The sequence below is a fragment of the Amphibalanus amphitrite genome, unplaced genomic scaffold (assembly GCF_019059575.1).
Source record: "Amphibalanus amphitrite isolate SeventyFive unplaced genomic scaffold, NRLGWU_Aamphi_draft 000470F_arrow, whole genome shotgun sequence".
NCBI classification, from domain to species: Eukaryota; Metazoa; Arthropoda; class Thecostraca; order Balanomorpha; family Balanidae; genus Amphibalanus; species Amphibalanus amphitrite.
Window position 1 is genome coordinate 465,701 of NW_024881964.1, and position 51,554 is coordinate 517,254.

At 48.3% G+C, this 51,554-nt stretch overlaps 2 protein-coding genes across 2 annotated transcripts; one reads left to right on the top strand and one right to left on the bottom strand.

Moving 5' to 3' along the window:
• Window positions 1–664: 664 nt before the first annotated feature.
• LOC122392132 (tubulin alpha-1 chain-like) lies at window positions 665–4,410 on the top strand. The gene is made up of 2 exons (XM_043386701.1): window positions 665–1,026; window positions 2,972–4,410. The coding sequence occupies exons 1-2, from the start codon at window positions 1,024–1,026 to the stop codon at window positions 4,316–4,318; spliced, it is 1,350 nt and encodes a 449-aa protein (XP_043242636.1). The 5' UTR covers window positions 665–1,023; the 3' UTR covers window positions 4,319–4,410.
• Window positions 4,411–7,159: 2,749 nt separating this feature from the next.
• Window positions 7,160–44,451, bottom strand: LOC122392134. The gene is made up of 22 exons (XM_043386702.1): window positions 44,256–44,451; window positions 34,376–34,487; window positions 33,035–33,201; window positions 19,774–19,819; window positions 18,803–18,859; window positions 17,720–17,770; window positions 16,588–16,719; window positions 15,808–15,889; window positions 14,122–14,237; window positions 13,243–13,373; window positions 12,782–12,970; window positions 12,283–12,460; window positions 11,886–12,007; window positions 10,897–11,102; window positions 10,342–10,497; window positions 9,869–10,084; window positions 9,367–9,513; window positions 8,799–9,100; window positions 8,465–8,582; window positions 8,050–8,325; window positions 7,783–7,839; window positions 7,160–7,591 (listed from the first exon to the last, which is right to left on the bottom strand). Exons 1-22 carry the CDS (start codon window positions 44,419–44,421, stop codon window positions 7,160–7,162), a joined length of 3,459 nt encoding a protein of 1,152 aa, XP_043242637.1. The 5' UTR covers window positions 44,422–44,451.
• Window positions 44,452–51,554: the final 7,103 nt, after the last annotated feature.

Consider the following 51,554-nt stretch of genomic DNA (forward strand, 5'->3'; position numbering starts at 1 on the left):
GAGACTACCCACTTGTCAGTACTTGTCTAGAGATTAAACCGGTAAACACCGTTTTCCTCAGGACATACCCATCTGAGAAAAGAGCTTTGAAAGGGCCATCAGTGTGTTTTTTTTTGCACGTCGCTGTAGCTAAATTTATTTATTCTTGCGTTATGCGCCGGTTTGTCAAAAAGTCTTTCGATGACCTTTGGTTCCGGGCGCCCAAAACCCCCAATTCATCATCATGACCTTTGGCTACCTAACCTTCGAACTGATCCAGACATAAACCCGATAACGTTCTTATGACTTTGGACACTTTCGAATGCCCTTTTACCGCGTGTTGCCACGTGGCCCAGGATCCGAGTTAGACGGGGTGGGGACTGGGGATGCGGAGCTCGAACATGCCCCCTCCCATCCCGATCCGGCTTAGCTCTCAACCGAACTAATATTTGTAAGTTTAGATTTGGACCACTGATGCCGACTTATTCTTTCCGCTCAATGACAGTGACGTGGTAAGTGAAAACATGCAGACAATAAAAGCCAACTAACAATAAGGTTCTTTCGCGAATTGAGATACAGATGAATGATGATAACCCTTCGCGCGTTAGCCGTTCTGTCATAGAGAAGGGGTCGCGGGTCTCCCAAGGACTGCGTCTGACGATGTCGATCGACGCTGACTCAGACAGTATAGCGCAGTGTGAGTCACTTCCCTGACCGGGGCGCGGTCACCGTGAGTCGTCGGCGCCGACGACGGTCGATGGTTCGATTTGTCTGTGACCCGCCGGCCGACGCCCTGCCGCGGCCCGCCGCGCGGCGCCCCGCGCCGCACTGCCCCTCCGTCCCGCCGCGCGCGCCGGCACTCAGCCAATCAGCGGCGAGCGCGCCGGACGCGGCGGGCGCCCCGGGCTCGGAGGTTATAAAGCAGCCGGCATCTGGGCGCACGCGAGAGAAGGGTTTCCGTTCGCCTAGCGCCGTAGCACCGCCTGGCCAGGGAAGCGTCTCTTTGTTCTGCTCCTTCACCCCACAGCACACCAAATCAGCAACATGGTGAGTTTTGGTATAGTTCGCGTAAGTTTTCATAAAAAAGTATGTAAACGTCTTACTTTTGGTGGTTTAGCTCTCATTTGAAATCATGCATCAGCATTGGTTCGTTTTTCAGATGATGTGACTTGGACTGGGTTGCATTGTCATTGTCATTGTATGCTAGAGCGCCGTCTAGAATCCTTCGACTCCCTCATCCGCATTAACGTTTTTTATATTTGTAGTATGAACTCGTGTTCTATTTTAGCAACGGGCACGACAGGTCGAAATAATCTGCACCGTGCTTTTCTAAACCACTTGATCAAACAACACATGAGATTCAGGGGTCGTCTTGTAAGGATGCTCGACGCTTAGTCAGTTATGCATGGTTTGCTTCGAATAGTTTCCTGCTCAGTATTTCATAGAGATCTATCATTTATTAGTTTTAGAATAGGCTCTGAAAAGGCCCCTGGTAGACGGGAGCGAGACTGGGTCGCCAGACGCCAACCACGTGCTTCACTCGGGACCGAATGAGAGGCTAGTCATTGAACGATACTTCAGAATGAACGTAACTTGTGGCCTCATTTTACCTTGTTCGGAACAATTGGAACATTTTTTTTCGGAAAAAGTTCAATGATGAAGTTCCGTACCGGCGCCGCTGGGCCGGCTGCCCCAACATGACGCCCGCTCGGCCGGCGCCGCGCCGACCGTTACGCTCGGGGCGGCGCCGGCGGCTGTGGGCCGGCCGTTCAAACTGGATTGCCAGCTGCCGGACGCGCGGTCGGAGGTCGGGAGGGAGGGGAGGGCGCTGCTACTGACCTTGAAAGGGCTCCGAAGAGCGGGGCGATAAGGGTGTTACCGGGCGACGGACGACGGGCAGGAAACGTGCCCTGCCAACGGCACATAAATCGCAATCGGGAACCAATAAAGCTGCAGCGCCGCAGAAAAGCACATTCGATAGCCCTTTACCGCTCCTTCTGGAGTGTGCCCTCAGATTTGACATCAGGTCAACGGCTTAGCCTCCATAGGGCAACAACTTAAAAAATAGCCGTTTTTACGAAAATGTCTATACAAGTATGACTCAAGAGAGTCCCGAGATTAGGCACTTTTGCCAGTATCGTGATCCTCTCTGAGACGCGTCGAATGAACTACCTATATGTAATTTGACCGTGAAGGGTCATTTTGAAAATTTGACCTCAGGTCAGGCCAGGGTCATGATCTGGCCGAAAAATGTCAAGTTGCATATCAGTCGATCCGTATCGTCAAGCTGAACACGATGTGTTTTCACCGCTTCAGCATATATCTATCAAAAGTCATTGTAAAAAAACTGCTGGTGTTTTTCTATGACCTGAGGATAACCTCAAGGGCACAAAGAGGGTGCAATTTTCCGATTCAATGTCATGTTTACCTACCTATAAACTGATCACCGATGTTTGAGAGTGTTAAGAACGACGCTCATCCAAAAGAGGCGCAGTTCACTTTTCTCCCATTGACTTAGGTATCCCTAATGGAGAGGTCGCGAAATTGACCTGACCTTGGGTCACAGATATCGAAATTCTGAGAATTACATTTTATACATCCCGTTACTCTTATCATTCGCTGAAAGTTTCAAAGCGATCCTTCTGCTACAGCGAGCATTATAACTTTTTCTGAGGTAAGGTCACTTGACGTGACCTGGGGTGACCTGACCTTGAACTGCCCGGGCCTGAAATTCTTATATAATATGAACAGATGCACCAAAAATTATTCGTTTTTTAGATGTTCGCGAAAACTGAGGGGGGGGGGGGGGCTAAAGACGGCGCCTCCCCAGCACGGCGCGGGTTATTGGAATGATTACGGCGTCGAGAGTTATTTGCCAAATTCGCCTCTCCCCTTCCACTGCGCGTGTTGATGAGCCCCAATTGAAAATGGAATTGCATGGCATGCCACCGGTCGCCAGTTCCGTCGATCTGAAGTCTTCGTTCCGTTTCAGCGCGAGTGCATCTCTATCCACATCGGCCAGGCCGGCTGCCAGATGGGTAACGCCTGCTGGGAGCTCTACTGCCTCGAGCACGGCATCCAGCCGGATGGCACCATCCCCTCGGACAAGTCGCTCGGCTCCTCTGACGACAGCTTCAGCACCTTCTTCGCCGAGACCGGCGCCGGCAAGCACGTGCCGCGCGCCGTGTTCGTCGACCTGGAGCCGTCCGTGGTGGACGAAATCCGCACCGGCGTCTACCGCCAGCTCTTCCACCCGGAGCAGATGATCTCCGGCAAGGAGGATGCCGCAAACAACTACGCCCGCGGCCACTACACCATCGGCAAGGAGATCGTTGACATCGTGCTGGACCGCATCAGGAAGCTGGCCGACCAGTGCACCGGCCTGCAGGGCTTCCTGATCTTCCACTCGTTCGGCGGCGGCACCGGCTCCGGCTTCACCTCGCTGCTGATGGAGCGTCTCAGCGTCGACTACGGCAAGAAGTCGAAGCTGGAGTTCGCCATCTACCCTGCGCCGCAGGTAGCCACGGCCGTGGTGGAGCCGTACAACTCCATCCTGACCACCCACACCACCCTGGAGCACTCGGACTGCGCCTTCATGGTCGACAACGAGGCCATCTACGACATCTGCCGCCGCAACCTGGACATCGAGCGTCCGTCCTACGCCAACCTGAACCGTCTGATCGGCCAGATCGTCTCCTCCATCACGGCCTCGCTGCGCTTCGACGGAGCCCTGAACGTGGACCTGACCGAGTTCCAGACCAACCTGGTGCCCTACCCTCGCATCCACTTCCCGCTGGTCACCTACGCTCCGGTCATCTCGGCCGAGAAGGCTTACCACGAGCAGCTCTCCGTCGGAGAGATCACCAACGCCTGCTTCGAGCCGGCCAATCAGATGGTCAAGTGCGACCCGCGCCACGGCAAGTACATGGCCTGCTGCATGCTGTACCGCGGTGACGTCGTCCCCAAGGACGTCAACGCCGCCATCGCCACCATCAAGACCAAGCGGACCATCCAGTTTGTCGACTGGTGTCCGACCGGCTTCAAGGTGGGCATCAACTACCAGCCGCCGACCGTGGTGCCAGGCGGCGACCTGGCCAAGGTGCAGCGCGCCGTCTGCATGTTATCCAACACCACTGCCATCGCCGAGGCCTGGGCGCGCCTGGACCACAAGTTCGACCTGATGTACGCCAAGCGCGCCTTCGTGCACTGGTACGTCGGCGAGGGCATGGAGGAGGGCGAGTTCTCCGAGGCCCGCGAGGATCTCGCTGCCCTCGAGAAGGACTACGAGGAGGTCGGCATCGACTCTGCCGAGGGCGAGGCCGAGGGAGACGAGTACTAGATACTTTTTGTGCCATTCGGCTGCGATCTCAATTCCACTTCACTCGCCTGTTCCATTCCGTTGTCCTTTGAAAATATAGCTTGCTTTCAGAAGTCAGTGTTTGTTAGCCTTCGAAACGTCCGAATGTAGAGAAGGATTACAACTGAGAAGCCTGAATGTAGTGGTGGCTGGGCCGGAGGGACTAATGCGAGCTGATGCACGCCACAGATGGCGCCACCTGAGCCCGTGACTATGAGCTAACACTAGCTCCTCTAGAGCGTCATCTACGTCAGTATCAGAGTCTGTTGCTACATCATGCTACACACTGCTGGCAACAAGAAAACTATCCATTTATCCAATCAATGGTATATAGTAACTACGTCTACCCAGTACCCTGGCCCGAATCGAAGTCTGGGAAGAGGTCGGCGACGTTTTCTGCTCACCCTGGGCTGCATTAATAGACGAAAAGGTGTTACTGCTGACGTCACCGTATCTGACCGTGATTGTGGTGTCCCTAATGCCCCGAATGAACTTAAATGCAGTCTCCAGTACCGGGTATCGGTGCGGCGGATTCATCAAGTTCGACCGAGGGAGGGCTGCTAAATTTGAGTTACCGAGCCAATTTACCGGGGCAGGATGGATGAGGATGTTAATTAGGTAGTTGGGTGACTCAAATTTAGGAGCCATTCCTCGGTCGGGCTTGGTGGATCCACCGCACCGGTGCACGGTTACATTTCAGAGGGGCTGTACGCTAGGAAACAATTAAGCGTGAAGTATAACACTTGGTTCTTAAATTCCTTATATTTATATCTTTAAAACTGTAACAAACAACAGTCTTACTTGAAGGCACCTGATGACACTTCATCGGAGACGGATTCACTACCTATGAAGCGCGTCATATGGCACGCTCTCACGCTATAAAATCATCTATTTATATTGCATACCAGGGAGCACCTCGGGGAAACGTCGCCTGCCACTTATAGACATCAAACTCATACTAAGCAGTCGTTCAGTCGGAGACATTCATCACTTAACGTCACCGACCTATGATAACACTATTGCCGCTACTTGCACTATAACCAGGCACCTGCCATCAGAACGACTGCAACACGGAATCATAAGAGGAAATAAAGTTTCCCTGCAGGCACTTCGGCGCTGAATGTCCGCCCATAAGTCGTTGACACGTGTTTCACAGATCTTCTAAACGAGTTGGGAACTGCCTCATGGACTGATATCAACTTCGACACACACCGGACAACACGGTTCCTGCTATCGACGATCGATCACGAGGAAGAGCACTTACGAACCACACATAGGAATAAACGAACGCATCTATTGCTATCATGTAGGTAATACGGATCCGGATCCAGTCATACCTACATGACAACAATTCATGTTCAGGGAAAGGCACTTTTGAAGTCCGATTAACATGGTTCATAGATCATTCGATGGTTCCAGTTTATAGGTACCATAAGTGTGTTCATGATTAAAAGGAACAAAACTGCATTCGTCCTTTCATGGCACGCCGCATGTATATACTCATTACACAGCAGAACAGTAGCACGCATACGAAATTACCAACGTGTATCTATTATGCCACGTGGGTGCATGATGAGATAAGTCGATGTTTTGGTCACAGATCTTCTTGATCAGCGTTCACACTCACAGGAAAGCTGATCGACGGAAAATGTCAACGAATAAAACGTTCTTCATAAAACTATCTAATAGACTGAGAGCACTTAGTCGGTGACCTTCAGCTGAAATCTGCCGATTCCAGCAGGTACTCCGCTGCCAAGGCCGAAGTCGTCGCTACCAGACAGGGAGGAAGCGTCGTTGCCGGTTTGATGTGTGTATCAGGGTTGTGCTCGACTAAAAAAAATTGCCGACTCGACTCATCATTCAACTTCAGAAAGCCCTGACTCAACTCTGACTCAAACAAGCTGATTTTTTCCCTTGACTCGACTCATGACTCAAGCGGCTCAATGAAAATATAAGTTGACTCAAACTTGACTCAAATTTTTTGGTTGAGTCAAGTGTGTTGACTCAAAATTGACTCAGATAAAAAAGTTGTTGAGCGGGGGGGGGGGGTGCAAAAAAAATCCGGCAGCAGGGCCAGGCCCTAAGTTGTTAAGCGGGGGAGAATGAATAGCTTATATACTGTTTCTAGAAAGATGAGTCAGCTGATTAATGTTCCTAAATGTTTTTGACTCAACTTAATGTCAAAAGTTATTTTACAGACTCAACTCTGACTCAACTCAACACCTTAATATTTTTGTCTGACTCAACTCTGACTCAACTCAACAGCTCAACATTTTATCCGACTCGACTCAAACCTGACTCATCTGAGTCAGAGTTGAGTCAAATCTCTGACTCGACTCATGAGTCAAGCACAACCCTGGTGTGTATCTTCTGATCCCGCTGTGTCTACCATCAGCATTCAGCGGGTGTGACGCCAAGTTCCTTCTATCGCTATACGGGCTTGGAAGTCACTTATTTTGTGATTTCCACCGTTCGGAGTTTGCTGATGTTTACTCTTCGACGGTAAAGGGTTTTCTGATGGTCTCGCTCCGACCGTCAAAGGCTGCTGCTGAGTTTAAATATTTCAGAGTTGACTGTTGGTGTCTCCCAGAGTCTGCTGTTGCTGCCCGCTCAGAGTCTGCTGATGAGTCACCTCAGGGGCTGTGGGCTGTTGCTGTTGCTGCCCGCTCAGAGTCTGCTGATGAGTCACCTCAGGGGCTGTGAGCTGTTGCTGTTGCTGCCGCTCAGAGCCTGCTGATGAGTCACCTCGGTCTGCTGATGGTGCCCCCACAGTCTGCTGATGGGTCACCTCAGGGGCTGTGGGCTGTTGCTGTTGCTGCCCGCTCAGAGCCTGCTGATGGTGACGCCGCTGTCGTCGGTCGGCGTCGTCGGGTTGTCGTCGTTATCGTCTGTGACGGCGATGGTCGGCAGGGTGACCAGCGGCAGGGCCGGCTCCGGCGGCGGCCCGCGCTGCCCGGCTCCAGTCCGGCCGCCCCGGCTCGGCGTCTCATCCTCCGCCGTGGCGGCCGGCAGCGTCGCCTGCGAGCTGCACGACTCCTGGGAGGAACGGCGGGCCGTGGAGCCCTCCGACTCGGGAGGGCTCGGGCTCGGCGGCGTCGCCGTGCCCGACTGCCGGCCGGCCGGCTCCGACTCAAAGTCCGACTCCTCCGTGATGACGAAGGTGGGGTTGACGTGACCGCCGCCGGCCCCCGCGACGGGCCGCGTCGGCTCCGGGGAGGCCGTGGAGCCGCTCTCTGGCGTGGCGGTGCCGCGTGCCTGCAGGCAGACCGACACATATGTTAGTCCTCAGGAAAAGGAAAACTTGGACACTATTAGTCATTTGATCGGTCGGATGTTTACCTGTGTGGCGTTCGTACTGCACGCTCTCAGAGGTGTCAAGCCGTTTGAACGAAACACGCATCGGCGAATAATACCTCGGTTGGTAAGTCGCATGGCGATCACCTCACCTTTGTAATCTTGGGGCCGAACACGAACGGAATGTTGCCGTGCTGAAGTGATGTCGGCTGTAAACAGAACACGGATCACGCGTCAATCAACTTCTTCAGTGCCACCCTATGAAGTTTCAACAAGTATCTACGCATCATTTTCAACTTTCACATAACTGAAAGAGAGGTCTCATCCATCGTGTTTGTGACCGAAGCAGTGATATAAAATCAAATATCAGGCACCAAGGCACATGCCGGTTCTCCGGCTATCCGCAGCGCGGGCCTGACCTGCAGGGAGTTGCTGCGGCTGCGCAGGGGCGGCGTCTCGCGCAGGGAGCGCCGGATGCGCAGCGACTGCCGGTGGTTGCTGGCGCGCGACAGCGACTCGGAGCCGGGCACCGAGCTCTCGCCCTGCTCGGCCAGCCCGGCCAGCATGGTCTGTGCCGTCGGCGGCAGGAACACCATCTGCGACATGCGGCGCGCGTTGAGCCGGCGCCTCCGCAGGTGTGTCTCCACCTCCTGGTCCTCTTCGTCCACCAGGTTCGGGTTGTAGCGGAAGTGCAGCTGGCGGAACGGCGGGGACATCGTCAGCGACTAATAGCACTAAGTCAAAACTCTACATGTAACACTGCCTGGTCTTTATATCCTCAACATCTCACATCTACAAGCGGCTGCGTTCTCTGAGAACGCCGTGGATACCGACCTTGTTGAAGGGGTTCTCTCGGATGGCGTGTCGCAGCAGCTGTGTGTCCGTCTGCGGGGACGGTGACCGGAGGAAGACGGAGTCGCGGCGACCTCCACTCTCCTCGTCCTGTGGGTCTCTGTCGGAGACAGCCGGGTGGGAAATCAGACCCGAGGCACTTCATACCACTCCTCCGAGACACATCACATCCCCAGCTGCTACACAAACATGGTGGCATATGCATCGCGATGTCCCAGTTTGAAAATATTGCAGAAGCAATGTTGTTCAGTGCTCACAGCTCATGATCATGAAGATATCATGACATAAGATCTCTATCGACTCGCGGATATCTTACTTCTGGTCGTGGACGGTGGCGCCGAACACGGAGAGCCGGCGCGCGAAGCCCTGTTTGAGGTCGTTGACGATGGAGGTGCGCCTGCCGCCGGTGCCGGGCAGTGGCGGCGGCTGCAGCGATCCCGTCCTCCCGTCGGCAGGCAGGGTGGACGAGCGCCGGCCCATGCTGAGGCCCAGTCCGTCGGGCGGGATCAGAGACGGACGCCGACCGTCGCCCATGATGGACGGTCGACGCGCGTCGCTCAGCGAGGGCCGCGTCATGGGCAGCTCCGGGGTGGTCGCGGAGATCCGGCGGAGCCACGCCTGCGGGCCGCGGACCGGGGTGTCAGGTGGGGAGCTACATACGTGTAGAACGGACAGCGGACATACGTTGGCACTGCTTGATGAAGGTGGACGTCGTTAAATTGTTGCATTTCTTAGACTAAAACTGCGGCGCTAACAGAATTACTCGTGAGGTGGCTACTGGGTAGCCTACCTCTGCAACCATTGTTAATCCACACAAAAAACACTGGCTGACAGTTGGTGACTCCTTTCGACGGTGTTGGGACCGTATTCAGCGAAGTTCTCACCAGCTCGTCCTCCGGCAGCGGCAGGTTGACGGCTGACGAGAGACGGCGCTTGATGTCGCCATTCGGCGAGTTCAGGATGGACTTGCGCCGCATCCAGCCCGGCTCCAGATCCAGGTGACCGTCGTCGGCTGCCAGCGAGCTCTTACGCTGCCGAACAGGGAACAGATTAGGAGATGCGGTCCAACAGAGCACATGGGCTGAGACGTGGGCATCAGGGTATCCCAAAATGCGTGATGGGCCTCACCAAATTTGAGCTGTGTAAACTGCAAATGATTTCACTTACATTTACGTTGACATATATTGAGACGGGTTACACAGCACATTGGGTGGTTGTGTAATCCAATGTGCTGTGTAACCCGTCTCAATATATATTTGTCTATTACTACTCAATTTACGTTAACATTTCACCGCCCTTTCCCGAACCTTTCGTCGTCAGCACGGTGTACTGTGTAGTTGTTTCTAATAACTGTCGCTATACACGTGTTGTGCGTCGGATACTCACGTCTTTGTCCTTGTAGGCGGGATACGAGGGCAGTGACGACGTAATGGAGCCGGTGTCGAAGTCCTTCTGCGTCTCCAGGACGGCGGCCGGTCCGTACAGGTTGGCGTAGTGCTCGTCGAGCACCAGCTTGTCGTACAGACGCGCCAGGTTGGACATGGGCGGGGTGTGCACCAGCCACGGCGTCAGGTACTTCTCGTCCAGAGTCTCCAGACGCTCCTGCAGGGACGGCACGGGAGGAGTTGTCATCCCAGGTGGCTCACAGCTCCGAGAGCATTAACTGGGTGACAGCAAGGCGTGTCTCGCACTAAGCAGTTTCAACGCCTAGTTTCTTATAAAATATGACACCTCATGCGTTCGTGACTCACCGCGAAACATACATACATGCACTCACTGACTGAAAGCCCTTTTCATCCCTCGGCTGACTATAAACGACCTTTAACCCTGAAAGAAAGCATTGGTTAATGGTTTCTTACCTTCAGCCGGTTGAGACCTCCGTAGCCGACAATTTCCTCCACTCCCTCGGAGATGTGATCGAGCGATGACGTCACAATCTCCTCCACCAGTGTCTTCTCCTCGTCATCGTCCAGCTTGATTCGGAAGAAGTTTACCAACACCTTCACTGTGGAGCCCTGTGAGAAAACGAACATTTGGCTGTGAGGCAACCTTAGTCATCGAATCGTTCCCAGCTCAGTACAGAAAAAAAAAAACAGAAGATTGAGCATACATTGCGGAAAAGTTTTTTAATATGTAAACGTAGCCCGTGCTGTCACGACTCACGAGTGCATTTTCAAAACATAAACACTGAACAATACCTACACAATACACATCTTATCGGTATCATTTACTTGATTTCGGATGTGGACTTAAAAAAGACGATTGTTTTATTCCCTCACGTTTTTTGATAGTTGGACCGAAGACCGAGGACCGTGGACCGATAAGAGTCAATCACTACCATCACTACCGATTTTCTCGCACTTACTTACCGAAGGGCTCGCGATTTTCCCGCGCTGAGTCGCACGGCCGCTCACCTGAACGAAGACGGTGAACAGCACAATGAACAGTGTGCACGTGACGAACACCTGTGCCGTCTCCTTGTCGATTACATCCCCAAGCATCACCACCAGCGAGAAGCCGACGGCGCCGCGCAGACCGCCATACGCCATGATGAACTGCTCCTTGCGACCGATACGGTTCATTCGGTTACGGTTGGCGAACCAGGTCAGTAGGTAAACACCTGGAAGCAGAAGTCACACACACACAGGTCAGAGGTGATACGATTTCAGATCGACGCTGCGATACCTACACTCCAGGGGAGATGGAATAAAATTCGGGTCAAACCTTCGGCAAGGGTTGGCATAGAGCCATGAAGCCATTAATTACATTATGGATGATGGATGACTTCACAACGCCTCAAAGACATTGCCAACGGTACGGGTTATCGGTCAATAAATTATCGGCATGTGCTATTATCGGGTGAATTCAGCGCATGGTAAGAGCTAATGAGTCAGAGATCACAATGCTTTTAATTGCCTACAGCCACTGACACTATATTCTGGATAACTAATCACTATCGCTCCTCAAGAGCATTCACAGCCATTCGGTACGAGCCAACCCCACCCATCATCAGTCAGTTCACAAACAGTGGGAGCTGTCGAGTGCCAACGAAGAGAAAGGCTTTGTATAGTAACCTGACACGGTTCATCAACTCAAAACACAAAAGCAGCTCGTTCAGCCCCAGACAGCTACAAAGTGCGGGGATAATGAACTACCTGCCTTTCTCAGCAGAGGTTGGGTGATTTATGTTGGGATGTGGTTTTGGACGCGTTAAAGTCGCTATAAGCTTAGCAATCTAACTGAATCCACTCAGTGACTACAGCAACTCGCCTATAAATCTTTAGGCGAGCAAATTCCGGGACTGGTGAGCTTGAGTGTCTACTGTGGCTCGGGAGATTGACTATCAGGACTCAGAACAGTGACTACCGGGACTCGCGACAGTGACTATCATGATTTCACTCGCCTATAAACCGGAAGACGAGGCAGAGCAGCAGAGTCCAAAGGCAGAAGCCCGTGTGCCAGCGGTGGTCGTCGCTGATAAGCACCATTCCCAGGAACATGAAGATGATGGTGTCGCTGGTGGAGCTGAAGAAGTACAACACCATGTCAGAGAGGTGCATGCAACGTCATCTAATGTCCTATTCGCAGCAGGCTTCAGCCTCTTCCTTGGTCTTAGCTGACGCAAGCTATGTGGTACATCGGGCATAAAAGAACGCATAAAAGACGTTCAGTGACGGTCGTTATTTTACAGCGTATGTGTTGGAATGAAATCTACATATAGCATTTAGATTACTTATTTGCATTTTTTAACAGAAACACGCTATGAACGCGCTATAAACAGTAAGACGGTCAATGCTAACCTGGCCATGCTGACGAAGTATTTGATGGTGATGTAGGAGTTTTTGGAGATGTTTTTGGTGGCGTAGTGAGCCTGCACGATGCCACAGCCGACGGTGGCGATGATGCCCGAAAAGTGAACCAGCTCGGCCGACAGATAGGCCAGGTACGACAAGGCCAGGATCGACAGCGGCTCCACCACTGCGGAGGGAGACACGCGTCAGACGGCGAGATACATCAACAGACTCCGGCCGATGATGTAAGATCGTGACGTCAGGCCTATATCGTTAAGCGCACCGAATACTCGATGCACAATAAAATCGACAATCACTGATAAATAAACGTTAACAATATGTGACCAATAAACAAGGTTTACTTCACTATAGCATTAAAAATTGAAGATCCTCCAGACTACATTTTCCATCGTTCGTTGATACCTGTCAGAGATGAGAGACTCAAACCAGTTCGACCCTCATTCAGCACCACCTCTGTTCAGCCCGATCTCGTCTCGGCGCGGCTCACCGGGCAGCTCTGACGTGTGCTTGGTGATGAGTGCAGTGATGACGCCGAACACGATGCCGATGGCCAGGCCGCCCAGGGAGACGCAGAAGAAGGCGGCCACGGCCAGCAGCAGCTGGTCGTAGCTGACGCTGTCCGTCTCTTGGCCGGCCAGGGCCACCATGGCGTTATACAGCACCACCGTCACGGCATCTGCAGGCGTGGTCAACGGATAAATTTTATGGGGATGGCCGATGGTCGGAGAAGTGACGGGACCGCCAGTGCATAATCGGCTTCAAAACGTTTCGATTATTATGGCAACATAAATAAAGCAGCTCATTTGGGTAGGGTAACTTCTTGATATTAGCAAAGAGTGCTGCTGCTTATAACGCCTTTCAATTGTGCTATATAGCTGCAGCCAACGCACAACGATCGTGGGGAATCGACCGTTCAACAGGTTGTCTCCATCCCACGACAAAACTGACCGTTGAGGAGACTCTCTCCGAAGACGAGGAAGTAGAGGTCCTTGTTGACGCCGACCTCCTGGAAGATGGCCAGCACGGCCACCGGGTCCACGGCCACGATCAGCGACGAAAAGGTCAACATCTGCACGAAACTGGCGGCAGGCGGGCGGGTAAAGCATCGGTCAGAATTCTATTGGTATTGGGTGTCATCCGCTGTAGTCGCACTTTGAAACTGTTTTTTTTTTCAGCCGACAGACGCGCCCCATCGGCCGAAGTGAAATGTACACTCTATCTGCGCTTCAAGTTAAAGTCGGAGGCAGACGAAAAAATCGGTTTCAGCTCGCGGAGTGTTGCCTTACGTGGGATGCTTTTTAAAAGGCGTGAGCAACTCTTTTGATTATAATAAGTGTTTTAAACAGCTGCCGACAAAGGCGAATGTTAACGTTAATGTCGATGCCGCATGGCGTTCACCAGAGTCATTTGACCGTTCAAATATAACAAGTAGGTAGACTGCGTTTTTGTTGTAGTTCATCTGCTGTGCACTGCCGCTTGCGAATTTTCAAACACATGTGATGCTAACTATATGTAGGCATATATTTCACTTCGTAGCAGAATAACTCAACCACAGTCCACACTCCACATTGCTTTGTTTATGACAGTATCGTGTTTATTCACTGCACTGAGCGCCATCGGTGTTACGCATCACTGCTGCATCGCAGTCTTCCTTGTCTGTATAGGCCACCCGTTGGGCCCGCGTGCCCTGCGGCACAGCAGCGCCGCGAACGGCAGGCGGCCGCGGTCACGTGACCACCTGCCGCTCGTATACAGGCGGGAGGCGTGCAGATCGGTGTTGTTTGCGGCTCACCTGATATTGAAGTCTGAAGATGTACTCGGACTCACCTGATGTTGGAGATGTCGTAGCCGGCCAGCGCCGGCACCATGCTGGAGCCCATGGCGCCCACCTTAGCCAGCAGGTAGAGCAGCGGTCCGATCGTGAACATGTTGAACAGCGTGCCCTGGCGGCGGAGCGGAGACAGCGTGACGAACGGGAACGGCACGGGGGCAACTGCACCCCTGTGGTGCCCTCGCTGCACCCTTTTAAACCCACCAGCTGCACCCACAAGCTGCAGTCTCACCAAACGACAGCGCCTATGGACGCAATTGTGTGAGGAAACGATCCTTCACGCGGTATACATACACACCTCAGTATTTCTTATTCAATTAAGAATGCCGATTGCTGAAACAACCTAAGCACCTCTGATCAGCCGGCAATAAGTCGGCCCACCCTCAGTGAAAAAAACTGTTCCCATCCGTGCGTGGGCACATTTCCTATCTGCGTCAGTCGCAGCCTGCACGCGTCAAGGTCAGCCCACAGAGACAGTAGCGGGTCATACCGGACGTGCTATCAGCAGCGACCCGGCGCGTCGGCGAGTGGGGGGGGGGGCTGCACGTGCGGGGGGGGGGGGGGGTCGAGGGAACGGGAATCGTGCGCTAAGTCATCGCAGCATTTGTGGCTAGAAAAGTGATTAGCTTGCTCTTCTATTTCGTGAGGAGCGTGAAGAACATCGTTAACTGTATAGCCGGCGTTTGTTTTATAACTTTGAATACGGTTGGTGATCAAGCTAAACCACCTTCTTGGTAACTTATATTGTTATCAGAGACAAGAGAAAGCCTGTTTTAACGTTTGACACTGATATATCTGCTATCGCTATCGCTCCCAGTCACCGTTTCCCACTCCCATGCTTTTAAGCTCTTTGCTCGGATGTCGCTGCATGCCAGCACGTTGCACAGAGGTTCAACAAACAACCGCGCCGTGTGCCTAATGCCGGGGCCTGTCCCTGTCGTGTACGTTCGTTCCGAGTCACCCAGGCACTGACGTAACCCTACCATTAGGGCGGCATCAGCCATGCTAATCCGTCGACGTCTCTTTAGAGAGGGCCGCTGGCCACCCTCCCCAGCTCTCTCCTCCCGCCCCCACCCCTCTCCCCGCAGACACCGGCTGGGACACAGCCATAAATACTGAGCTGTGTGTACTGTGCACGGCATGGTGCGCAGGTGTGCACAGTGAGCGGAGCCGGCGGCGCACCGCCAGCTAGCTCATGGACCGACTTCTCCGCAGAGGAGAGGCACGGCGCCATAAGCGGCCTCGTGTGCGACTCAGGTGACCAACGGATGGCCAAGCCTGCTGGACTGTGACATTGAGCGCAGCAGGTAACGGGTCTCCGAGACATTTCTTCATCGCAAGGGTGGACGCAGCTACCCCTGACATACAGGCCCACTTGCATTGACACGCCAATTGCATATGCTTGGCTCAAGCGGCAGCCGGCAGGTCCGTTATATTCCACAATGGCACCACGACGGGGGATTTGGGACCAAAGGCTCCGCGACCTCCGTGACGCCGAGGTCTCACAGACTTCGAGCGGCCCAGCACCGACCCTGGAGACTTCAAGTGGTCCGTGCCGTCCCCATAGACCCTGCTGTGAACCCACGGACCCCACCAGCCCTTTGAACACCCACCCTCACAATCCGTTCCGCTCACGAGTCACCCTAGCCCCGACCCCGCGATCGGTCTCGCCCACAACTCACCACCACTGCGTACAGTAGGACCGTGCCGAGGTTGTCAGCGAACGTGCGGTCGTGCAGGGAGTACGCCGCCTCCAGAATGATCCTGCGGGGGGGGGGGGGGCGAGGGGGGTCATCACCGGCTCCCATCGCCGGTGTAACGAGAGACACCGCCTCAGCGCGGGAGACAGGTAACCGGAGACGCCGCTGTCCGTGCCGCAATGAGCGATGTGAGAGAGCGCCGGTGTCGGCCAGCTCACCGTGTGAGAGCCGGTGAGATATGACGCTCACCAGACGACACGACAGCTGGGAGAGCACCGTCCGTGCGTGGGACGGGTGTGGGTGTTGGGGGAGGGGGGGGGGGCAGGGTGTGAGTGGGCGGGAGGTGCGGCACGTGACCTGTCGGACTCCGGCATGGAAAACAGAGCGGCGTTTTTTTAGGAGCAGGAGTAGCAGATCGCAGAACAAACACGCTCCTACGAGTAGCTTTGAAACAGGTCTTTATTTACTTGTGTGAACACCACATATCGGATTTGAACGTTATCTAACGTTGAACGGACATTAAATAAATCCTCCCTGTATGTAAATGTCACTGCCAATTTTTTTATAAAGCTAAAATAATCAGCGTCGACGGTGTATTTATTCGATCGACGACCATGACAGGCAGTTAACTGCTTATTTAGAACTGTGGAGAGAGGAGTGCTAATAAAGGGCAATAACATCTCCAAACGGTGATCTCTCTACTTTTTTAATTTAAGCAAATTTTATGCTTTATGTTTATGCCATGGAGATGTTGATACTCACGGCGGCAGCAGCACCAGGAAGAAGAGGTGCGAGTCGAAGTTGGGCAGGAAGGCGCTGCGCTCCGTCTGACAGGCGCCGATCATCGGTCCCCCCGACGGCAGGCGGATGTCGGGAAACTTCTCCACGTGCGTTCTGTCGGCGCGCCGGGCGAATCAGCGCCGTCAGAATGGCGCCGGAGGGAACAGCCAGGGCTCACACGGGGTGAAACACAGAAATACTGATTTTGGAACATGAAATGGATCAGTTTTTAGAATGTTAACATGGTCTGAAGACATCAGTAGAAAAACTATACCTATGTGCTTATTGCGGACGTGCAAAATATGCAATAAAAATGTTTCATTGATATGCGCAAAGTCACTATGCTCGACTGCGACATCATCTGAAGGAATGCAATGCATATGAAATCAATCGTATCCGAGCCGTTGTGTGTAACTGCAAAAATTCATATTCATTTATCAAGGTTCTAGAAAAATGCCTCCAATTGCACATCACCGAAATGTTCGTTTTTGAGTTATGGACAAAATCGTCCGTAATCCAAGTGTCTGTATTATTATCAAAGAAGACTGTCTACAAATACCTGCAACATTTACGAACCACATACACAGTTTTTGGTCCAGTACATGCATTTGCAAACCATTATACGTGCAGCTTCTACAACAAACCACACCTCATCAGACGCATGAACTTTCCGCGGGCTACAAACCTCACCGACTCCAACTCGGAAGCATGCACAATGCACATCACCTTGACTGGACATTCGATGCTCGCATTCACCAAAAAGGATGCACCGAAGTGGTCAGATGTCACGTACTAAGGAAGACGAGCCGCATAGCCACCCCGTCCCACATCAGACCATGGCGCCTTTCACGCTTTTTCAAACACAGGCCGGCCTCGTCGTTCCAAATCTATCTCATTAATCTAACCAGACAGGTCAATGGATTACTGAGACCGGACTACCAGACCTCTTCTCCGCCTCCGCAACCGAGACCGTGTTATGGGTTATTCAAGACAAAACTATTAGATCTACGGTATGACCGTGTCCAGTACATCGTCCACGAGATCTAAAAATGCCGATGTGAGCCTTCCGAAATAACAGCAAGGTAAGAGAAGGAATTCGTGCAAATGCACTTACGATGGTGAGAAGGCCTTTCCCCAGGCCCTGTCAGTTGGGTCTGATTCGGGCCTGCCGCGCACGTGACACACCACAGGTCACACGGGGTCACACGAGGCCACGCCACGGGTCACACACGGTTACTCACCGGTCACATCACATTGGCTACTGAAATGCTTATTTTTTGTAACCAACAAGTTTACAGATGAACATTTTTTGCTATAACGAGCCTGCAAATTGCAACAAAAAATCAGTGATTTAAATCCAGTAAACTTATGCCAAAATAGTTTAAACCCTGAGTCTGAGCTGATGCTGCTGTCAGAATCTGTCAGCAGACGTTTTCACACTTGCGACCTTATCGCAATGATCGCAATTAAATGCGTTTGCTTACCAAATTATCATTCAATCACAACACTTAGGCATGCGATTTTCTTTCCAAGAGATGCTTCCGTTTTAATTGTTAACCACAAGGAATACCTTTATCCGATAGTTTCGGCAATAGCTATAAATGAAGAAAAATGTAATTTCAATGAGAAACAACCGCTGTAAAAGAGTGTGTACGAGTTTAAAGTTGTGAAAACGGTGCGCGACATAAGCGGGTGAACAGTGACAGCGTAGGCAGCCGACAGCAGCAGGTGAGCACTGAGCAGTGAGGATATGGCAGCAGACAGCACAGGTGAACAGTTAGTACATAGACAGCCGGCAGGGCGGGTGAACAGTGAGCTGAACGCATGAGTGCACGGTGACCGAGTGTGCGGCTGTGCACTTCCCAGCACCGTACTTACTCTTACCGCTGAAATAATCCTTGCAGAATATTATGTTATAATATTGTTATATTTTTATGTAATATAATACAAATGAATTATAGATAACTTATGAATAGATATAAATAATAAATAGCAAATCATAAATAAGCAATAAAAAAGTAATAAAAAATAGGTAATAGATAAAAATGCAAATCAACAATCAAGAAAAATAAAAGGGAAGTCTACAATGCTCAGCAAATCATACAAGTGCACATAGGTAGGCAATAGGCATGCAATACTTTTTCTTTTAAGCATACATGATTTTATACGGATGAATAAAGCTGCGCTTCATACTCACAGGTGTCTGAAATGATAGGTGAGCGTCCCCATGATGGTACCAAGCAGAATGAGCAAACTGAAACAAATAAAACGACACCAAGAAGAATGAGCAAACTTAAACAACTAAAACGACACCCAGGAGAATGGGCAAACTGAAATAACTGAAGCGGCGACATGCTTTTAACAGAGAAAACAAAACATTTAGACTTTAAAGGTAGCAACACAAAACTATCAGATAACGAATATCATTTGCTTCTCTACTACCAAGCCAGCAAACAGGCATAAAAAACAACAAAATAATAAAAACATAGTATCTCCATTATCCAGGCCTCAAACATGATAAATCTCTGCAATGATTAGCGTGTTGTGTGGGTAACTAGTCCACTCAGTCAGAACACAGGACATTCCTCTGACTTGACCAGGGTCACAGGTCACAGGTCACAGGTCACACCAGTCGAGGTCACCAGCTGCCGCAGCTCTCTCGGAGCCCCCAGCGCGGCGCCCACTGCAGGCTGGCAGACGACAGACCGATCCCGGCGGCTAATCCCGTTTTATGGGCGGATTCAGAGGGGCCTGAGGTCAAACTGACCGAGGATGTTCACTGCCGGAGCGCCGGAGCACAGTGCTGAGCGCATGGACACTGGTTGGACTCTTTGAGGCTTCCTCAGCCTACCCCGCGCGTCTCCTCACCGACCGGGGACGGGGCAATGGAAAGGTGAGGTCTGCTTTCTCTAAAGATTGTGTGCCGCGGATTCAACCGGCTGTAGGTGGCACTAACCAGGACTTTCTAACTATAAGACAGTGCGAAAGCCGCACATGCAAATCGATATAAGACGCTAAGTTTCTCGGGAACACCCATGACAAGATAGCTACTGATACGGTGACCATGAATTAAAATATACCTATGCACACTTGAAAAGCATATATCGCTTACTAACTGTGTTGCAAGTTTCACTAATTATTGCATGCATTATCATTGTTTTCACTTACCATGACTCGGGAACTCGTGAAGACAGGAAATGAGCATGATGAAAACCTGCCGAGAAAGAAATATCTGTCGGTACAAGACGTGTTCAATGTAACATCAACAACGCTTTGTGTAAGGTCTTTGATGTAAATGATGCATCAAAAACTAAAATGAACTCAGCAACGCATGCAGTGGCATACGCGTCTTACTCAAGTCACTAAAACGTGGACTACGATACCCAATACCACAGTCAGGGCTCTAAAATGCGTGAGAAATATGAAGACTTCAATATTCCGGAACGCACCGGGGTCAAAACTAAAAAACGAAGCCGGGGTGTCGAAACTCGAAACCGAGATGTGCAGGATCGAGGAGTGTCATAGAGATATCGAGATGCGAAAAACCAGAAGGATGCAGGGGAAGTCCATGACCGCAGGGATTTCCAGGATGCATAACTGTCCAGAGTCACAGAGATCTCCAGGACCACCGAGACATTCAGGGTCATTGTGAATACTGAATGGTCAGACAACAGGATAAATTGCGCGAAAGGCATAGACGTGGCTCCGAGTACCAAGTGCGGTTCTCGAAATCCATCCAAGCAGAACGCGAAACACTCTACGCGCGGCTTAAGCCGGGCTTAGTGTGTTTAATAGCTCGGGCGGCTTGGCGACTGATGCGTCTGCAAATGGCCGGAGCTGCATCCGGGTAGGGAAGGGGAAGGCTGTTTTATAGCAGAACAGGCTGATAGATCCGGTAAGATGTTGTGAGTTTCAACTGGAGAGTGAAGATATATTTGAAAATATAATAAAGTGAAAGATGTTTGCAACTTCCCCAGAAAACACGAAATCTGATAGCTGTTGTAATGAATAGGATGAAAAATAAGATATGTTACTTTGCCCTTAAAGTGACCATCCCACCTTAACATTAGTTTTGAGTTGAGACAGCCAAATTGGTGGCCATGGCCTGCAAATACCGGTTTGGGCACTCACAACATCGAAAAAATGCTTTAATTCGGAGATATGGAATTTCAAACTTGCAGTTTTCGGATTCTAAGGGGCTAATGCATTAGTATACCCCCTTAGAATTTGTGACGTCAGCGGAGATCTAACGATTTTAAAACCTTATACTAACATCTTTGTGAAGCAGTGGTGGTATATGCTATTTGCGCGCAACATCTGCCGCAAACGCCGCACTTCCAAAATAAAGTCGCTAGGAACAGCGGAGGTCCCAAAAAAGTAAACAAAAGTAAAAGTCTAATATCTTGAAAACCGGTGAATATTTTTCGGTGAAATTTGGTAGAAATTCGTTTTTGCTCTTTCTGAACCGAGCGACATCACTTTCACACCAATTCATTAACTTTTTTGAAGGTGGGAGGCAGGGTTGTATACGACTCAGTCAATAGCAATCAATTCAATCACGACAAATTTGGGAAACCAATCAAATCAATCAAGTCAGAGCAGTTTTCGGGAATTGATTCAATCGACTCAAACGCGACAATGAAAGGAATCAATCAACTCAATCAAACGACTCAAACCAAGACATACATTAGGTTTTTTGCCCACCAACTTGGAAAAGTGTCCATAGCAGTCTGGTGTACCTACCTACCTACCTACCTACCTACCTACAGAAGAAACATAAAAATATTGTCATTTAAAATTATAAATTGTCATGCCATTCAAAGTTTCTATGTAATAAGGAAGGATACCTAGTGATGGACAGGTGGATCATGATATTGAGGTTCAATGGGTAGAATTGGAGCAGAAGTTTCATTTAATGGGTGCAAAATAACCCAGTAGTTGACTTGCCCCTTAACCCAAATCACCACCTTTCACCTAAAAGTTGTCAATTTAATTTTGGCCATATTCCAACTCCATTTACACTAAATATCAGATATTGCAGTTGAAAGTTGGCTGCTCGGATTTTGGCAGTGTTCGTGATTTGGCCATTTACCCTACACCATGTCTATTTCAATGGATTATATGCATCAATAACATATTATATTAACCATAGGGAAATAGAAATAAATATCTTACCTGTATGTGACGGTTTTGGTTAGACAGAGACTGACGGGCAGCCTGAAAAATCTTTCCACACAATGTGCATTTGAGACGTGGGATGTTGTCAGATTGGGAAGGAAGAGATTTGAAGTATTTAGCGGTCCACGACTCTGGACGTGGCATGTCAATGTTAGGTACCTATGTGAAGAATTCAAAACATTTGTGTTTGAATTTTATTGCAATACAATTTGAAACTGTTAGGACTGGGGGATAGGGATGAGGGTTAAAAAATATATTTAAAAGGAAATGGAGAGGACAGGAACTCTGGAACCACAGTATAAGTTAAGGACAAAGGAAGTGGGAACGAGGAAAATTAAAACGCGAAAACGGGGACGACGGTGAAAACAGGGCGCCTTGGGCGATTTGACCAAGGTTGGTGAAATTTACACGTGACGTTTAGCATGTAGAAGACCCACGAAGGGGGAGCACTTCCAAATGTCACGTGACTAATATGCCCTCCGGCGCCCTGTTTTCACCGGCGTCCGAAAACGGCACGGTGCGACTGCATGAAAACGTTTTGCCAATAAGTATGCTAAGCTTTTATAAATCCTTATTCTACGTTTTTGATTTTTGGTAAGATGACGTCATTGATTATTATGTAGTATGGTAGATCATCATAAAATAAATCGGTTATACTACACCAATTTCGTTTTAGTTATTATTTTATTTGAAATAAAACCACTTAATAATATTCGGTAAAATATTTCAAGGAAAATGAAATATATTAAATATGTTATGCTTAGGCTCTCAGGAGAAAAGGATCAACAAACGTTCTGCTGCAAATTAAACAATGCAGCAAATTAGCTATTAATTAGGCACGTAAACGTAGGGGAAGCCGGGGGAAGCCCGGCATAGTAAGCTCTTTTTCATTTTTATTACATACCATACGTGCTGTATAAAATGTTGATATCCTGTTAGCTAGCTAAGTTCATTGGCCGTGTTTTCCCAAAAATTCGGTTTCGTGGAATAAGTATAAGGTTGAGAAAATCGAGTTTTAAAAAAGTGTTGATTTTTCTGGGGTAAGCCCGGCATAGGGGTAACGCCGGCCACCTCTCCAGCGCTTTACAACGAGTTGATGAAACCATTATGTGTCTTCCAAATATTAACGGAAAGTGAAATATTAAGGTACTGATAAGCTCTGGACATCTTAGCGTTTATGTCACTACTGGTATTTTAGCTAGCGTCTACCACATATACAGTACAGGTCAATGAAAATCATGATGCAAAATTGACAAAAAATGTGTATTTCAAAATTTCTTAAAATTTATTTTTCTTTTTACCTTAATGCATCATATTGCATATCATTCAACTCGGCTGATGAAGAAGAACACAACGACACCATATTTGAAGCTCTAGCTTCATTGTCTGTCGCGTTATCTGCAAAAACGTAGTTTGACCCTAGTTGACCTTAAGTGACATGACTGATGTCCATAAAGTTAGCGTCGTATTCGTATTCGGATTCAAATTCGAGTAATGATTTCGCTCAAAATTGGCATACAGATAGCCCATGCCACGCTGAGTTCGAAAATGGTGACCTTTTTTTCCTAGGTCAAACCGTTTGACCTTGAGAGGTCAAAATACTGCGTACCCTGTAGAATCTTTGTTTATGGTCCGATTTGAAAAATTCGACCACCAGTATGTTCGTCTCATCGAGAAGCAGTAGCACATCCAAAAAAATCCGAGGTCAAGGTCATAGGTCAAGGTCAAGGTCACTTTAAAAATCGCCGTACCCTATAAAATCTTCATTTTTGGAGCTATCGGAAAATTTCGGCCACCACTGTGTTTGCCTCATCGAGAAGCAGTAGCACATTTGAAAAAATCCGAGGTCAAGGTCATAGGTCAAGGTCAAGGTCACTTTAAACGTTAATTTTAGTCCCCGTACCCTGTAGAATCTTTGTTTATGGTCCGATTTGAAAATTTCGGCCACCACTGTGTTCGTCTCATCGAGAAGCAGTAGCACATTCGAAAAAATCCGAGCTCAAGGTCATAGGTCAAGGTCAAGGTCACTTTAAACGTTAATTTTAGTCCCCGTACCCTGTAGAATCTTTGTTTATGGTCCGATTTGAAAATTTCGGCCACCACTGTGTTCGTCTCATCGAGAAGCAGTAGCACATTCGAAAAAAATCCGAGGTCAAGGTCATAGGTCAAGGTCAAGGTCACTTTAAACGTTAATTTTAGTCCCCGTACCCTGCAGAATCTTTGTTTATGGTCCGATTTGAAAATTTCGGCCACCACTGTGTTCGTCTCATCGAGAAGCAGTAGCACATTCGAAAAAATCCGAGGTCAAGGTCATAGGTCAAGGTCAAGGTCACTTTAAACGTTAATTTTAGTCCCCGTACCCTGTAGAATCTTTGTTTATGGTCCGATTTGAAAATTTCGGCCACCACTGTGTTCGTCTCATCGAGAAGCAGTAGCACATTCGAAAAAATCCGAGGTCAAGGTCATAGGTCAAGGTCAAGGTCACTTTAAACGTTAATTTTAGACCCCGTACCCTGTAGAATCTTTGTTTATGGTCCGATTTGAAAATTTCGGCCACCGCTGTGTTCGTCTCATCGAGAAGCAGTAGCACATTCGAAAAAATCCGAGGTCAAGGTCATAGGTCAAGGTCAAGGTCACTTTAAACGTTAATTTTAGTTCCCGTACCCTGTAGAATCTTTGTTTATGGTCCGATTTGAAAATGTCGGCCACCACTGTGTTCGTCTCATCAAGAAGCAGTAGCACATTCGAAAAAATCCGAGGTCAATGTCATAGGTCAAGGTCAAGGTCACTTTAAACGTTAATTTTAGTCCCCGTACCCTGTAGAATCTTTGTTTATGGTCCGATTTGAAAATTTCGGCCACCACTGTGTTCGTCTCATCGAGAAGCAGTAGCACATTCGAAAAAATCCGAGGTCAAGGTCATAGGTCAAGGTCAAGGTCACTTTAAACGTTAATTTTAGTCCCCGTACCCTGTAGAATCTTTGTTTATGGTCCGATTTGAAAATTTCGGCCACCACTGTGTTCGTCTCATCGAGAAGCAGTAGCACATTCGAAAAGATCCGAGGTCAAGGTCATAGGTCAAGGTCAAGGTCACTTTAAACGTTAATTTTAGTCCCCGTACCCTGTAGAATCTTTGTTTATGGTCCGATTTGAAAATTTCGGCCACCACTGTGTTCGTCTCATCGAGAAGCAGTAGCACATTTGAAAAAATCCGAGGTCAAGGTCATAGGTCAAGGTCAAGGTCACTTTAAACGTTAATTTTAGTCCCCGTACCCTGTAGAATCTTTGTTTATGATCCGATTTGAAAATTTCGGCCACCACTGTGTTCGTCTCATCGAGAAACAGTAGCACATTCTAAAAAATCCGAGGTCAAGGTCATAGGTCAAGGTCAAGGTCACTTTAAACGTTAATTTTAGTCCCCGTACCCTGTAGAATCTTTGTTTATGGTCCGATTTGAAAATTTCGGCCACCACTGTATTCGTCTCATCGAGAAGCAGTAGCACATTCGAAAAAATCCGAGGTCAAGGTCATAGGTCAAGGTCAAGGTCACTTTAAACGTTAATTTTAGACCTATGACCCTGACCTCGGATTTTTTCGAATGTGCTACTGCTTCTCGATGAGACGAACACAGTGGTGGCCGAAATTTTCAAATCAGACCATAAACAAAGATTCTACAGGGTACGGGGACTAAAATTAACGTTTAAAGTGACCTTGACCTTGACCTATGACCTTGACCTCGGATTTTTTCGAATGTGCTACTGCTTCTCGATGAGACGAACACGGTGGTGGCCGAAATTTTCAAATCGGACGATAAACAAAGATTCTACAGGGTACGGGGTCTAAAATTAACGTTTAAAGTGACCTTGACCTTGACCTATGACCTTGACCTCGGATTTTTTCGAATGTGCTACTGCTTCTCGATGAGACGAATACAGTGGTGGCCGAAATTTTCAAATCGGACCATAAACAAAGATTCTACAGGGTACGGGGACTAAAATTAACGTTTAAAGTGACCTTGACCTTGACCTATGACCTTGACCTCGGATTTTTTCAAATGTGCTACTGCTTCTCGATGAGGCGAACACAGTGGTGGCCGAAATTTTCCGATAGCTCCAAAAATAAAGATTTTATAGGGTACGGCGATTTTTAAAGTGACCTTGACCTTGACCTATGACCTTGACCTCGGATTTTTTTGAATGTGCTACTGCTTCTCGATGAGACGAACACACTGGTGGTCGAATTTTTCAAATCGGACCATAAACAAAGATTCTACAGGGTACGGGGACTAAAATTAACGTTTAAAGTGACCTTGACCTTGACCTATGACCTTGACCTCGGATTTTTTCGAATGTGCTACTGCTTCTCGATGAGGCGAACACAGTGGTGGCCGAAATTTTCCGATAGCTCCAAAAATGAAGATTTTATAGGGTACGGCGATTTTTAAAATGACCTTGACCTTGACCTATGACCTTGACCTCGGATTTTTTGAATGTGCTACTGCTTCTCGATGAGACGAACACACTGGTGGTCGAATTTTTTCAAATCGGACCATAAACAAAGATTCTACAGGGTACGCAGTATTTTGACCTCTCAAGGTCAAACGGTTTGACCTTGGAAAAAAAGGTCACCATTTTCGAACTCAGCGTGCCATGGGCTATCTGTATGCCAATTTTGAGCGAAATCATTACTCGAATTTGAATCCGAATTTTAACGTTTAAAATGACCTTGACCTTGACCTATGACCTTGACCTCGGATTTTTTCAAATGTGCTACTGCTTCTCGATGAGACGAACACAGTGGTGGCCGAAAATTTCAAATCGGACGATAAACAAAGATTCTACAGGGTACGGGGTATAAAATTAACGTTTAAAGTGACCTTGACCTTGACCTATGACCTTGACCTCGGATTTTTTCGAATGTGCTACTGCTTCTCGATGAGACGAACACAGTGGTGGCCGACATTTTCAAATCGGACCATAAACAAAGATTCTACAGGGTACGGGGACTAAAATTAACGTTTAAAGTGTTCTTGACCTTGACCTTTGACCTTGACCTCGGATTTTTTCGAATGTGCTACTGCTTCTCGATGAGATGAACACAGTGGTGGCCGAAATTTTCAAATCGGACCATAAACAAAGATTCTACAGGGTACGGGGACTAAAATTAACGTTTAAAGTGACCTTGACCTTGACCTATGACCTTGACCTCGGATTTTTTCAAATGTGCTACTGCTTCTCGATGAGACGAACACAGTGGTGGCCGAAATTTTCAAATCGGACCATAAACAAAGATTCTACAGGGTACGGGGACTAAAATTAACGTTTAAAGTGACCTTGACCTTGACCTATGACCTTGACCTCGGATTTTTTTGAATGTGCTACTGCTTCTCGATGAGACGAACACAGTGGTGGCCGAAATTTTCAAATCGGACCATAAACAAAGATTCTACAGGGTACGGGGACTAAAATTAACGTTTAAAGTGACCTTGACCTTGACCTATGACCTTGACCTCGGATTTTTTCGAATGTGCTACTGCTTCTCGATGAGGCGAACACAGTGGTGGCCGAAATTTTCCGATAGCTCCAAAAATAAAGATTTTATAGGGTACGGCGATTTTTAAAGTGACCTTGACCTTGACCTATGACCTTGACCTCGGATTATTTTGAATGTGCTACTGCTTCTCGATGAGACGAACACACTGGTGGTCGAATTTTTCAAATCGGACCATAAACAAAGATTCTACAGGGTACGCAGTATTTTGACCTCTCAAGGTCAAACGGTTTGACCTAGGAAAAAAAGGTCACCATTTTCGAACTCAGTGTGCCATGGGCTATCTGTATGCCAATTTTGAGCGAAATCATTACTCGAATTTGAATCCGAATTTTAACGTTTAAAGTGACCTTGACCTTGACCTATGACCTTGACCTCGGATTTTTTCGAATGTGCTACTGCTTCTCGATGAGACGAACACAGTGGTGGCCGAAATTTTCAAATCGGACCATAAACAAAGATTCTACAGGGTACGGGGACTAAAATTAACGTTTAAAGTGACCTTGACCTTGACCTATGACCTTGACCTCGGATTTTTTCGAATGTGCTACTGCTTCTCGATGAGACGAACATAGTGGTGGCCGAAATTTTCAAATCGGACCATAAACAAAGATTCTACAGGGTACGGGGACTAAAATTAACGTTTAAAGTGACCTTGACCTTGACCTATGACCTTGACCTCGGATTTTTTCGAATGTGCTACTGCTTCTCGATGAGACGAATACAGTGGTGGCCGAAATTTTCAAATCGGACCATAAACAAAGATTCTACAGGGTACGGGGACTAAAATTAACGTTTAAAGTGACCTTGACCTTGACCTATGACCTTGACCTCGGATTTTTTCGAATGTGCTACTGCTTCTCGATGAGGCGAACACAGTGGTGGCCGAAATTTTCCGATAGCTCCAAAAATAAAGATTTTATAGGGTACGGCGATTTTTAAAGTGACCTTGACCTTGACCTATGACCTTGACCTCGGATTTTTTTGAATGTGCTACTGCTTCTCGATGAGACGAACACACTGGTGGTCGAATTTTTCAAATCGGACCATAAACAAAGATTCTACAGGGTACGGGGACTAAAATTAACGTTTAAAGTGACCTTGACCTTGACCTATGACCTTGACCTCGGATTTTTTCGAATGTGCTACTGCTTCTCGATGAGGCGAACACAGTGGTGGCCGAAATTTTCCGATAGCTCCAAAAATGAAGATTTTATAGGGTACGGCGATTTTTAAAATGACCTTGACCTTGACCTATGACCTTGACCTCGGATTTTTTGAATGTGCTACTGCTTCTCGATGAGACGAACACACTGGTGGTCGAATTTTTTCAAATCGGACCATAAACAAAGATTCTACAGGGTACGCAGTATTTTGACCTCTCAAGGTCAAACGGTTTGACCTTGGAAAAAAAGGTCACCATTTTCGAACTCAGCGTGCCATGGGCTATCTGTATGCCAATTTTGAGCGAAATCATTACTCGAATTTGAATCCGAATTTTAACGTTTAAAATGACCTTGACCTTGACCTATGACCTTGACCTCGGATTTTTTCAAATGTGCTACTGCTTCTCGATGAGACGAACACAGTGGTGGCCGAAAATTTCAAATCGGACGATAAACAAAGATTCTACAGGGTACGGGGTATAAAATTAACGTTTAAAGTGACCTTGACCTTGACCTATGACCTTGACCTCGGATTTTTTCGAATGTGCTACTGCTTCTCGATGAGACGAACACAGTGGTGGCCAACATTTTCAAATCGGACCATAAACAAAGATTCTACAGGGTACGGGGACTAAAATTAACGTTTAAAGTGTTCTTGACCTTGACCTTTGACCTTGACCTCGGATTTTTTCGAATGTGCTACTGCTTCTCGATGAGATGAACACAGTGGTGGCCGAAATTTTCAAATCGGACCATAAACAAAGATTCTACAGGGTACGGGGACTAAAATTAACGTTTAAAGTGACCTTGACCTTGACCTATGACCTTGACCTCGGATTTTTTTCAAATGTGCTACTGCTTCTCGATGAGACGAACACAGTGGTGGCCGAAATTTTCAAATCGGACCATAAACAAAGATTCTACAGGGTACGGGGACTAAAATTAACGTTTAAAGTGACCTTGACCTTGACCTATGACCTTGACCTCGGATTTTTTTGAATGTGCTACTGCTTCTCGATGAGACGAACACAGTGGTGGCCGAAATTTTCAAATCGGACCATAAACAAAGATTCTACAGGGTACGGGGACTAAAATTAACGTTTAAAGTGACCTTGACCTTGACCTATGACCTTGACCTCGGATTTTTTCGAATGTGCTACTGCTTCTCGATGAGGCGAACACAGTGGTGGCCGAAATTTTCCGATAGCTCCAAAAATAAAGATTTTATAGGGTACGGCGATTTTTAAAGTGACCTTGACCTTGACCTATGACCTTGACCTCGGATTATTTTGAATGTGCTACTGCTTCTCGATGAGACGAACACACTGGTGGTCGAATTTTTCAAATCGGACCATAAACAAAGATTCTACAGGGTACGCAGTATTTTGACCTCTCAAGGTCAAACGGTTTGACCTAGGAAAAAAAGGTCACCATTTTCGAACTCAGTGTGCCATGGGCTATCTGTATGCCAATTTTGAGCGAAATCATTACTCGAATTTGAATCCGAATTTTAACGTTTAAAGTGACCTTGACCTTGACCTATGACCTTGACCTCGGATTTTTTCGAATGTGCTACTGCTTCTCGATGAGACGAACACAGTGGTGGCCGAAATTTTCAAATCGGACCATAAACAAAGATTCTACAGGGTACGGGGACTAAAATTAACGTTTAAAGTGACCTTGACCTTGACCTATGACCTTGACCTCGGATTTTTTCGAATGTGCTACTGCTTCTCGATGAGACGAACATAGTGGTGGCCGAAATTTTCAAATCGGACCATAAACAAAGATTCTACAGGGTACGGGGACTAAAATTAACGTTTAAAGTGACCTTGACCTTGACCTATGACGTTGACCTCGGATTTTTTCGAATGTGCTACTGCTTCTCGATGTGACGAACACAGTGGTGGCCGAAATTTTCAAATCGGACGATAAACAAAGATTCTACAGGGTACGGGGTCTAAAATTAACGTTTAAAGTGACCTTGACCTTGACCTATGACCTTGACCTCGGATTTTTTTCGAATGTGCTACTGCTTCTCGATGAGACGAATACAGTGGTGGCCGAAATTTTCAAATCGGACCATAAACAAAGATTCTACATGGTACGGGGACTAAAATTAACGTTTAAAGTGACCTTGACCTTGACCTATGACCTTGACCTCGGATTTTTTCAAATGTGCTACTGCTTCTCGATGAGACGAACATAGTGCTGGCCGAAATTTTCAAATCGGACCATAAACAAAGATTCTACAGGGTACAGGGACTAAAATTAACGTTTAAAGTGACCTTGACCTTGACCTATGACCTTGACCTCGGATTTTTTCGAATGTGCTGCTGCTTCTCGATGAGACGAACACAGTGGTGGCCGAAATTTTCAAATCGGACCATAAACAAAGATTCTACAGGGTACGGGGACTAAAATTAACGTTTAAAGTGACCTTGACCTTGACTTATGACCTTGACCTCGGATGTTTTCGACTGTGCTACTGCTTCTCGACGAGACGAACACAGTGGTGGCCGAAATTTTCAAATCGGACCATAAACAAAGATTCTACAGGGTACGGGGACTAAAATTAACGTTTAAAGTGACCTTGACCTTGACCTATGACCTTGACCTCGGATTTTTTCGATTGTGCTACTGCTTCTCGATGAGACGAACACAGTGGTGGCCGAAATTTTCAAATCGGACCATAAACAAAGATTCTACAGGGTACGGGGACTAAAATTAACATTTAAAGTGACCTTGACCTTGACCTATGACCTTGACCTCGGATTTTTTCGAATGTGCTACTGCTTCTCGATGAGGCAAACACAGTGGTGGCCGAAATTTTCCGATAGCTCCAAAAATGAAGATTTTATAGGGTACGGCGATTTTTAAAGTGACCTTGACCTTGACCTATGACCTTGACCTCGGATTTTTTTTGAATGTGCTACTGCTTGTCGATGAGACGAACACACTGGTGGTCGAATTTTTCAAATCGGACCATAAACAAAGATTCTACAGGGTACGCAGTATTTTGACCTCTCAAGGTCAAACGGTTTGACCTAGGAAAAAAAGGTCACCATTTTCGAACTCAGCGTGCCATGGGCTATCTGTATGCCAATTTTGAGCGAAATCATTACTCAAATTTGAATCCGAATACGAATACGACGCTAACTTTATGGACATCATGACTGGCTTTGTCTATGATAACATGTTTATTTTCGAAATTTATCTTTGATCTAGGTGTAAACCAAACCTGCTCAGTACCTATTATCTCATGGAAAACAGTGGTTTAGTGGCCTTGCTCTCGGTTGGGGGTAAGCTTGGCCACTCGCCCGGGGTTACCCCAATGTGCTAATTTTTATTTTAGAACAGCGATATTCGAAAAAAATGTCATACTTAAGCCAGTCTGCCTCGTCACCCCTCACTACAAGTACAAACACTTAAACGGTCCTTACATAACATTCGTATAAATATTAGTACTGTATGGTATAACATTAACAGTGCAACATATCTCACTTTTTAGCTAAAAACCCTTAAAATATCATTTTTGCGCTATAACTTTAACAATATGCAAATTTTGTTAGCCTTAACTTTTTTGCTGGCGTTACCTTAGCTGCCACGCTGAAAGGACAAACAGTTGAGCATTTTATTGTGAATAATTTAGCCGGAAACGGGGTGGCCGGGCTTCCCCCGCGCCCGGGCTTCCCCCGGCTTCCCCTAAATAGCGAGACGAAAACGGCGCTTTTGTTTCAGTTATTTTTGTAGGGGTTTCAGATATTTATAGAGTTCAGTGGGTTGTTTCTGAGGAGATGTGGAGATGTGAATTATTAATTAATCACACTTTATTAGTATATAGGGCCTTGCACTTTATCATCTGGATTAGAAAAAAACGTTTCCTGCTGAGTGCAGAAAGGTAGGTAGGTGCATCGCCAGGTTCTATCACCAGGATTGGTGCAGTTTTTGCAGTTGAAAGTCAAAGTTGGCTGTTCATGTTTAGGCCCTGTTCTTTATTTGGCCATCTACCCCATATTGCAGTTGTGATGACAAGCAGTTTTCAGTGTAGTTTTGTGATCTTTGATGTCATCAATTGGTGTCATTATTTTTCGTCAACTAAAAGTTATTTGAACTCTCCTTTCAATCGACTCAATCATACGAGTCACTCTAATTTTCAGGAATCAAATCAGTCAACCAGTCGCTAAAGTCAAACGAGTCAGTCAACCAGTCATCTCGAAAAGTCAATCGACTCAATCCAATCAACTCAAAATACGCGTTGAAACAAATCAATCAATTCAATCGACTTGATTGGTATACAACCCTGGTGGGAGGGTCCCTTTAAAGTCAACCGTATACGTTACAGAGAACTGAGGAGCACACGCATGTTTGACTATATAGCTTGAATAAACAATTTTTTTTTGTCAATTTCGGGTTACCAAGCCCACCTTTACCGACCCCTGCGTGACCCACGGCGGCTGACCCACGGTGACCTACCGAGTTTGGCGGCGACACACGGCGACCTACCGAGTTTGGCGGCGACACACGGCGACCTACCGAGTTTGGCGAGGCCAGCGATAACGATGAACAGGGTGATGGCGTAGTAGGGCCGCACCTCGTCCCAGCGCCACGAGGCCACGTGGATACCGTGGCTCTCGTGCAGCGGCGCCCGCTCCACGCAGTACGTGTACTGGCCGTCGTGCGCCACGTGAGGGTGGTGTGACCTGAGGCAGGGTCGGGTCAGGTCAGTGATCTGTGGCGAGATCAGATGTTTGGGAACGACAGGGTCACGTCAATGACCTGCAATGGGGTCAGATTCTTGACTTTTACCGGTATTTCATGTAAAACTCATCGGCTGCCGGAGTCAGATATGTCATACATGTATGATTCTCATTTTCTTGTTTCTTGTTTCCTGTTTCCGTGCTGATTTTATAGAAGAATGTTGTGTCTTTTTAGGTCATTTTTTATAATGGACGAAGCAACACTCATATGGGTCGCGTTCTTGTGGCTACCAAAGAAGTGCCAAAACAAGCGCAGGTGGTTTAAACGCGACAAGGTCCGCCACCAGACCAGACCACAGATGGCGTCCATTGACGGTCCGGCTCGGGTCAGGGTGATACAACCAGCTCCGTTTCAGCCCTGTGGCTTATCCAGCCGAGCGGAACGTCTGCCTCCCACCCTCCTACGACCGTGATGGCCGCGCTAACGAGCGCTTCCGTCGGCGCAACTTCTCAGAGCCGGCCGACACCAGTACGGCTGAGAGGGCCCGCTCGGCAGGTATATCTGCCGTCCGTCAGCGCGTATTGAGGGAGCGCCGGGAACGTCGGCGAACAAACATAGGATTATCGATTAAACACTAGATGATACCGGATAGAACTGCAAGTTTTGACGGAATTTATCCTCGACAGAACTAAACATTACTTCAACGCTGATTCCTTTGTTTCACCCAATCAAATTGTTTGAGTGCGCGAATGGGTCCGTACACGTGCCAACTAACCACCATCACGTGACAAAATGGTCGCGCCTTCGTTTCGCTTGATCAGTTTTCAGCCCTAATTGTTCGACCCTGTCCAACCCTGCCCAACGCCAACCCCTGACTGTCCCTATCCCGAGGCTGTCCCGACTACCTGACCCTGCCCGACCTTTCCAGTCCTGGCCAACACTGTCCAAACCTCCCAAGTCCCAAATCCTGTCCCAACCCTTTCCCACCCTGCCAAAACCTGCCCGACCTTTCCCGCTCTTCCTCACCCAGCGCATCCCTAGCCACACCTGCCCGACCCATGCCCGACCCGTTCCGACCTTGCCCGACCGTTCCTGATCCTGTCCCACTCCTCCCGATCCTTCCCCACTCCTTACGTCCGTCCCCACCATTCCCCTTCTCGACGGTCTCAGCCTCACTTGTGGTGGTGGTCCTCGGTGATGGTAATGCCGCCGCCGGTGTCGTTGGACTCGCTGCCGTGCTCCAGAGCCTCCTCCGAGCCGTGGTAGGTCACGTGCTCAGACGACGGGTCTGCCGGAATAGACACGGCTGTCAAATTATTCAATATACATATGGGTCGGTGGTGGGAGGCATGTCGGTAGGTCATCAGTCATCACTTCGCTAGTTAGGGTTTATTGGTTAGGAGCTGCGACCGTGAGAGTTCCTCTACCTGTTTTATCATTCAGTCACGCATACATGAATCGATGCTCCAAAGTGATTGTCGAAGACTTTGAGTCCCATCAAACGAACATCTTTTTGTAATTTCGTATAGTTAGCCACATGAGCGGAGTGTTAATAAAACGTTAATCTATCACTTTTTTGTCATCTACAAGAACGTAAATGAAGTACCCGTCTGATAACCTTGAAGATAATTCTCAAGCAGTAAGTTCCTCTTCCTTTCCCATTTCCATTACCTATTTCTGTCGCCATCACTCAGTGTCTCGTGTTGAACCACCCCTCCCAGCCGTCTGTACGCGTCTGGTGTCAGGCGGGGCAGGTTTGTGTGTTTACCGGTCGCAGCACAGTATCTCACGGAGGGACAATCACCCCAGGTTACAGCCTACCGTCACCTCGCACGGCCTGATGGACGGATGGTGTGCGCTGGGGTGGCTTATCGCGCTGACACGTATCACTTCAGAGACAAATGGGCCGGGCGGGTGATACCGCGTCCCGCGACCGGTGAGGGTGGATGTGGGGGTGGGGGTGCGTTCGATGACCCGTGAGGAGGCGGGGGAGGAGAAAAAGGTGGCGGATGGGAACAGGCCACTTTCATCCGATCCCGGGGACGGGAATCTCAATGGGTGCGTTACCTACCATCCGTCTTGTGGAGGAACATCGATGGTTGATTAATTACGGAAACTGAAAAACCTCTAATGATTTACATACGGCATCTACATGCCTTACAATAAAATAATAAAACTACACCCCTCGCGCTAGTAAAACTAATACATTTTACCATGTGGGCCGGTTTGAATGTAAAACCTCTAAACAGTCATACAACAATAAGCACACCAGCTGTTCAGAGCAAGAATGCAGCGTAACACCATTCAGCCATATCTGATTGCCGTTCGTACAATAAAGGAATTGGGGCGTGGCAGTCAAAACAGAACCGCAAACCAATAATCGGCCTGTGATTGTCGTACGGAGAGCCGTTTCCCGAGGTCGGGTGTGTAAGCAATGGTGCCGTCGGGTGACAGTCGAGCGGCTTCAGATACATTCTTACAAGTCTTGAGCTCCGCTTTGGGCAGGAGCGCCTCCCTGAAGGGACGCTAGCCCCCATTTGATTCGGGACGTTAAACCCTCTGATCAGCTCCCGCTCCGCTCCTTCCGTCTGGCTCCGACGGCTGCCGCGGCTCCGTCCGTCCGCCCATGGCACAGTGCACAATGCATGATACACAGTGCACAGTGTGCCGCACACTCCACCGCTTTGGCACACTCCCAGGGATAACCGTATCTCCGCGCGGGCAGTCTGTATGAGAGAGAGACCGGAACAGACGCACAGGCAGCTGGGAGACCGGAACAGGAAACATGGGTGGTCCCCTCAAGGGGGGGGGGGCAGGCTGCGGTCCGCTAGGCACAGCCAGCGTTGAGCAATAGTGACTGAAGGCCTTGGTAGGCAGTGGAGGATGGAAGTTGGATCTGCGGGCGCCCAATGGGAGACGGTACAAGTCCGTTAGAGCTATACAGGCAGGACCACCACAATCTGACTTTGAATCGCTGGATTAGCAGATTTCGAAGCGGGAATGCATTAGCAATATTGAATTGAAGATATTAAACAATATTTTATTTCTGTAGCTACAATGAACAATTATGCTTCTTGCTAGCTTCTTCAAATGTCCGTTACGTGACGTAATATTCTATTTGTTACGCGCTTAACCCTATTAGTGGCAGGGGGGGGGGGGTTGTTTTTATCCACCCCTCAGGTTTTTCGGGAATATCTCCGAAACCGCTGAAGCTACGATGCTGAAATTTTCTGACTTTTCCTAAAACTAAATTGGGCACATTCCCTGAAAATTTCAAGTTCATAACTTTACCAGGGGCGGCTCCAGAGCACTGGGAATTGGGGGGTCCTATTCGTGAAGCGAGTCATTTGGGCGAAGATCACGATGCTGCACCAGTTTTACGAACAGTGAATGAAAGGTATCATGTGATAACATATACAGTTATTGTGCTTTTGACACGTTTTTGCTATAATAGGCGGATCCAGGCGTCCAAAAAGGGGGGTTATGTTTTACCTCCCAACATAGGTGCCCTGACACCGCCTATGCATGACCAATACAATTGTAGTCGTTCTCTCATAAGAAAATTGTAACATAACAAGACCATTACCACCATTTTTAGAAACAGTACCAACAAAAACCTTATTTACTATACTTTTTGTGTACCCCCAATCTCAATGATCTGTATCCGCCTATGATTTTTGAAAATGCATATTTTTGGGATCCATGTGAATTCCTGGTTCATTCTCTATCGATCGGCAAAAGTTGCGTTAAGATTGGTTCAGAAACCTGGCCGTGATAAACAGTCTAAAATGTATCTGTAATTTGCCCGTTTTTACCCCCCTCTACCCCCCCTATTGACATTTTTTAATTTTTATTTTTCAGAAATGTAGATCACGTTGAGCGAAATCGAATGCCGTTTGAATTTTGAAAATCGGCCCGTTAGATCTCGAGATATCAAGGGGGGGTCGTAAACAGCCCCCCCTGCCACTAATAGGGGGTAGCCAGGAGCCTGCCACTAATAGGGTTAAAAATACAATTTTTATTCCATTGATAAATTCTTGAACCGAAAAAACACGATAGTTTACGAGTTTCCATGTCATTTATCACAGGGACGACCAATCGTTTGACATGCATCAATGAACTATGCCACGTGTCATTGTTTATAACCGTCGATGATTGTTTTTTTTTCGGTGGTTTGTGTACAGGCCGCAGACAGGTGGGACCGGGTATAAGAAAGACCGGGTCCGACCTCACGGGGTCAGGTCAAAACGCCTGCCTTCAGTAACGACCGAGGCAGGCACTGAGGCAGAACGAATGGCCCCGCAAACGACCTCAGAGTAGAGAACAGACTGCCAGGGCTGCATGCACATTTAACATATGGGGAAAACAGGAATTGGTGTTTGTTATGCAGTTGATCCTTGGAATACGTTTCCGGCGATGCTTTAAAATCATTAACTCATGCAGTGAACTTACTCATTCCGGAGAACACTTTGGATATAATACTCAAAATGTTTGACGTAAAAAGTTTCTTAAACAAAGCTTGGTTTATAATGTGATTAGTGAACAAGAAGCTTTGCCACTAATAACGTCTTCAAGCCATCAGTGCGTCTTTCTACACACTCCCGAAAGTGTCATTATTTAGGGCGGAAATCGGGAGCGACGTCTAATGGTGTTTGATGACCTAATCGAATGAGTCAGGGTGACTGCGTAGCGTCTAACGTGCCATTAATTCTAGCCACGAGCCATTTCCCAAGTGACAGTTTGCGGCCGGTAGCTGAGGAGACGGCCTCTCCGCTCTCTCACGGTCATCGGAGACCCAGTGTGCATGTGTGTGTGTGCGGGGGGGGGGGCGTGTCTGCCACCTGTTGAACACGCCGGGACCCACCCAGGGCCGGGTGACCACCCATCCATGACGTCACGAAGAGGGGGGGGGGGGAGGGGCGCCGCGTCCGGCGACCCTGCGCCAGTTTTGCCGCCGCCGTCACAGTCGTGTTCCCAGCGGCCGGGAGACGGCTCCCGAGACGGTCACGTGACAGCGGTGTGAGGTCACGTGACGTGACGGCGGTGTGGGCTACCGGCTGCGATGACGTCATGTGCGTGAAGCCATGAAGTGTGGCGACACGCACAGCTGTTGTGGAGGACAAATAGACACGGCTGGGAGGCGCCCCGGCGTCAGTGGCAGTTCTCAGAGGCCTTGGTGCGCGTGATGACTGATGACTGACTGAAATGGTGAAACATATGGGCTCCAGGCTGTTGACGCTTTTGCTTTTGACCGAACCAGCACCGCAGCGCCAATATTTTGATTGAGGCTTGGGCGCCGTCGGAAAAATGCATGATTACGATAGTGACGAGTCATAATTGGTAAATAGCAATGCGTGAACACTGATCAAGAACATTTACGAGTTTGGACTGGCCAGGTGATATAGCAAAACGGGAGATTTTCCGGCCGGAGCCCGCATTTCTGAACTGTGGACGCCGCCTCCAAAACGACCAAGCCACCGCTGTGCCACGTGGGAGTGGCTTTAAACGGTAACTTCGGCTGATTCACGAATCACGAGTCTGGCCCGATCCCTCCCAGCGATAGGGCCGGGGTCGCGGGTCGTGAGGGTATCGCTGAGGAAAAGTGTCCGATCAGCACGAGATACCTGCTGATCGGGTCAGGAGAGAATGGGCTAACAGGCCACTGAACGGGTTCTCTAAGCAATGCCCACGTGACAAATAACCGCAGCATGATAATGTTAAATTGGTCAGCTCACGCTGATTGAGATACAATGAAGGGGCATTTAAGCAATAGCATCGATTATCTGCTAATAAGTTGTGCATACTTTGATCGACTGGCTGTTCATTGCAGCTTTGTTTTGACTGTTAATTGCCAACGGGTAAGAGAAAATATAAAGACGTGATGTTAAAATGGCTTCTGTGGAAGCAATGCCGGTTTAATTAGGTATAGACATGAAAACAAATGTCGAAAGGACCAGGCACACTGAAATTTAAGACATGCTAACATAAACTGGTAATATTTGTCACTACATATTATTATATTATGTAATTTATTATTGTTTATTATTTTATTATTATACTTTGCCAGCTTTTGCCTCTTGCTTTATTTCATGTCTTTTCTATTTTGTTTCTTTCAATTTTTGTTTTCTACTCATACTGGTTGTATTGGCGGAGACCGGAGGCAGGCCTATTTCCAAGAATTTCCCCACACTCCCCACATTTTGAATGACATGTACTTCTGTGTATGCCATCAATGCAGGGACCTTGGCCTACCTTACCTAGTTCTAATCAATACTTCAATCATGACTTTGATCGCCAGTCATGGTTATGATTTGCTCCCGGTTTCTGCGTCTCATTTCGTAACAGCCGGCGGTGACCTCCGTCGACAGGCATCAAAGATATCACTGAGCGTCTGACAGTCAATGCAAAGAGGATGACAAGAACATCTTATTCGGCATAATGTGAAATACCAACACTTGTAATCCAGGTAAAAGAAGCACTCGGAGTATCTGGCGGCCATGTTTACGCCGATGTACTCGGTTAGGAAGGCAAGGTAAAGATAAAAATGCCGCTTCGCTGGGAAAGAACGAATAAATTTTCTAAAATTTCCAATCGTGTAACGTACGTTTCTTGCTTTTATTATAATCCAATGCGTCGCCTTTCACATAGCTTATAAGCTATATGATTTTCAGTGAGAAAAGTTCAGCTATTTGTAAGCTACAGCCCCATGGACCCATGCACTCCTGAAGTGTTTGCATCTGAACGTCTGGGCAGCTGTGTGATTGGTCTCCGTGATTGCTTGTCACCAACTCCAGACGCGCGAGGTGAGTGATTTATCGGAGATGCTGAGTTACAGCTCGACTACCGATGAATGTCAAACCACACGACCCCATACTGAACTAACGAGCCAGGGTTCGTCATGAACCACAAACCGGACACTAACCAGACAGAGACTTAGCTACCAGTGTAAATGAATGCATTGATTGCGTGCTTTCTGACAAGAATGCACGTTCCTGTTCTTACCGTTATCTGAGAATGCCGTCATGTCCACATGCGCTAATAATTTATGGATGTAATGTAATGTAATGTAATGTAATGTATTTAATGAGACAATCCTCGATGTACTCGGGGCTATTACAGTCTCAGTTATGTAGTACAAAGCATGCAACATATGTACACAGCATTTCCTGCCCTATCATAAACCACGCCTAGGTTGCTGTAAAAAATAGCACATCTTATACACACACGAGACGAATCATCCACATTTAACAACAATCGCTCGATAGTCATTGCTCTAATAGTTCGGACATCGGACCACGTCACTCTTGCCCAGTCACGGTGCGACTGTCACATAGGTGGCTTACTAAGTGACTCCGGAAAGCTGGCGTCGAGCGTAACGTCAGATCATGTGGCAGCGCATTATACTGGCGAGGTGCACGACAGCAGAAACGCCTTCGTCCCATCTCTGTATGTGACATTGGTACGTACAATGTGTTGTTTTGTCTAGTATTGCGGTCACGGGTCTCTGAGCTTTTAATGAGATTTTCAGCCAGTGCTTCAGGTTCGCCTGCGCGACGTACTCTATGAACCATGCACATAGTGTGGTACTGGACGAGCTCATTAGCTTTCAACCAACCCAAACGTTGAAGCAGATCGGACACATGGTCAAATTTCTTGCGACGGAAAATGACTTTGGCGGCATAATTGATCACTTTCTGAATCCGAAGAAGATTTTTGTTTGTGGTATTACCATAAACGGATAAACAGTAGCGGATATGAGATAAAACTAAGGCATCCACTAGAATAGAAATGGTAGATGGCGGTAAATGGCCCCTCAGTTGCGACAATCCGGTAAGAATTCCGAAACAACGGTGCACAACAACAGAAACATGAGTGTCCCAGCTAAGGGCACAGTCAAAATGAACTCCAAGATTCCTCGCTTCGGAAACAGGAGTCAAATTACAATTATTAAATTTTACAGCATAGCTGGAAATGTTTCGCAAATTCTGTGGGCTACCTAACAACATTAATTGAGTTTTCTCAGAATTAAGTTTGAGCCCGTTAGCTCGGAACCATGACCCCAGAGATTCCAACACTTGTTCCAGCCTGCTAACAACAGGATTGAATTCCGCCTTTTTACCACTGACTAAAATTTGTGTGTCATCTGCATACTGCACGATCATCGCATCATCAGCAAATAGACTGAGATCGTTTGCAAAAATGCAGTAAAGCAATGGACCTAGCGCTGAGCCCTGAAATACACCGATATTATTAGGGAGCGGCTTGGAGCATCGGAGGTTTCCTAAGCTGTCAGAAAATGTGACACTTTGCATATGGCCCATAAGGTAGCTTGAAAACCATGAGACATCAATCCCATGTAGCTGTAATTTTGTTAGGAGTTTGGAGTGGTCAATTACGTCGAAGCATTTACTTAGATCAAGCATGCACAGGAATGAAAGCTCTCCTCGATCATTAGCGGAGAGGATATAATCAGAGACAGTTAGCAGAGCTGTTTCGGTTGAATGGCGTGGACGAAAACCATGTTGAGTAGAGGAAAGAAGATGATTACTAGAAACATAACTGTAAACTTGCTGGTGAACGGCTCGTTCTACGATTTTGGCGATCACGGGAACTACCGAAATCGGTCTATAACTGGATGGTTTAGAGGATTCTCCTGACTTATGTAATGATCATGTGCCATTACGCTGTCAATTGCACTTCAGCTTTGGCAACCGAGAAAAACTAAAAAATGTACGCCTCCCAATTGTCTAGATCTATAATTACATTGAATATAATTTTTTTTTTTGTAGCTAAGATAATTTGCCGAGGCAGTGTACTTTATTACGCGCCCTTGTGCAAGGAATCAAATCCGCACGACAGACTACAAACATTTAAGAACACTTGTAGTGGTACTGTAATGCAACTTTGAGCAAATGATCAAATCACAATGCCTTGCTTGGTTTTGTCGCTGTTGCAGTTATGCTAAATCAATGACTGTAGGATGAACTTTGTCTCTGGATAAGGTGAATTTAAGAATACAATTAATTTACTTCCAGGTAACATTCAGACCATCATTCATCTGGCTGTAGGGTCCCTGCGCCTGCGTGGATCTGACGTCATCAATGGGTGGGGTATCAACGTTCACCATCTCATTAACATTAATGAGCTGTGTGGCACTCAGATGGTTTCATTGTGCCTATTGATAACAAACATCTGACCGGTAACCGGGGCAAGACTGGACACTGGCACCGGTAAAAACCCAACCACCAGACCTTGAAATAGATACAACTCGGAGCAGGGCAAAAACAAACCGTTACACATTCGGTAATTCGTCATTACGTGTTCATGTTTTCAATTAGTGGCGGCGAGCTGGGTGCGAACTGCCGGGACCTCACGCGACGGCGCCTGGAACTCCGCTGGGTGACGCACACCCCATAAACACTATGGTGAGAGCTCAGCGCGCCTCGGCGCCGGAGCAGGACGGCCTGGCAATCGGGTAGCCTATAGCCGGCGAGACTGCCAGCCATTTCCGGAGTTCAGGGGCAGTGGACGTGAGGCGGGACGGCCGGACTGCAGTCTGCTTCAGCTCTCCCGGTCTGCCTTTAACGCTCACTGCCTAACGGGCCATGTCGCTGAATGTTGTTCAGCTTTACTATGTTTCATCCCATTTATGTAAGCCTAACCCAGCGTTATGCAAGGTAGCTTATCTGGCCCGACTTATGCGCTGCGATTCAGACCAAGGTCCTCGCATCCCATCCCACCCTCACTCTCCGTTAGCCAGGTGATCGGCGGCACGGCAGCGCCGCCGCGCCGTGCCGCCGATCACCTGGGATACTTTGCTGTGAGAACATGCAGTCTCCGGCTCCGCCCTTCCAAGCGGGGCGGTGGGAGGGTCAGATGTGATCGAGACCCTTCCTGGCGGGGATTCGTCAAAGGGCGGAGCTTAACCACTGGGCTAGGTCCTACCGAACATCAAATTTTCCGAATTTTATTTTTTCTCGGACATTTACTTCAGCAGAAGCTGTAATGCATTAGGCAAGTGGCATAGAAGTGCAAAAGGATATTGTGGAGTGTGGACTACGTAAAATAAAGAGAATACCTAGTTCACTTTCCCGAAAATAGTTTCTTTTGCAATGAGTTTCTTATTGTTTATGCTCAAAATGATCAGAAATGAAAAGAAAACCTTTTTATAAAAAAAAAAAATCCTTTTTTATATAGGAAGAGCTATATTCTATATAAAAATGTTTGACGCGGAAGCTAAGCACGCGCTGACCAATCGTATTGTGTAGTTAAACTCCAGGAGAACAGGTGGGCGCGTTGTTTGTTAATGTTTTTACGCCTGAAATCTGTTAATCAGACTCACCACGGGCTTATGTAATGTTTCTGCAAATCACCCTGACTGCTGGCATGGATGCTGAGGTGATTGAAACATTGCTTGCCTGGAACAATCCATGTCAAAACTACGCTAATTGGACTAGAGGATAAAAATGAACAGGGTATACATATTTTTTGAAAAGCCACAACAACCGAGAAACAAGTAACCACATCAGATTTACGGATGGCGTTATTAAAAACGGTGACAGCTCAAAAATTATCCGAAGCCTGTCGGACCGCATGACAGCACTGTAAATACTCCCTAAGTCTGCCTTTTATCTCGGATAGCCATCAGATAGCCATCGCCCGCGCCGACTTCGGTGATAATTGGGACGGATCTGGGCGAAAGGAAAAGACTTACCGCAGTACAGGCACAGTGCACCACAACCACCTCTCGGAGAGTGTGCTACCTGAAAAGCCGCTGTTTTTACCGGCTCATATGGAGCGCCTGAGGTCCAAGACTCCTGTCTGTATCTCCCTATGATAGGTGTTCTGTGGAGTGGACAGCTGTCCACTATCCACTGTATCCAGGATATGATTGGTACGATGGTGGTCACTTTCTCTCACAGTATGTGGAGTGTTGAGGGTGAGTATGATGATGTATAAGAGTAGGATGAGGAGTATGCTGGTCCTTCCCCTCGCTCTCTCATCCGTTGTACATAATAAGATGCATGTCCACTGTCCAGGGACACCCCCTCCTTACCTGTCACAGTATGCGTGTCGAGAGTGGCCGCGCGCGCTGCCCTGATCCTCTCGGCCCAGTAGTGCCCGTGGCTCCAGGCGCGGCTCACTGGTGCTCCACAGAGGAGCACCAGCACCAGTCCCGGCACCAGCCAGCAGGCCGGAGATGCTCCCCGGCCGGTCACCATCGTTCAGAGTACCGCCAAGAGTACGGGCAGCGGGCGCTGGGCTGTGGACGAAAGGGGAGGGTCAATTATTTGCCCGGGGTTCGGTGGACGGTTCGGGCAGCGGACGCTGTGCTGTGGACGAGAGGACGAGAGAGTCAGTCGTCTTGCCAGAGATCGGCCAGTTAGAAGAACGGGGAGCCGAAATGGCTTATATTTCATAGCTAGTATTTTCTACAAAATAGGGATGCTTAAAAACTGCGTCTCGCTCTGCCTTTGAGATGAGGCTTCTGCTAAGTTGTTTATTTTGACCGTGAACGATGCATGATACCGCTAGCCAGCGATGTGTTTGTCACACACTTCACTGCGACTTAGTGACCCGATACGCCGTACTTCGTCAGCTCTTCTATACGTATCATACTGAGAATCGATCGCTTATTCGATGCATTGTCGTCATTGCTCCTGTGAGTCACCTCAGATGATCGCTACCGGCACACTGCGCGTTACCAGTAGCCCCTCTCAGACCGCGCGGCGCGCTCCGAAATTAACCTGCGCCGTTGGGAATGCAACCATCCGCCTTAATGAGCACATACCTACCGCGCGATCACTCTGTATTCCTCAGAGCGGTGTCGTAAGATCTCTCAGAGACTGCGAATACTCGCATCACGGCCGCTGCCTGGATCTCACACAAATCTCACACAAATCTCAGTAAAGCACGCATAACAGTCGGCCGCCTTATCCTCATTGAGTAACGTGCCACCCGCTGGATTATGTGATGAAAGCGCAGCGTGAGCCCAAGAGTTACCGGCCAATATTCTGCTGCAGGAAACGCAACAGCTCGCAATATTTTGATAAATATTTCTGCAATTTTACTTATACTTTCTTTCGATGTACCTAACAAATATGATTTAGGTGTTTGACAGTTTATGACAAGCAAGCGAGTTAATTGTTCTTCGCTGCAGTAGGAACTAATAATACCCAGCTTCTGGAGACTGAGGTCAACGATTTCCTCCGCTGCCGACTAATTTCCAGACAAATACCCGCTTGGTCGGGATCCGGTATCTATACGCGGGCCGCCGGCAGGGAAGGCAGACACAAGTGTGCATTAGGGCCGCCCGATAAGCCACTCGTCGTGTGCCAGCGGTTTGGCACCGGGCCACTTCGTGATGACATGTTTTGCTCTCTGCAGCAATGCTTCACCTTCACGGCAACAGTGCAGCCTCAGATTCCATAAATACGCCGAGGCAAGTTAATATTCACAGAATGATTGTGTTTGCGTACATTCCGCGTTATACCTGTTCCTCCGGGTTGCTCTATGCGGTGCGTAAATCTACATTCACAAAATAGTTGTTTGCCTGTATTCTGTGTTGCTCTTGCTCCTGGGGCTCGCTCTGCGCGGTATGTGAGCGTACATTCACAAAGTGATTGTGTTTGCTAGCATCCTGAGTTGTTTCTCGGGCTCGCTCTGCTCGGTGTGTGGACCTGCAGGACGGCCAGCCCATCTGCCGCCCGAGGCAGCCGCGGGGGAGGAGGTCAGCCCCCGGAGAGCGAGACACTCCGACCGGTGGAACCGGTCCCGTCGAGTCGGCCGCCACAGGCCGCCGTCGAAATGGCTAATCCGTCGCCCGGCGACGCTAATCCCCGTCGGTGGGGGGGGGGAGGGGGGGGGGTGCCTCGGGGGCACGACGGACCCGCCGACGTTGTGGCGAGGTGAGATGGATCCGGGACGCTGCGGCGCACCGCACTGCCTTCTCAGAACGGCGGCCTCAGGCCGGTGGAGGGAGATGAGGAGGGATACTTAGCGGACCGGGAACGGCGACTGTGACGGACGAGCAGAGTTTGCATAGGAAAAGGTTTAGCACTTATAAATGTGGTTGATCTTTGAGGAAGGGATAGATAAAATACTCCTGAATGTGTTTGATAGATTATGCCTGATGTCTAAATACGATAAGCGATTAATCAAATCACATATCGACGTGATTCACATATAACGGCTCGGATCCGGAACTCACAAATGAATGTGGTCGCGGAGCCTCAACGGTCAGCTATGACGTAAGATGAGGAACTCTCCATAAATAAAAAACCAAAGCGACTTAGCGACAGTAGTAGGCATTAGGCGAGCCACCGCATGAGCACAAAGTGAGCCGTCGAGCTGATCCTGATGCGAAGCGACGGCCCGCGATGCACGGGAGCTGTAGCCACATCAAAGAGGCAGAGATACAGTCATGACAAAGGACTCGCCTGTCACGGAGTGGTGTGCTTTGAACTGGAATAACATCAGGGAGGTGCTGGTTGCAGGCCTGTGACATGCATGAGAGATTGATAGACTGAATCGCGAATCCTGACTGATATGTTTGCTGACCGGTTTGTGATTCGGTTGCAACTAATGCGTTCGTGGTAAAAGTAGAATAAAAACTGGAAGTTGATAAATTTAAACAGCTGCTTACCAAATTTCTATGAAAATAACATTCAATAAACATTGTAATGTAGCGCCCACTCGGGTTTGAGAGTGCAATCGTCGATGTGGAAACTGGCCTTTATCAGCATCTGCGCGCTGTTGCCGGCGACTGGACGTCTCCATTGGATTACTGATCTCGCGATGTTCTGCAGATGGCTGCCGACCAGCTTATACCATCTGTGGAATGCCGATAGAGGCCTGCTGTGTGCTCCGTTGGCCCTGGGGTAGTCCTGCCGGTATAGCTGGTCGGAGCGCCATCGTGTGTGGGATTCGGTGCGCTCGTTCCTCCATGTTGCCCGGTTACTTGAATCACGTTTCCATGTTTCGACACACCGCGATTATGATATTGCGTTCACTAGCAGATGAATTTGTGCGATTGATTTACAAGGGTTGTAGCTACTAACAGTCTCGCGTCTATTTCATATTTAGCGATCTATAAATCACAGCATTAGATTTGACATGCCTAAAAGCTAAGGACTTTTCAAGCAGTTTTTTTGTTACCCAATCATCATCAAGCAGAAGTGATAGCTCTGCAGAGCTATCAAGCTATTTACGGTTCAGGGATAACCAGTTTCCAAAAACAAAATATCTGACGTCAATCATAATGACTGAAGTTGAATGAAGAGCAAAGCACTTTGAAAAATAAATCTTCGAATAATGAATCGGAAGCCCTTCTTGAACCTTATCCGCAGAGGACGTTACCCTGACGTGTGCCTAGCCTCTGTAGGCTCAATATGCGACTTCATTGACATGATAATGCCTCTGTGGCGCAACACAGGTTCTATCCGCATACCCAACGATAGTGGGATGTTTACGGAATAAATTTTACGATTTGAGTAGTGTAGGCAGATATTCCTCGTCGTCGTACATTCGAAGTTGAGACGTTCAAACACCAAATCACAGCAGAGCCAAGCAGGGAGGTCCGACATATCCGATAAAAATGCATCCCTTTGTGATCAACACTGCAACCACATGCCGAAACGATAGGTACTGAAAACAACAATTCACACTGCATTGAAATGCTCAGGTATGTAGCTTACACCAAAGTTGCAACGCCTGTGTGGGACGCGTGCGTGAGCACCACACGAGCCCGCTGCTGTGTACACATGTAAACACCTCAGACTTCACGTGATCTTTGCATCGACTACCCGGTATGCGGCGCAAAACACGCTGAATAACAGTCTGATGAGTAGGCAGATATTCCAGGAAGACAGGGATAGTATCCAAATTTAATGCCGACAGCCTGAACTCCAGCTTTGGCTGCTACCTGCTTCTGTCGGTCCGGTACAGTACATGGCGCGATTGAGAGAGTGGAAGTGGTCACATCAGTTTAAACCAAAACCGCCTCTGTGACTCACATTAAGGGGAAGCGGGGGAGCACCGCCACCTTAAGCATTTCTGCTCACCGAGCTGATATGCGTAGTAAAAACGAAGCTCTTTTGCATTCGAAGTTGCATTCTTGTGAAAGTAGGAATGTTTTCCTACATGTTGGCATAGTTTCCAGCGCTCCATTATAAAATTTCGCTACTTTACAGACGTCGAAAACAAGTCCTGCATTTTTCGTCCTCCAAAAAATGTGCGGGTAGCACCGCCACTGATGGCGATGTTATCCACAGATCGGCCTTACGGTGACAGCCACCCTTGGAAGCGTTACTGCTGTCTGAAATAGTAACTCAAACTCATATAAGACACACAAGAGTTGGTTGTTAGTTTGTCACAGATCAGACTGTTTGTTGCGGACAATATGCATACAAAGCATGACAAATTCACGTTTATTTCGAAACATCCAGTGAAGTCAAACGTGAGGTTAAAAAACAGACGACGTTTGCGGCCTAACTAAAGCTCTTCTCCGAGCTGAGTGAATCATCATTGCGGCTTTATCCATTTTGCCAACCCTTGGGGTAGCACCGCCGAGCATGGCGGTGTTACCCCACTCACAGTCATGGACCGACAACGCCCCGACAGCAAAACAAGCCGGGACGCTTGTTTCACAGAGCTGCGCCAGAAATACCCACCATGGTTCGATCGCACTGTCAGGGATCTCCTACGGGAGAAGGAACGGGCCCACAGGCGTAAGAAGGCGGACCCCTGCGCTGCGAATGTAGAGCAGCATGCTAGAGCCAGAGCTGAGTTTAAATGTCAGGCTGATGCTGGATATAGAGCGTATTTGTTGGGCCTCGTCCGTGATTTTAAGGATAATCCCAAGCGATATTGGACTTTTATCAAGTCCCTGAAGTCAAATAACCACGTATCTCCTGTCTTAGAGTATGCTGGTAGGCTGGTGACAGATGCGTCTGCTAGAGCTAACTGTTTCAACCAGTGCTTCTCAGAGAAGTTCAGCGCGCCCTACGTCGGCGACTTACCAGCCGCCCCTGTTCTCGACGCCCCAGGCCTGTCCACGTTCACCGTACCCTGTGGTCGAGTGGCACAGCTCCTGCGTGAGCTCAGCCCTCACAAGGCCTGCGGCATTCATGAGTGTGCTGAGGAGATTGCGATCCCTCTCGACATCATATGTCGATTGTCAGTGCGGTCCGGAGTGTTCCCATCGTCATGGAAGCGGGCCAACATCATTCCCGTCTTCAAAAAGGGCTCTAAAAAGCTTCCATCTAACTACAGACCGGTATCATTATTATCACTCTGCTCCAAAATTCTGGAGAAGGTAGTGTGCGAGGACCTGCTCCGTGCATGTCTTCCTGCACTGCCTCCTTCCCAGCACGGATTTCTCCCAAAACGCTCTTGCATGAGCAACCTTACCTGTTTCTTGGAACACTGCTGGACCTCACTGACAAAGGGATCGCAAACGGACGCTATCTACACAGATTACTCGTCAGCTTTTACCAGTGTAAGCCACAAGCTGCTTTTACACAAGCTGGAGCACTCTTTTAACATATCGGGTCTTGCACTTGGCTGGGTTGAGTCTTACCTTAGCCAGCGGTCCCAGCGTGTAGTGCTGGATGGAAAACACTCTGACTGGACTCCGGTCATCTCCGGAGTGCCGGAGGGCAGCATCTTGGGCCCCCTGCTCTTCACCTGCTTTGTCGCTGACCTCCCTAAACACATCGGGTCATCTTGCTTGTCATACGCTGACGACGTCAAAATTTTTCACCGTGTGTCCTCTCCTGAGGATGCCCACGCCCTTCAGGCTGACTTGGACCGTCTCAGCCGGTGGTCAAGGACCTGGCACCTGAAGCTCAACCCGGCCAAGTGCAAGACCATCACCTTCACTTTGCGCTCATCACCTCATGTCGCTTCATACGCGCTCGACGGTCACCAGCTCGAGAGGTGTGTTAGCGTGCGTGACCTTGGCATCATCTTAGATAGCAAGCTTAACTTCGCAGACCATGTTGACGCTATAGTTTCGAAGTCGAACCGCATGCTGGGCTTGCTGATGAGGAGCATGCAGGTCTCGACACGGGTGCATCGAGCGCAGTTCGACTGTGTCGCAGCCCTCACCGCCTACAAGGCGCACGTGCGTTCCGTTATGGAATACGGCTGTGTTATCTGGTCGGGCGCCGCTGTCACCCACCTGCGCCGATTAGAGCGACTACAGCACCGTTTTCTCATGTGGCTGGGCGCCAGGACACAGGCGAGGTGCCCTTCACTCGACTACGAATCGCTGCTTAAACTGTTCGGCTGCGAATCAGTGAGGTCACGATTCACACAGTGTGACATCAACTACATGCGCTCCGTGTTCAGTGGTCGCTTGGACTGTCCCGACATTTTGGCCATGTTTTCTCTATCGGCACCCGGCCGTCGCACGCGCCGTCCCGAGCTCTTTCATGTGCCGCGCGGAAGAGTGGACACTGTGAAGCGAGGATTTCTGATTCGTCTTCCCCAGCACGTGAACTCGCTTGTCCACAGCAGCCCCGAGGCCGATTTCTTTATGCCTAGCTGCAGGCTAAGGTCGGAGATAGCCAAATTTGCTGACGACCAGGGAACATACTTAGCCTAAGGTCACTGATATAGCTCCTCATGTAGCAACTAGCCGTTACCGGTTTTATTCTCATTGTCATTGTCTGCGCTCATTTCTCGTCTTTTTGTCTTTTTATTTCATCCACTGTCATTCTTGCTTATACCTACACTCTTTTAGGATTTCAGGCTATTGCCTGTGCTGTTTACTTTTAGGGGATTTCTCATGTCAGTATACTTTTAGCCTCGCTCATTAGCCAGGTGCCTATACTTGAATATTCTCTTAGGCTTTTGCTCATGTCTGCTGTGTTCTTAGGCTGTTGCCTGTCGGTTTACTTTAGGCTCTTGCCATCTTGTTAATTTATTTGGATTTTGATCAGTGTTATCACTCATATTTATTTCCATCCAGTGTGTGTGAGTGGTTGTTATTGTCAGTGTGCGACTGCATCCGTAAGTGGGGCTTTGCCTGTGGACGCTATGCCAATAAATAAACAAATAAATAAACAAATAAACGCGATTCTTCTGTAATTCCTTTCTCAACAAAGAGCACTTCATGCCCTCAAATTTAACGTAAAAATCAAGGCATTTTGACTTGAAATGACCACTTACTTGCTGCTCAACATGCCAAATGATTACAACGTTGGTTGAAATTCACAAAATGGGCAATTGTGATCTCAAAATCAAATAAATCTTAGCGAAACCTACCTCACGCGGCGTCCCGTTTCCGTTCGGACACCGAAATGGCGGGTGTTTACATTTACAATTCAGAGTTTTGTCGATAGAGAGGATG

Coding starts and splice junctions, on each gene's coding strand:
- LOC122392134 (XM_043386702.1), bottom strand. CDS start 44,421: ATGGTGACCGGCCGGGGAGCATCTCCGGCCTGCTGGCTGGTGCCGGGA. Junction 16,720..17,719: donor GGAAAGGCCTTCTCACCATC/GTAAGTGCATTT, acceptor GCGCGCCGACAG/AACGCACGTGGAGAAGTTTC. Junction 9,514..9,868: donor CCGCCTACAAGGACAAAGAC/GTGAGTATCCGA, acceptor CCTGTTCGGCAG/CGTAAGAGCTCGCTGGCAGC.